Here is a 72,089-nt window from a genome sequence, read left to right on the forward strand (position 1 = left end):
AATGACCCCATTATCATTTTGTAATATCCTTCTCTACAACAGATAAAGTATTAACTGAGCAACAATAATAAATACATAAATAAATGAATAAATAAATAATAAATGAATGAATAAATAAAATCCCCTTATGCTGAAGTCTCTTTGTCTGAAGTTAATATAGCTACTTCAATTTTCTTTTGACTAGTGTTAGTATGGTACAAGATTTTCCACCCATTTTCTTTTAATCTACATGTTTCTTTATATTGCTATTTCAGGTAAGTTTCTTATGGATAAGAAATTGTTGGCTGTGTTTTTTGATACATTCTGACACTCTCTCCTTTAATTGGTGTATTTCGATCCTTGGATTTTAAAGTGATTTATCAATATAGTTAAATTAGTATCTACCAGATATGTTACTTTTTTCCTATTTGATGTTCTTATTCTTTGTTCTATTTGTCAGTTATACTACTCCCCCCATACTTTTCAGCTGTTGCTCATGAGTTTGCAATGCATATTTGTAACCAATCTTAGCCTACTTTCTAATAACACTGTGCTGCTTTACAGGTAGTGAGAATACCTTATAATAACAAAACAAGCTCAATTCTTCCTGCCTTCTTTGTATCACTTTGACATTGTATATGTTTTTCCTTTGTTATTTTGAGCTGTTATCTGTAACATCAATTAAGAATAATAAACATAACAATTTTGTTTTCCTTATACAAATGTCCCTTCATTTCTCTATGCAGATCTGAGTTTCTGACATATTATTTTCCTTCTTTCTGAAAAGTTTTTTTTTTTAATTTCTTGAATGGAACACCTACTAGACATTAATATTCTTACTTTTTGTTTGCCTGAGAAGGTCATTATTTCTCTTTTGTTTTTAAAAGGATTTTAATTGATTTTAGAGAGAGAAAGGGAAGGAGAGAGAGAGATAGAGAGAGATTTGTTGTTCCATTTATTTACCCATTCATTAGTTGCTTCTAGTGCAACTAATAGATAGAACAGGTGACCTTGGCATAGTGGAACTGCACTCTAATCACTTAGCTACCCACCCGGGCATTTTTCCTTTACTTTGAAGGATAATTTCTCAAGATAGAGAATTCTTGGTTGGTGGTCTTTTCTCTCAACATTTAAAATATTTCACTACACTCTTTTTGTGTTTCCATGGTTTCTGGAGAGAAGTCAAATGTGATTCTTATTTTTGCTCTACTGTAGATAAAGTATTTTTTTCTAGAAGACTTTTTATCTTTAATTTTCTTCAGTTTGCATATGACATTTCTAAGTTAAGTTTCTGACATTTACTCCAATTGGTGTTTTGTGAGATTCCTAGAAAAATTAGAAATTAATTTAGGAAAAATTGTCAGTCATTATTGTTTGAAATAGGTTTTTTTTCTGTTCCTTTTTTTCTGTCTTCTGTTTCTGGTATGTATATTATTCATATGATACATCTTTGGAGGTATCCCACAGTCCTTGAATATTCCATTTTCCTTTCTTTTTTTTTTTTTTTTTTTTTTGCTTAATCTGTTTCCTCTTCATTTTTCAGGTTTGGAAGTTCCTATGGAGATACGTCCTCAAGCTCAGAGATTCTATTTTCAGTTGTGTCGGTCTGCTAATGAGGCTGTCAAGTGCATTCAAGTTCTTCTTTTCACCATACTTTGTGTCTCTGTCATTTACTTTTTATCCTTTCACAGGGCTTTCATCTCTCTGCTTACAAGCCCCATCTGTCCAGGCATGCTGTCCACTTTATCCAACAGAACACACAGTACATCCATAGCAGTTGTTTTATATTCCCAGTCTGTTAATTCCAACATCTCTGCTGCACTGTGTCTGGTTCTGATGTTTGCTCTAACTCTTCAAACTGTTTTTTTTTTCTGTCTTTTATTATACCTTGTAGTTTTTTTCTTTCTTTTTGTATTAGACATACATTATGGGATAAAAAATAATTGAGATAAATAGTTTTTTTAAAAAAGATATTGTTTGGGTGGAGGGTGTGGAGTCTATGGTCGTATGATCAGGAGTTAAGTTTCAGTCTGCCAGTGAGCCAGTGCATCTGAATGTCACAAGCAATTCTCTCTTCCTCTATCCTTTTCCCTTTGGCAGGACAGGATGGCTGGCATGAGCTAGAGTGGGTTATTTCCCTTCCTCCACATATGAAAGTCACAGCAGGCTGGAATTAGGTATGTTTCCCCATGTGGAAGGCCAGTAGAGACTCAAGTTTGGGGTGCTCTTGGGTCAGTTAGTCTCTGAAAAATCCCAATAGTTTATTTTTATTTTTAATCTTTGTTATACTTTTCCATTACCATTTAATCCCCTTATACTCTAGTAAAATAATTTTCCCAGAGACCAGGCCATTTTAAGAACAGAATATTGTCGTGTATTTTAAAAGTTATTTTTTTCTACCCTTGAGAGAAGCATGAGAAAATGTGCCTCCAATATCCAGTCTGAGAAAATGGTCCAAGATACATTCCAAATCATGCAACATGTCTCCCCCACCCTTCTCTGTAGCCTAGTTAATTATTAGAAATTTAGCAAAAATCCTCGTGTCAAATAGAGGAATCATCATCCAACTAACTTTGTATAAACTTTTTATATTGTTTTACTAGATTAGTAACTTAAAGTATGTTATATATATATCCTATTAGTAAAATAAAACTTGAAGCATTGGCTCCCAATATGCTTACATTTATTTATGGCTTTGAAAAATTATATATATAATACATATAATCATATGTAATCAACACATTTATTATATGTCATATATAATTTATGTATACTATATAATTTATGCATATCACACATACCACACACAATCAAATGCACACACAAATGTAATTAACATGTGTGCATGCATGTAAATTATATGTACCTGTATGCTCTCATGTGTGCATGTGTTTATATGAGTGTATGTACACATTTGATTCACACACATTATGCGATGTATAATAGATATGTATCCCCAGTATATAATTTTTAACAAATAAAATGCACAGAGGGAAACAAAAACATGGACAATATGATACAAAATATGGGTGTGAACACACATACACATATATACATTTCTAACATATGATTCTTATACCATAAACACAATGAATTACCCTGAAAATCCCCTGTGTTGAATGTTTCCAATTTTGAGAGCATGCTCTGGATATCCATTTTATAAGCTTCAAGGAAACCCCCATATTATTGTTGCATATAACCTTTTACACCTCCAATTAAGAAAAATGGATTTCATGGGATAAAAAAGTAAGATTAATTGTGATCTTCAAGAAATAGGTTCCATTTACTATGATTATCATACAGATTATTAGAATCCAAAATACATGAATTTTAAAAGAATTTCTAACAGGGTACCTTGACAAGAAGGGTTTTATGTGATTCATAGTCAACTGGAAAAAGCTTGAGAAATCAAATTGCTGTTTCCAGAGAGTTTTTCTCTTCAACAGATAATAAATCCCACAAGTTTCTACAAATTCCCTTTGCTATTACTTTTTTTTCCCTCTCTTATCCAATGCCTCAGGAGTTTAGGATTGCTAAGGGGAGATATTTCAAGCACTGAAGCTTGTTTCTTTTTTTATTATTATTATTATTTTAAAGATTTTATTTATTTATTTTTAGAGAGGGAAGGGAGGGAGAGAGAGAGAGAAAAACATCAATGTGCAGTTGCTGGCAGCCATGGCCTGCAACCCAGGCACATGCCCTGACTGGGAATTGAACATGCGGAAACACATGTTTCTTAAACTGCAAAATTTAGTTTAATGAAAACACTATATAAATATATGTATCTCACATACACACATACCATATTTATATAAAACTAAACACAATGTTTATCATTATATATTTATATTATGCATTTTAAAGAACTTGTAGTGTTTTTAAGCATTCAGATATCAAGGCATATACTAAAGAACCTAATAAAATCAACACAGATTTTTCATTATGTGAAAGTATCTGCTTCTTGATTTTCCAATAGTATCCCAATTACTAGGTGACCATTTAAAATTTACTCTTTGTATATGACAATGTAGAATTTTCTTTATAAAATGTCACTTAACAGTAGAAATTATTCTTGGGATGTGCATACACTGCATAAATAAGAGTTATTTTTGAAAATATCACTAGTGTGACTTTTTGACAGACTGCCAACTGAAAAATATAGTACAAATGAAGAAGATTTACTTTTGAGGCTGAGTATGTTTGAAATAGTGGAAAAAGCATAATGATAATTAATAATAATGTGATAAAATATGTAGCAATATTACTCATGTCATTGCTGAAACATGGGCTGCCATGGTTGGAGATGCAGGGTTAGAAATGTGTCAAAACTATGTTTTCTAAGATGGGGAGAACTCTAACAGAAAATAATATGCACAGCAAGTACAAGTAACCTGCTTCTGAGAGTTAACTGTGCCAGCAAGGAGCAAGAATTATTAGAACTATGAAGTTTTCTACTAAGAGAATACTCTTTCATAGTAATTCAAAACACACACACAAATACAATGTTTTAACTTTATATCAAAGTTTTAAAAAGCCTAATCAAAGTTTTTTTAAAATTTAATCTTTATTGTATTTTTTCATTACCATTTACTCTTTTTACACTCTTCTGACCCCCAGCAATCATCACAGCATTGTCTATGTCAAAGTTTCTTTTTAATTAAAATATTAGGTAAATTAAAATCTTTGAGTGAAGGTGCTTCTTACCTTAAGTATCTACCTATGGAATAATTTTGACATTTTACTCCCCCACCCAACCCCTTTTCTTGTTGTTCTCCTAGCATCTGTATTTTAACTTTCATGTATTATATAGTTCCCTCATCATCATTGTTTTCCCTGAACAAACTGCAACATTTTTCAGAGCTACAGCCATGTTTTAAATCATAATTGCTTATTTGTCCCAAAATATAGTGGCCTATAATAAATGGTCTCATGTAAATGAGTAAATATATAAGTGAGAGAATGAATAAATGAATGAATGAACATTTTGGAATAGTCACAAATTTGAATATTTGTATATTTAAAATATTGTGCCATATGCAGATCTCTCAAGTAGATGCCAGCAAGTGAGGAATATACTCACATAACTTGCAGAAAACACAGTAAAAAACACAAAGTTGTACCTGAGATGCAGTATCAAATAAATACAGAAAAATGATAAATATTTGCCATCTAACTGCACATCCACGCAAAGCAGAAATATTTTTTAAAATGACAGTATTGGCTGAAGTGTTAACTTATGTAGGGTGAGGGAAGTATGAATTTGATAGGGAACAGGATGCTAGTGCTATCACACAGAAGTCTAGTTCTATTTATTTTTTGCATGTACTTGTCCAGATTATACCATTTATTTATCCTTTAAAAATAATAAATGTTCATAATTATGTATACAAAAATTCCTTCTGAAAATCTACTTTGATAATAATACCAGGTGTTTTTATGCTCATTTTGTGTGGTACATAATTTTATACATTTTCATTTTTACCTACATGTGTCTTTACATTTTTAAAGAATATATGTATTTTTAAGAATCTCATGGAAAGATCATATAGTTGAGTCTTTCTTTTTTATCCAGATTGTGTGATTTTCTCAGAAAATTTAAATATTAACCCACAATGGTAGCTGTTGAAACTGAACTAGCTCAGATTATCAGCTGTAAGTGGAATATTTGTAATATCCATAATGTTACAGGAATCATTAGTTGTTTTATAATAAAATTAATAATTTTATCAATCATAAGATGTATGCTTTTAAGATATTTTTTAGAAGTCCTTTGCCATTTAAAGATTACCAAGATAACACATTTTAAAATTTAATTTATATATTTTGTTTTCATACTGTTTTTAATTCATTTGAAGAAAGTCTTTCAATTATTTTGAGATTGTCTCCAACTTTAATTTCTGTACATTTATTGGGTTAATTTTTACTAAACCTATATACTAATTAATCAAATTTAGTCCCCTCTGTCATTGTCAGTACTACCTCTAACATAAACCTACTTTTTAAAAACATTAAAAAATATTTTTCTTGAAGCCTTCAAATAGTTTTATTTGTTGATTGGTTAGTTTCAAGAAAAATGCTGCAATGTTTTGTTTTTTTGTTACTGTAAAGTTTTTATTGAAAGAATGTTTCATTTAAATAATTGATTTAATAATTAACTTTTATGAGTTCATCTATTTTATCATTAATTTGTGAATCACACTTAACGTCATATTAAAGCTTTTATTGTTTATAGTACAGAACAAACATTGTGAAATACATGCTATTGTTACATAAAATTGAAAATAATTATCCAGTTAATTTACATATTTATATGTAAGAAAATCATGCAGAGAAACCCTTCTACACAAAAACTATACTGTTTAAATAGTAACAAGTAAATAGACAATCAAATATGTGATAATGGGAGATTTGACTTTGGGAGGTGCAATACACAAATCATGTGGCATAGAATTGGACACCTGAAACTTATATTACTTCAGTAATCAAGGTCATGCCAATAAACTTAATTTTAAATGTTTATTGTCTTAATTTTATTATTTCATTTTTTGAGAATTTTACTAAATCCAGATGAGAACAAAAATACCAGTGTATCATAGAATAAGCAAATGAAATTTTAGAAGCCAGACAGTTCTATCAACTATTGCAAAGTGATAGCTTCCACCACCTGTCTCATTATAATCACTACCATTCAAAACTTGTACCAACGTGTTGATGCAAAAGGGTGTTTATAAGATTCTTTGCTTAGATTATTATTGAAAAATCTCAAAGTATTTTCTACTTAGTTATCTTGGTTGACAATATACAACAATTAAAATACAAATTAATGTGTAAAATATATCATTAATTCATCATTAATATTTGAAAACACAGTACTCTGCTTTATTTTCTGACAAGGAATATTCATTAGAGAACTGAAATATTAATTCAAAAGATATTAGAGTAAGTACATGTTAAAATCAGATGACAAAATAGATTGTATCCATAATTCTATTATTTTTCGTGAGCATTTAAATTCAAATTAACTGCAGAGAGAGAGAGAAGCCACATTTTAGAAATAACAGTAAATTTGCTCATGTTTTAATTTCAGATATTACACATCGAGACTTGGGAGAGTTTCAGTAAATATTTTGGTTTGACATAGTGATTTATACACACACACACACACGTATTCTATATGGCTTAAAAAATAGGTTATTTGAAAATAATATCAAACTTATAAATTAAAACCAATCTCACTCACACCAATCTCACTCTTACTAAAAAAATATTCTAATGATAGTGTTTATTGTTGTTTTTTAAAGAAAGAGTGGCTAAAAGTGTTGGATGAAGAAGTTTTACTTTCACTATACTATATAACAGAATATATCAAAATATGTAGGTTCATAGTATATATTTTTCTTATTCTCTATATAACTATATATCTGAATTATAGATATTACTTATTACATATAATTATGTACATGTACATATATTTCTAAATCTGTCCAACAATTGTCTAAAATAGATTTTAAATGTTTCTGTTTGAATGTTCAAATTTTAAATCCAAATCCCATTCTTTACATTGCAAAGCCAATGTTAATATTCATTTACATTACTCATTCTTATTGTATAAATAAGTATAATTAAAATGCAGTTCCAGCTTTAGTTTTTTTGAAGAAATTCCATGCTGTTTTCCACAGTGGCTGCACCAGTCTGCATTCCCACCAACAGTGCACTAGGGTTCCCTTTTCTCCACAGCCTCGCCAGCACTTGTTGTCTGTTGATTTATTAACCATGGCCATTTTGACCAGTGTGAAGTGGTATCTCATTGTGGTTTTAATTTGCTGAGGCACTTGATTTGAAACATTAGTCAGATAAATACATTAATTATTGAAAACACCCTAGAAGCTCAAAATATGTTTATTATATCATTAATATTGATACAAACCTTATTTGAACACAAAGACATAATGCTCATCTCAAGATATTGTCACCTACAAAAATATAAGTGGAATTTCAGAGCATGATAAATTATACAAATGTATTTATAAATTTAACCACATACTATGCTCTTTAAAATTTTAATGCTATTTCATCTTTATAGGATCTATAATACTCAATCTATTGTGTATACAAGAATCACTTGGGAAGATAGTTTAAATCACAGATTTCTGGGTCCCAAACTTCAGTAATTTTAAGTTTGATTTAAAGTGGGGATAAGGTAAGGATATATGTGACAACCTAATCAGATGATTCTGTTAAAAGAAAAGGCCATCATAAGGGGGTAGACTTTATGCAGTTTTATATATTTTGAAAATTACTGACAGTTTAATCTTATTTTAAGGAAGTTGAGAGAATTATGATTTACTCATGACAACTTATTTTTAAAGGATTTTATTTATTTATTTTTAGAGACAGGAAGGGAGGGAAAAAGAGAAGGAGAGAAACATCAGATTCTCCCATGACCCACTGGGGGCCTAGCCCACAACTCAGGCATGTGCTCTGACTGGGAATTGAACCTGCAAACTTTCGCTTCACAGGCCGGCACTCAATCCACTGAACCACACCAGTCAGGGCTATGCCAAGCTATTAAAAAAAATCCCTGTAATTATTGTGAGAACTTTATCTTATATAGATCTGAAAAAGTAAACCTCTACCATTTATATGTATGAAAAATATAGCACTTAATTTTTTCCTTGTTATAAAATTATGGAGAAACTATCTAAAATTAAATAACAAGATAGCTATAATCTTTGTCATAATTAGCTTGATAATATTACTGTCTCTAGAATATTTTACATGTAATGTGTGATTTAATTGCCATATAAGAAAAAGGGTAAGATAGATAAAGGGAGGGAAGGGGAGATAGCCTAGGACATTTGTGAGAAAACATAAGATTACTTAGTGGACTGTCCCCTACAATAAATGTTAGCAAAGATTCACTACATTAAGCAGATTTAGATTATTAATATTTGTTGAATATTTACTACTTGAAACGTATGAGCTGTCTTTAATATTCCATTAAAAGAATAAATCATTTTGTGTTTGTAAAACCAGAATTAAAGCCACTTCTTTTCTTTAATCTATAATTGACAGAAATATGTTTCATCCAAAGTGGAAAAAATATATGTTATAGCATGAAAACCGTTCTAAAAACTGATTGTATATATTCTTCAGTCTAAACTAATGAATATCCTAGTCAATAATGATGTAAAGCGTGACTGCTAATTCTTGAGGATCGCCTTCATGGTGAGTCTAGTTTTTGCTGAGGAAGTATGTAACTAGGGTTAAGGCAATGAGTCGTTGCTTGTCTTCTCATTCTTTCTTTACACTGTGAATATCCTTTTACTGTAAGATCAAACTTAATTTTTTACTCAAGAATAAAGTTCATGATATTTCACCTTTAAATAAGAATTTTAAGAATAAAACAGTTCTAGAATTGTTAATGGCAAATCAAACCTGAATAACTTAGCTGGATGATTTTAAATGTTTGTGGTCATAATTAATGTAGGAATTTGTTAATGTGCTTTTTAATAATAATATTTCACAAACATGGGTTTATTGCAAATCTTCCTTCTATGAAATAATAATTTATTATAATTAAAGTTAAAAATTTTGAGTACATATGTGCTAATAACATGTAAATAATAATCTTCTGGAGTAATCTAACTTAATGCAAAAACAACCTGTATATTACCATCCCTATTTTACAGATGACACACTGTTCAATTTATCTGGTCTGTATTTTATAAACAATGGGCATATTTAAAATAAGACATGAAAATTTACATAAATGTTTGTGTTTTCTGTTATTGAAGCCTATGTATAAACTAGTGAGTTAAACTTGAACTATGTTATCTTTCAGTTTTTGCAATGCTTATTTCTAAAAGCAAATACTGTTCTCTAGTGGTAGCTAACATTTCTGAAAATATGACTTTGTCCTTCTCATAAATGGCAAATAGTTGCATTTTCTGCCAATCATTTTTATCTTTGCAGAGTAAGCTAAAGGTGATATGGCTTATTGCAGAATATGAGGGTCATCATGAAAATGAATTTCAATATTCCTTGGAATGTGTGGGCCATCAGTTGTGAAGAAAAGCCTTGAGCAGGAACAATGAAATCATAAATTCTTTTGCAATCTTTGGTTTATATAAAAGAAAAAAGTAAAGAAAAATGTAACTATACATTATATATGTCATCAATACTGCAATACATTCAACCCAAGTTGAGAGAAAATATGTTTAATGTGTAAATGAGAATATATATGATAGTTTTATTAAAATTTATATTAAATTTTTGAGGAAACAGATACCTAGACATACATATTGTAAGTGATATATAGTAATAAACTATAGCTGATAAATAATAGAAGATGGAAAAGCAGAATTTAAAGTGAAAAAGTGTAGAAATTAATACAATTTATACCATCTGCATTGAGAGTTATCCACTGTGATAATATTTGCTGTATTCAAAAAAAGTAAGTTGCCTTTGCTATTTAAAACTGTAAAATAATAACCATATCAGACTCACTAATATCTTATTATTTTAGCAACGCCCTTACCCATCACTTAGATAATCCATGACTCAACACTTATGGAAAATTGTAGACATGTCTGGTTTTATTCTGAAGCATTTAGAGGGTTCAAGATATTCAATAGGCCTTAGAAACACTAGGAAAAAATCTCAAGTCATGTAAGAAACAAAAACTTATATAAGAAATAGATAATATAAAGGTTAAAATCATTACACTTTAATAAGCATCTATATTTGGATAATAACACAAATAATACACACAAAAGAATTCCTTGGGCAAATGAAAGCTCTGCGTGTCAGCATGTTAGAGCTATCATGGAGAACACAGCAACTGATTTGGTATTCTGACACAAGGAAGGTCAAAAAAGAATTGAGAAATGGAAAAAAAATCATATAAAAATGCTATGAGCAGAGTAGACCTTTTTAGCTGAAAGGTGAGGACTATGTATATGAAATCTTGGTTAACATTGTGTGTATTTAGCCAAGGAAAAATAACATGCTGGTTTTAATCCAACAAGAATATGTGTAGATTTGTTTTTGTCTTAAAGAAAGCAACGCCAACATATAATTAGTTTTGAATGGCAATTTGAGTAAAACATGTTGTATTAAACATAACTTTTCAAAGAGCTTGCGTGATCAGCTATTTTAGCAATTTTCTGTAAAAGTAATCATAATATTTCTATATTTTAATCATACACCATTGCCTTTAAATGATACAAATACAGATCATTACAAATTCTACACAGTTTGTTTGCACAGAGTTGCAGAATCTAATAATTGCACATACTTTTTCCTAATGCAAACATTTGAATTTAAAAAAGTATTCCAAATAAACAATCTTTTTTCAGAAAAAAATAAATAAAAATAAATACTCTAATTCAGCCCTTTATAAAATAAAGCAACATTGAATTATAGGTTGCTTTGTGATTTTACATTGGATCAATGAACCAAATTATATTTAAAAGGGCATAATTTAAAGAAACATACCTGACACAAAAATTTTTTTATCAAGAGTTATTTAAGAGATTCATATGATGAAAAACAGATAAGAAAATACAAATGTGAAGTATATTGTTTTACACTGATGATTAAGATAAAACATCAGTTTTCACAATAACAAATTATAAAACACATTTTATTTTTTTTAAATTCTGACACAACCCAGAGTTGTGTTTAGCTAATGTATAAAGATAGTTGAAATAAATTATTTTTGTTTCAATATAGAAAAGTTATATAAAAATATCAACTATTGTTTAAGATTATTTTTTAAACATACATAAAATATGTACTAGGGATATACATGTTTACCTTCATGGTCTTTAAGCTGAAAAAGTATATACATATGGTATATATAAAAAGCACAGATTTTTATGACACAAATTATACATAAATTGAAAAAATAATTTTTTGAATTTCATTTAGGTGGCGAGCAAGCTCATTGATAATGAAAACTTATTTGTGTTTTCCACTTTTGCAATATATGAAACTATAGCGACCTCTTCACATCATTTTATCTCATTATTATACCTAATTTTATCCAATTGGTTTATTTAATTTTTAATATTATAGCAGATTAGATTAATAACTTAACCTACTATAGTCTAATATCATTGCCAAAGTGGTCTATATTGTCAGACAGTAAGAGAGAATATAAAAACAAAATACCTTATGAGAAAAAAAATCACATTTTTTAAAACACAAGTTTCTACAGTCATTTTCAATAAACAAAAATGGAGTTCATCAAGTCACGCATACATCACTGAACCATGAAAACTGATATTTAAAATAAAAGTTGATTTTTGAAAATCACAAATAATTGAGTTATATTTTATGTGCATAATTTATTCAAGAGTACAAGATGCTATATAATTCATTTTTCAATGGTATCTTTTGAAAATTATTTATTAATTTTTTTAAAGTTGCTCAGAGTGGAACATTGTAGATAACAGGTTCTAAAGTAAAACTTTCTGGTACACTTGACTAACAAGGAAACAATTTATTAAAGATTCCTTATACTACAAATTTAAGTAAACCAAGGCTCCACATTAGACTAGCTAAGAATATGAATTAAAAACTGTTTTCTAAGTGAAATATTAGCTCTACATGTAAAACTATAATTGCATTTTGGTTCTGTCTTTCAGTGATTTGAAAATGTCTATCAAATCCTTGTTATATAAATGATATTGTGTTTAATGTTATGGAAAAGGAATTTATTTTTGCAATTAATGATGGGGAGAGAGTGGAAACACTTTTTATTTAACAGTTTATATAAAATACGACAATTTATAATCTTTACATATAACAATTGATTTACACTAATACATTTAGTATATATCAACTCCAGAATGGAGTTTGGATTACTTTAAGACCTTTACTATGAGGAAAATGAGAATTGGTAAATAAGTAATCTACACTAAGTAACAAAATTAGGGACTGATGGAAACCAAGTTTTCAACACAGGCTTATTGAAGACAAAACACAAAGTATGTTTCATCATATCATGCTCTATGGACTATAAGTACAGAACAACAACATAAGTTGTACTATAAAGCAGAAAGTAAATGTGACATGATAATGACCCAGAAGTCCACATACATAGATGTTTAACTACAGATAGGGGAAAATATATTTAATTTGATTTAGTAGGGGAAGTCTTATCAAGGTATTACCTGAGATACTAGAAAAGTTTTAGGAAAAAAAAAAGACCAGAAGGGGGTGACTCACTTAATGTTGTAACTCTTAAGCCTAGATTTTTACTTTCAGAATTATTACTATATATTCTCTAATCATCTGCATCAAATATGGAGTTCTCACTTTTCTCTCATATGTTGGAATAAGAAGTTCTCACTTTTCTCTCATGCATACTATTCATTTTCTCTCTCTCTCAACCTACCTACCAACCTACTTATCTAATAGGTTTATATGCGATTGTTTCTTTATTTTTTATGCCCAATTTAAAATTTCAAAGATGGAGCCTAATACTTTAATCTGAGAAATGTTTACTTAGCCAATCTTTTTCTTATGGATTTATGGCTTCATAGATGTCTTTGCCAAGAGCTTCCAGAGTAGTTTATGTGTGCATGCATACTGTGATATTTGTGTATACATCACTGGGATACAGGGTGTTCACGAATTGCATGTGGATCTTATACATATGTATTTAAACAGCTTTCAGCAGCTCTAATATGAACATTTCTGCATCATTTTTATGTCTCTACAAGATATATTATCTTCCTTTGTAAAATGACTATTGCACTAGGATTTTCACAAAAGGCTTGGAGGAACGTGGAAAATAACATTTACTGAGAAGTTATGTTGGAAAGTGAACCCCTTTTAATTCTCAAAACTGTGAAATAAATGTTATTTTAAAAATATTTTATTGATTGACTTTCAGAGAGGGGAAGGGAGGGAGAGAAACATCAATATGTAGTTACTTCTTGAGCACCCCCTACTGGACACCTGGCCTGAAACCCAGGCATGTGTCCTGACTGGCAATCAAACTGGTGACCCTTTGGTTTGCAGGACCACACTCAGTCCACTGAGCCACACCAGCCAGGGCTGAAGTAAATATTCTTGTTACACTTTACATGTTAATAAATGAGTTCTTGGAGATGTTGCCTACCTGCCCGCAGGTAAGTTAATTTACATGTTGTATATATCATTGCTAGTAAAGTGATGTTGTTAAAATAAACAATATTGTTGACTAAAAACAAGCAAACAGAAAACATTTTTTACCTGTGATATTCTGTGTCCCAAGTGAACTTTAATGTCCATCTTCTATTTGTAAATGTATATATAACATATTTGCTATCTTGATTGCTACAGAATAAACACAAAAATATAAATGTTTTAATTAAAAATCAATAAAAGCATGAAAAGACAAAAATAATAATATGACTTGATTAACAGTCAACTATTACATATTTTATAGTTACTATAAAAGTAGCTTTTATTTTTTGCATGTACCAATATAGTTCTCTCAACACCATTTATTGAAGAGGTTATTTTTACTCCATTGTATGCTTGTGTTCCCTTTGTCAATATTAGTTCACTATAGAGACATGACATGAGACCACCAACTTATATCATTCACCAGAATAAACTCAAAATGAATAGAAGACTTAAACATAAGTTGTGATACCATAAAAATCATAGCAAAAAACATAGCCAGTAAAATCTCACATATCCCATGGAGAACTATTTTTGCCTATATATCTCCTAGAGCAAGGAAAATAAAGGAAAAACTAAACAAATGGGACTACATCAAATTAAAGAGCTTCTTCGCAGCTAAAGAAACCATCATCACAATGAAGAGGAAACTGACTTATGGGAAAATATATTTGCCAATGATACAATGGACAAGGGTTTAATCTCCAAAATATATAAAAAATTCATATGTCTCAACACCCAGAAGACAAGGAATCCAACTGAAAAATTGGCAAAGGACCAGAATAGACACCTCTCCAAGTAGGACATACAGATGGCCCATAAACATATGAAAAGATTCTCACTATCACTAGCCATCAGACAGAGGCAAATTAAAACCATAATGCGATATAACCTCACACCTGTCAGATTAGCTATCATTAAAAAATCAATGAACAACCAGTGCTGACAAAGATGTGGAGAAAGGGGACACTAGTACACTCTTGGTGGGAATGCAGACCAGTGTAGCTACCGTGGAAAATGTATAGAATTTCCTCAGAAAATTATAAATGGACTTTCCTTTTGAGACAGTGATTCCATTGCTGGAAATATACACTAAGAAGCTAGAAACATCCATTAAAAGAACTTATGCACCCTTATGTTCATGACAGCACAACTTATAACAGCCAAGTGTTGGAAGTAAGCTAAGTGTCCATCAGTAGATAAATGGATCAAAAAATTGTGATTCATTTATAGAATGAAATACTATGCAGCAGAAGGAAAGAAGGAATTCCTACCTTTTGCAACAGCATGGATAGAACTGGAGACTATTATGCTAAGTGAAATAAGCCAGCCAGTGAAAAACAAACACCACGTATGATCTCACTTATAAGAAGAATCTAATGAACAAAATAAACTAATGGGCAAAATAGAACCAGAGACATGGAAACAGGGAACAGACTGACAGTAGCCAGAAGGGTGGGGAGAGGGATAAAGGTAGAAACAATGGGAAGGGATTGATCAAAAAACATGTATGAATGACCCATGGACATGGCCAGCAGCGTAAGGAATGACTGTGGGAATGGGGTGGGAGTTGGGCTGGGCAGAGGAGGGCAAAGGGAGAAAAAAAGTGGGCCAACTGCAATAGAGTAAACAAGAATAATAAAAATAATAAAGTAGCCTTCATTAAGTGGTATGATGTTGCTAAAAAAGTGGCTCCCATACTTTTATTATTTATTAAAGAGAGTATGAAAATATACATTTATAGAAACTAAAAAATTTAAAAAGTAATTAATTACTTCCAGGTTTCTTAGTTGATTGGAGCATCAACCCCTACAACAAAAGTTGGCATGTTAGATTCCTGGTCAGGGTGCATACCTAGTTTCAGGTTCTATCCCCAGATGGGGGCGTACAGAATCCCACAGCGCGTGCTCGCTCTCTCTCTCGCGCTCTCTCTCTCTCTCTCTCTCTCTCTCTCTCTCTCAATCTCCCCTGCCGCTCTGTCTTCCTTCCTCTCTTTCTAAAATCAATAAACAATGGAGACTAAAAACAGATTCTGAAACATTTTTAAATAATATTTTTTACTAAAACAAAGAACTGCATCACCTGTCATTGGACCAAGAACAGGTCACTGAAGTGTAGGTTTAATGTCAGAAACTATACTCCAGAATTTGTGTGAGAGAGGGCTTTACTGTTTGTGGCTAAAATGGGTGGCTACCCATCCCATGAAGAAAAGCACCCTAAATATCTACCCCAGTAGCATGCTTCGGCCTTTCCCCATGGGGAAGATGCTGGGACGCATCACCCATGGGTGCTTTTCCAGTTTCTGGGAGTGCAGCCTAAAGACAGCCTTCCCCTGATGTTCTCCTTGGGGAACCTCCTTGACCAAGCAATCACCTTAACCAAGGTTGTGCTCCCTTTCTAAGAAGGCCAAAATCAAATGGTTAATTGATAGAGGATATAAAGGTCGGTCGCTCATGCATTTATTTAAATGCTTAAACATCTTTATTCTGCTCAAACCTGTGCATTTTTACATATTTTTCTATTGTGATATTCTCGCATGAAATTTAATGTGTATTCTGATAGTGGATAGTCATAGAAAGAGCTTAAAACAGTGTTTTATATGCCAATGAGCATGGCTTATCATGAGTCTGAAACTGTTCAGTTACATCAAGTATGAAAAATTAATCTTTGATGTGCTCTTGGGCATGGACAACAGTGTGGTGATTGCAGAGGTTCAGAGGGTGCTGGGGGTGGGAGAGGGTTTAAAGGGAGTGAATTGTGATGAAAAACGCAATAAATAAAATGACTCCCCCAAAAAGAAAGAAAAATTGATTTTATGACAAAAGGCTTACAAAATTAAACTTGTCTTTCTCAAAATTCCTCACTTGGAATAGAGGGCAAAGATACTTAGGAAAATTCTACACAGCATTCACTTAAAAATTTATTTCTCAAGAAATATCAAGCAGGGTTTTATTTTATGCAGAAATATCAATATTTTATAATATCACATTATAAACAAGGAAACTATGTATTTATGCATTTCTCCTTTTACTTTGAAACACCTAAAATTATATGAAATATTTACTATATTTCTCTTTTCTAAATGTATTCTGAATTGATATCATGCACTCACAGTTTAAAGTTTACCCACCTCTTTAATCATGTAATGTTGTACTTAAAACCCTAAACTTATGATCTCCATACTCCCAGCAATACGGCCTAAATTTAGCCTGCATCTAAATGAAATAGTTTGAGTGAAAAGCACAAGGCACTCCTAAACAATACATCACATACTCCAGTGCGAACTTACTTTAGGTTTTCTGCTACTACCCATGTAGTGCCATTTATCCTCTGCACAGTCAGTTCTTTACCACTAAATTCTTCAAAAAGGTAACTTAATATATGTATCATTTGGGCTCCAATAAAGAGAAAAGTTGTCCTTTATTTTGAACAAGGGAAATTAAATATGAAGAGTTTCTATTATGAACAGGATTAGAATACCAGGGGATTGCTTAAGTGGAAAGAGAGAGGGAGAGACAGAGAGAGACAGAGAGAGAGAGACAGAGAGAGAGAGAGAGGCAGGCTACATTAGATCTGAGTGAGAGCACACACAGAAGTGACATACTGAGGGGCAGAATCCTTAGCAAGCCTAGGGATCAGATCGGACTTCTTTGGAAATGGTGCCTGAAGCCCATAGAGAAGTGGAGCTATTTTTCACCATTTCTGGACAGAGCTGGTGGCTGTCAAGGGGAGCAACACCTGCTGGGATAACGATAAGGTTGGCTAGCATGCTGCCTGTGCAGTTTCTCTGGATTTATTGGGAAGTCCGCTGAAAGCACTGGTGAAACTCACAAGAAATCCTCAGGGTTCCCAGTGTGGGTGGATGTCGACACACCCAAAATCTCTCACTTGAAAACTGAAGGCAAGCCAGTTGGGGTGTGCTTGGGAGTGCCAATGATCTCTGGGCCTGCCCAAAGCCTTTTATGGGGAAGTTCTCCTTGCCTCTGGAAACCATCCAGGTATGGAAGGATGTGATGGGAGAAAATGGGGAGGTGCTTCCTGCTGGCCACCAGGACACTGCTACGTACTATCCCACACAGTGTAGGAGCACAATGGATCAGCACATCCACTGGCACCCGGAGGAGTATATCCGTATAGTATTTAATACTGACAAAGCCCAACATTGTTCTGGATGGCAGCAAAACAATAGCATATTTTCCAGACCCAACTCTATTGTCATAAAGCAGAAAGGCAATAAATTAATAACTAACACAGTCTCTTTGGCTAATCAATTTTTCTTTCCTATGCACCATTCTATAAATATTTAAATTCATATAGAAACAACTCTATATCTCTACCTAAAAAGATGGAGCTAGCAACTTTTTCTACAAATAAAGAAGTTCTCACCATTTTCTCAAACTTAGAAGGCACAGTGTCCCAATGGTCATTGCATCCATTGCTGTCGCTGTAATTATTCCTCAAATTTTGTCACAGTCCCACCCCACTGAATATTGTTACCTAATACTAAATTGGTAGTTAACCAGAAATAACTGTATTGTATATTTAGTTTAATGAAGAACAAGAAGAAAATTGATTTGCATAAACAAATAAACACATTCATATAAAAAGCAAAGAATATGAGAAATGACTAGAGTCATTTCTTTAACTGGAAATATCTACGTTTTCCCACTACCCACTTCGTAATATTTCTCCGACACTTCTCACAAACAACAACTGGTTGAGATTCTTCATCTAATGGAGGAACCCAAACCTGAGTTACAGAATGGTTTGAGTTTTCAAATATCCCTGCTTTAGGGGTGGTGATTGTAATTTTCCACTTACCTTTACTATTGGACATGGGAAAGTTAAGGGGCAACCAGAGTATACCCTGGGTTCTTCTAGCCATAGTGCTCTTTATTTTCTCCATAGTAATCAGTGAATCACTCCAGCCAATAAAGAAATCCATCTTTCCATTTGTTGCATTCATGGCATAAGGACCCATTAATGGCTAGATCTCATCTTGCAATTGGGTAGAATTCTTGTCCCTTAATGGAAGTATTCTCTGTTTCAATACTAAGATATTCTAACAGCAAAGCAAAGTTCTATGTTACTGAAACAGAAAAAAAATCAAATTTTCAATTAGATATAATAGACAGCACCTTATAAAGGTCTCTGTAAGACAGACATCATCTTTACAGAAAGTTTATTTCACAACATTCAGTATAGTGGTAATAGTCTTCATAAGTCCCCACCTGGGCTGGTGAACCACAGTAGTATTTTCTGTCCTCAAGTACCAGTTTAAGTCAGAGATAGTGTCTAGTAATTCCAGAGAGTTGTGAATATCTTTTCCCAATGTGTCACCACTCTCCCACAAGTCTCTTTTGAGAAAGCTTCAGGAAAGATCTATGTTGTGAACTTGTCACAAAAGGTCAAGGTCCTATTTTAGGAGAATGCAATCTCCTCTTCATTCAAAATTCTCCCAATCTTTGAATTGACTTGAATCTGGTAGCTGGTTAAGACACTACAGCTCTCCACTATGGTGGCTCAAACCAGTCTTGGCTGCCAGAACTTTGTTTTTCTAATATATAAATTCTAGTAAACTGTGCATCTATCTCATCCCTAAGGACATCAGGATAGTGATGACTATTGTTTAGTCAATAACAAATGTATATGTGGGCCAAGTCATGCTGACTACCCATCAACCCAGCTGCCAATTATATATAACGTAAATGCCCACCTGTTTTTGTGGTTAAGTGTTATCCCTTGCATTCTACTCCTTTAAAAAAGAATATTCTTTATTGGTTTGCAGAGCCCTTCTCACTGGTAGGGTTCCCTACAGCTGTGCCTTGTGCACAAGATTGCAACCACAGAGGTTTTCAGAGGTGCAAATGTTCGCCTCCTCAGCTCATTTGTCAGTGCTTTGTGGTGTGTGTGCCACTTTCTCTCGGGTCAGAATACATGCACTTTGAGCATGGTAAATTTATGGTCATGGCTCTAGTGGTGGCAGGGTACGCTTCTGCCTGCTCTTAAGGGAAATTGTCCTCTTTCAAGACATCTGCCCTGTATGAAGTTATCAAAGGATTTTAAAGTAGAGAAAAGCTAACCTCAGACAGTGGAAGGCAGACTGCTTTCATGGGTAAGTCTCAGAATAACTTGGGAATACACAGTGTCAGTTTTATCCGAGCATGTCTCCAGATGTCTCCAGATGTCTCCATTCCTAGTTTTGTGGGCATCCATTTTTTCACCAAGCAACAAACTAAATTTCCCGTGAGAAGCTTGGTGTGACTGTAGATTACACTATCATTTAATTCTGTAACATTTCCATTTAAACTTTGTAGTTTCTTTTGAGTAGTATCAGCTCTGTGTCAACAGGGAATACTGGATTTTTGTTTTCCCTAATGACCTTATTTATTATTATTATTTTAAGAGTTTGTTTTATTATAGTTTTTCACTACCATTTATCCTCTCTATAGCCTCTTCCACCTGTGCGCACGCCCCACCCCGCAACCATGACACGGTTGTCCCTGTCTGTCAGACCTTTCTCCTTTTTGCTCACCCCCTCCACTCCCCAACACCACCAGGCCAGAACTGCCAGCCTGCTCTCCATCTATGAGGCTGTCTCCATCTTCCTTGTTAGTTCACTTTGTTCATTAGATTCTACATATAAGTGAAATCATATGGTATTTGTCTTTCTCTGGCTGGCTTATTTCACTTAGCACAATGTTTTCTAGGTCCATTCATGCTCCCATGAAGGGTACATTTTATCTCTCTCTCTTTTTAACAGCTGAATAGTGTTCTGTTGAGTAAATGTACTATGGTTATTTTATCCACTCCTCTCTGGGTGCAAGTTTGGGTGGCTTCCAAGTTTTGGCTGTTGTAAATGACACTGCTATGCATACAGGGGTGCATATATTCTTTCAAATTAGTGTTTTTGGTTTCTTCAGATAAATTCCCCTATGTGGAATCTCTGGATCATAAAGCAGTTCCATTTTTAACATTTTTGAGATAACTCCATACTGCTTTCACACTGGCTGCACCAATATGCATTCCCACCAACAGTACCAAAGTTCTCTCCTTTCTCTATATCCTGGCCAGCACTTGTTTGATGATTTATTGATGATAGCCATTCTGACAGGTGTGAGGTATTACCTCATTGTGGTTTTACTTTGAGTTCTCTGAAGATTAGTGACATTGAACATCTTTTCACTTGTCTGTTGGTCATCTGTATCTCCTCTTTGGATAAGGGTTTATTCATGTTCTTTGCCTATTTTTTAATTGGATTTTTTTGGTATTGAATTTTATAAGTTCTTTATAAATTTTGGATATTAGTTCCTTATCAGGTATATCAGTGAATATGTTCTCCCATTCAGTAGGTTGTCTTTTTATTTTGTTGATGTATTCCTTTTCTTTGCAAAAACTTTTTAGTTTGATGTAATCCCATTTGTTCATTCTCTCTTTTGTTTCCCTTGCCTGGGGAGATATACCAGAGAAAAAATATTGCTACTAGCAATGCCTAGGGTTTTATGGTCTAGGTTTCCTTCTAGTATTTTTATGGTCCCGAGTCTTACATTCAAGTTTTCAATACAATTTCAGTTTATTCTTGTATATGGTATAGGAAAGTGGTCTACTTCCATTTTTCCTGCACATATCTTTCCAAATTTCCCCACATCATTTATTGAATAGACTATCTTTACCCCATTGTATTTTTTTTTGTCTTCTTTGTCAAATACTAATTGACCAAAGAGACATAGGTTAATTTCTAGGCTCTGTATTCTGGTCCATTGATCTATGTGCTTGTTATGCCAGTGCCATGCTGTTTTGATTATTATGACCTTGTAGTATATATTTAATTTGATACCAGAGAGTATGATTCCTTCAACTTCTTTTTCAAGATCACTGTTGCTTTTAGGGATCTTTTTGGTTCCATAGACATTTTTGAAATATTAGATCTAGTTCTGTGAAATATGTCATTGCTATCTTCATAATAATTACGTTGAAACTACAGTTTGCTTTGGGTAGTATAAATGTTTTAATGGCATTAATTCTTCCTATCTATCTATGAACATGGTGTGTGTTTTCATTTTTCTGTATCTTCTTCAATTTATTTCTTCAGTATGGTATCATTTTCAAAGTACAGGTAATTTGTATTATTGGCTAAATTTATTCCTAGGTATTTTATTATTTTTGAAGCAATTTGTGAATGGTATTGTTTTCTTAATTTCTCTTTCTGATATTTTATTATTGGCATATAAAATTTCAACAGATTTCTGGGTATTAATTTTGTATTCTGTTACTTTACTGAACTTGTTTATCAGTTCTAGGAGTTTCTTGGTGGAATCTTCAGGGTCATCTATGTAGAGTATCATGTCATCTGTAAATAATGACAATTTCACTTTTTCCTTTCCAATTTGGATGCCTTTTATTTATTTTCATCTAATTGCTGTGGTTAAGACTTCAGGTACTATATTGAATAAGAAAAGCCTAAGTTTATATCCCTGTCTTGTTCCTGATCTTAAGGAAATCAGTTGTAGTTTTTGTCTGTTGAGTTTGATGCTGGCCCTGGGTTTGTCATATATGACCTCTATTACATTTAAGTGTATTTCTTCTATTCCCCCTTTGCTGACAGTTTTCATCATAAATGGGTGATGGAGTTTATCAAATGTTTTTTTTCTGCATCTATATATATGAACATGTGGTTTTTATCCTTCATTTTTATTATGTGGTGAATCAACTTTATTGATTTTCAAATATTGTAACAACCTTGCATCCCTAAAATAAATCTTACTGAATATGGTATAGAATCTTTTGATGTCTTTCTATATTTGGTTTGCTAATATTTGTTGAGGATTTTAACGTTTATGTTCATCAGGGATATTGGCCTATAATTTTAAATTTATCTGGTTTTGGAATTAGGATAATGGAAGACAAGCTAGAAAAATAAATGCGCAATCAGAGCAGGGAAAAAAATTAAAGTAAGGATAGTTTAAAAGACCTTTGGGAAAACATGAATTTTAATAACATCCACATCAGAGGGATACCAGAAAGTGAATAGAGAGAGCAAGGGATCAAGATCCTTTCTGAAGAAACAATGACCGAAAACTTCCCTAACCTGGTGACAGAAAATGAAACTCAAAACCAGGAAGCACAGAGGGTCAGAAACCAGATGGACCTACAGAGGCCTCCATGAAGACATAGCATAATTAAAGTGGCAAAACTTAGAAGGAGAAAATCGTAAAAGCCACAAGAGAAGTTAGTTAACTACTAGGGAGCCCCATAAGATTGTCACATGATTTCTTATTAGAAACATTCCAAGACAGAAGGGATCGGCATGAAATATTCAAAGTGATGAAAAGGAAGGGCCTACAACTAAGGCTACTTTGCCAAGTAAGGCTATCATTTAAAATAGAAGGAGATATAAAGAGCTCGCCAGACACGTAAATGTTAAAGGAGTTTGTTACTACCAAAGCAATATTGGAACAAATGCTTTAGGGTTTGATTTAGAGGAAGAAGAGATAAAAAAAAAGAGAAAAAAAGTTTAAAAATAAAATGGCAATAAAAATGTGTCTATCAATAATCACTTTAAATGCAAATGGCTTAAATGATCCAATCAAAAGATACATGGTTGCTGAATGGATAAATTTCTATATGTTGGCTATTTGATTTTATTCAGATTTTAGCTCAGGAAAAATAATAATAAAAACAGAAAACTACCACTTGAGTATTATTAAAAACATTAGAAATCATCTGGGTACAATTCAGCACCCATGGGTCTTGATTTTAATGGGGGTAAGAGTGAACACGTAGTTAAAAGGAAATCCTGGAGAACTAGGTAACCATAAGGAACTTGGAAAAGCTCCTATACACTTATGGGATAATCTAAAAGTCTGTGAGCATGGAGAATGCTGTATATATTATAGGAAAATTGTTCTAGTAACTCACCCTGTGAGTTATGCAGAAACAAAAAGTGAAAGACAAGGCTATCTTGTTAACTACCTAAAGTTTGAAGTTTGCCCTCCTTATAGAGATCCTATTGTCAAGGATAGAGAAACACAAGGTAATGAAGAGGAGCGTCTGGCCAATCATTCCAGGCCACAAAATTATATCGAACTATGATAATCTAGGAAGCTACTGTTTAAAAACACAAAAACAAAGAAACAGGCACTTAAAAAAACCTGCCAGAGAACTCAGTGTGTGCGCGCTATAGAGAACACCTGCTTGCTCCAATGCAGTGTTAGAGAGAAAAGAAACAACAGCAAATGAGATACAGACTTGGGAGTCAGCTTGCTGGGTTTGAATTCAAGCAGCAACACTTACTAAGGTACGTATTAAACAATTAACGACAGTGTATTCTAGTTTCTTGAGTTCGTGAAATGGATCCCATTAGATAATCATCTGATCGCCTGTTTCTTTAAGTATTTTTCTATTTTCTAAAACAATAAACAATGCTATTAAAGATATTTTCCATATTTGACCAGTTTTAATGAGACATCTACTTATTATATTCCTTGCAGGTGTTTGTTTTTGTTTTTGTTTTTGTTTTTCTTCTTTTGAGGTTGGGCTTCTGCCTCTGGCAGGGAACATCTGTATGTGTTTTGTCCAAACAAAACCAATGTTTTGTGGAAACATTTAACAAGAACCTTTGACTTTTGAAGGCACTGAACTCAAATTTTCATCTCTGTGTTCTCCCAGCTCCTAATAAAGCTCAGTTTAGTACCTTAGTTGTCTTTTCTGAAGTTTATAGGAGTGAGATAAAAGACACCTCTTTTCAGAGTTTTTCTTGTGTGGGTGTGGTGTGAATTCTGGTTGCATATATCAGTTTCTGATGTTTTCATATTGCTTTTTAAATAACACGGTGGGACTGTATTAAATGGCCCAGGACCACCAAAATCTGAATCTGTTGTGCACCACAGAAACGATGCTCAATTTTTTCTTGGTGAAGTTACCAGGCTTGGATATAGAGACCAAAGAGGATGTCAAACATTAAAAATGTGACTGATTTCTGAAACTTCTATTTTCCAGAATTTCTAAAGAATTGGTGCTCAGGAACAGGAATGTTAGATAGAAAAAATCAAGAAAAATGAGGAAAACTAGATAAGATAATGTGATGGGAACTAATATGGAATGATTGTATAATATTCATACATCTTGTTCTCATATATTCAAAGAGCTTCTCTTTTCTATTTATATTAAAACAAAAAAGGAGCAACAGTAACCAACATAATATGAGATAAGAAAGTAAATTTGCCCAGACTGATCTTTGCTATTCACACCAACTTCTGCTCAAAACTTGATAATATTTTATCCTATATTTACTCTTTCCATTTCAACATGAAGGGAACAGTCTCTGGGGACCCGAAAAATTTGATATACTTGGAAGATTAAAGATTAAAAGGAATGGGGGAAATAATTAAATGGGGAAAATGTATCAACTCAAAAGTAAGGGGTAAGGAAAGAAGAAACTAGAAACAAAGACGTAAAGCAAAGAGCACATGAGAAGGGGGCATAAAATCATCCAAATATAGGGAAATAGTCATAATGGCAAAAAGACAACTCTCCAGTTCAAACTTATAAGTTCTCAAGCTTCATGAAACAAAAAGTATGTAGCCACATGTTGTTTAAAGGAGACATATTTAAGTATCAAGACATGGATTGTTGAAAGTAAAATGAAGAACAATGCATATGCAAACAAATAAAAGCCAGAAGAAGGCTAGGTAATATTCAATTTGACAATAATAAACACAAGAGAAAGCTTTATTAAGTGCAGTCACATCTAATGGTACATGTTTCTGTGCACCAAGGAGACAAAACAAGCATTTTAAGGACATTAAACCAAGGATCATTCATGTAATGGTAAACCTAGAATGGGAAGGAGATATTTTGAAAAAAGTTAGGCTTAACAAATAAGTCTGATCATTTTCACAATATAAGTAAAGCTATTGTACTCCTTTTATATACTGTAAAGAAATACTTGGTGATGTTTACAATAGTAGATTCATTTATAATAGCAAAAAATCTGTCCATGAAAATGCAAATACATGAAATCATTTATTTTTATAGTGCATGGCAATCAAAAGTAATAAAATAAAGCTACATTTATTAAATAATATGCATGTGAAAATGATGGGAAAATAATATTTAGAAAAATATATCAAGATCCATTTACATTCACATAAAAGAATCAAGCTAATGAGTTAGGGAGGTGTGATAGTGTGTAGCACACCAAAAGCTTTTGTTCCCTTAATCTGTTAAGAATAATACAGTTTTATTCATTTTATCTTTTTTTACCAGAATACTTTAAATATATTTTATGCATGTCATATTTTTAATGAAAGCACTTTAAAAACATGTGGATACCATCAGTGATCCAAAGTTTTAAAGTCCAAGTAAGCATATTTTATTGAGTAATTGAGTAATGAGACACTTTTTTTGTCATACATCATACTTAAATATTTCAACAGTTAAGGTATATTTGGTAGTAAAAGTTTCACCTTAGAAGTTCATTTTCACAGACAATAAAATTGATTTATTTTTGATCCACCTGAAACCTACTGATTTTTATTAATCAAGGTCACCCCAATAAATTCAATAACATTTAAAAATTATCATTATATTTTTCTAAACTATATGAAGTATAATTTAGATATTGGGCCCCTTCACAGAAAAATAACAGACTTTTAAAAAACTTTGCTTATTTGTTTGTTTACTTATTCATTTATTTATCTATTATTTTCAGAGAAGGTGAAGGGAGGGAGAAAGAATGGGAGAGAAACATTGATGTGCAATAGAAACATCTATTGGTTGCCTCTCACATGCCCCCAAGCAGGGACCTGACCTGCAATCCAGATGTGTGCCTCAACCAGGAATCAAACTGGTGACATTCTGGTTTGGGGGATGATGCCCAAACCATGGAGACACCCCTGTCAGGGCAATAATTTAGACTTTTAACAAGATGTAATTTAAATGTGTCATCAGCATGATTATTTTCTTTTTTAAAAAAACTTTTGGAATATAAAACTGTTGGGAACTGCCCTGCCTGGTATCAGAAGCTGTAACGCCCCGCCAAGGCTAAGGCTCAGGGAGTGGCCTTGGACCATAAACCAGCAAGGAGACAAAAGCTTATCTCCCTGGCAGGAGCGCTGCTTCTGCTGCTTCATTCATAACTGAACCCCAAAGCTTGGCCAGTTAGCCAATGATGGGTAAGATTCCCCAAGGGGGGGATGATCTAAGACAGGCTCGATCACATGGGAGGCCCCCAAGAAAGGACTATGGGGGCTACAGCAAAAGGGGGTGATGGACCCTCGCTCCTCGGCTTTGACATAGCCTGAGTCCTCATCACCTGGGAGAAAATCTCCTTATCCCTTGGCTGCCTTACTTCCCTTGCTCCACCTAAGCCTGAAACAATGACAGGGTGGTGCAGCTCTGTGCTGAAAAGGGCGGGTTCCCCGGGTGATCAGGCCTAAGAAAGAATATGTAAAATCCTGTGAAACCTGCTTTGTTTAGAATGCTCTCAGTTGAATGATGAGGGTCCAAGGAAGAAGTAAGTTTATTCTTTAAAGTTTTGCAGCTCTTTGACCCTGACTCAAATAGGCCCTCAGACTTCCTTGTTATCTATTGTTCGATCTTTACTTCCCGGCAATGTTTAATGAGCTTTACCTGAATTCCTACGCAAACCAAACCAATAAAAAGCCTCTCCAGAGGGGGAACAGGGCACCCTCCAGGAGAGAGGGTGAACAAGACGCTCCCCACTGGAGGAGTGGTCCTGCTGTTCCTATTCCCCCACAGGACCTGGTTGTCTCTGTGTATGTTTTTAGCATGTTTCAACAAGCATCTGTAGCCGAGATGGATACTGCTGGCTGGTATCCTACCCATAAAACACTTGAAATACATTTTTTCAATTATTTAATATGATATTCATTATTTGTTGGCAATTTTTGAATGAAAGTGACTATAAATTCAATGGAAATACATTGAACAATGTCATTATTTTGAAAATGTGGTAAAACAAGTGAGATCTAAGAATTTTAAAAATAATATGTCAACATGTATATTACATATACTTAAATATATGCACACATTTGCATATATGTAAATACACGCTCATAAATTTTATACATATTAATAATGTGGCTAATGTGTCATAGCTGTGTTTTAAAAATATTATGTCCTAAAGTTTTATTGTTGCTGTTGGTCAAGAAACCACGCAGTTATTGAAACACGGTTTTCATGTCCCAGATAATTGTATTCTCAGTTCAAAAACATATCTCGTCTAATTACCTCTGGAAATAGATCAAACCACATGCCACTTAGTATATACCTGGAGGGCATTTCTTTGAAATTATGTGTTTTGAAATGAGGGACAAGTCCTAAAATGACAATTTACTCTGAGCTGTCTGCTGTATTGCAGACATTACATGAGAATTCTAAGGGAGTAACCTGAGTTGACTCCAACAGTGGGAACACTGTCCACTTATGTGACATGATCACAATAATCTTATTGCTCATGTGAGCAGAACTATGCCCATGTGTCTCATAGCTCATTAAAGCAAATTGTTTGTCTTTCCCCAGTTTTTCAACTCTGGTATTTGGGCTCCAACCAAATTGATTGGGACTAGAACCCTACCACCTGTTAGAATCAGTGCTCGGTAAGGCAGCAGTAATCTATCTGATCACAGGTGCAATTATTATAAAATTTCAGGGAACTAGCAAACAGATTTCTAACACTTTCAAATATGTTCATTGGGTTACTTGAATAATTTCATTATCTCAAAGCTTGTCCTGTGCTTTATTATTATGCTTTCAAGTGTTCTTTCAGGTTTTAAAATAGATGGTTGTAGTTATATTTCTAAAACACGTCATATATGTATATATATAGACACATACATATGACATGTTTTATATATAGAGAAGCAGTATACTTTTATATATATTACATATATTATATATATACACACACGTACATACATGCATAGGTTGTACATTGGCTGGAACAACAAAGACAAATGAATGCATTAGATAAAATGTTTAGTTTATGCTTATCATTTTGAGAATAACAAGGTCTGTCACTTAAGCAGTCTAATTGATCTGACACTGAATCAATTGATAGTGTTTGAATTTACCTGTAAGATTTAGATGATGGATTGCTAAAAATATAGAAGTTGAATCATATGAATTATTTTATGAAATATCACCAAAAATGAATGTATTAAGCACGTTACTGGTATACTTGTGGACTCAGATATTGAAATTTGGTTGATAAGGATTAGACTTAGAGGTGGACAAATATCATTTTGCTGTAAGGAAAGTGAAAAATGTAGCTATAACCCCTAATCTCCTGTATCTTAACCGTATTAATGAATGTGTCAACTTAAAAGTATTAAAGGGGGAAAACAATAGATAAAATCTTTATTTTAATATTATCAATTATATCCCACAAAGATTTTGTAAAACTAACCCAGGTGTGTATTGGTACTTTTCATGAAGGTCACTACCTGAGTCACAGGCAGAGAGGTGATTGATTGATTGATTGTCTGGACCAGACAAAAGATATTTTTTAATTCTTTAGTCCTTCCTTCCTTCCTCTAAGATTTTCTATTGTCTCCATTTTAAAAAATAGCTTTTTTTCAGTTTTTTTCTTTTGTATTCTCAAGAACATACTTAGTTTATGTCCTTAGTTTAGCATTGCAATTCCAACCTTTAGTCTGCAAATGGGCTTTTGTGTTTAACTTAACACCCATCTGAATACCAATATATCATAAGTTTAAGTGCTTACTTCTTTTTCTTTTTATAAACCAGCATTTTTCTTCTTCATTTAACCTCACTATATATTTTAATATGTTAATGGATACTTTATAGAGCACTTCTGTGTATTTAAAATAACAGTGGAAGAACTATCTATGTTTTTCTATGTGAGCATTTCATATATGTTTTTATTTCTATGTTCACCTTTTTTTCTTTTCTGAATAATAATAATTAAATTCATAACATCATCTCAAGTTCTTATAATTTCTGACAGAAAATAAGATGCAAAAATGTACTTATACAATATTCTCTGAAGCATTTGGTTGTGCACTTTAACCTTTTTGGTATTCAGAATTTCAACAGATGGCCATTCTAGCTTGTCCCAACAGGGGTTTGAGTTTTTACATAGGAGAGAAATGTCTAACCAATGAAATTTAAAGTTCTGAAAAGGTCAAAAGAATGTATAGTACATGGAAAATTTTATGCTTAAAATTTATTAAACATTAGGAATGTGACAGCTAACTCTTTTGACCCAATGCAGGACACCTTTCCATATGAGAAAGCTTTTAACAAGAAAAAAAGGCAAGTCATTTGATGATTTTCACTAAAACACTTACCAACCTGAAAGTCATAGAAAGAAAACACATATGTTTACTATATTCATCTTTAAAAAATGTTGAGAGATTGAGAATTTTATTCTAAAGTTTATATTCTACAGTTATCATAAGTATATTGACATTTCTATATTTATGTGAATATTGACAGTGATGTGCACATTATATATTTTGTATAACTTTAAAAACTATTGTTGAAATGTTACTTGAAATCTTAAAAAGACAATGCTATTATTTCTAGAAAAAAAGCCAACTATTAAAAGAGATTGACCAAATAAAGTATAACATAGGAATATTGAAATGGCACATCCTTAACCTACACACCTGTTAACATCTAGACATTCCCAAACAAAAATAAAGAAAAAAAAAGAATCTGTACTCAAATCTTACACCCTTAACAAATCTACCTCAAAATGTATCATAGACCTAAATGTGAAACAAAACTCTAAAACTGATGATAACATAGGAGAAAACTTGGATGACCTCGGATATGGCTATGCCTTTTCAAATAAAAGACCAAGACATGAGCCCTGGCTGGCGTAGCTCAGTGGACTGAGCGTGGGCTGCTAACCAAAGTGTCGCAGGTTTGATTCCCAGTCCAGCCACATACCCGGGTTGCAGGCCACGGCCCCCAGCAACCGCACATTGATGTTTCTCTCTCTCTTTCTCCCACCCTTCCCTCTCTAAAAATAAATAAATTTAAAAAAAAAAGACCAAGACATGATATCTCAAAAGATAATAAGCTGGACTTTAAAATTGAAAAGTTTGAATCTGTGAAAAACCAATGGCAAGAGGATGAGTAGGCAAGACACAAACTGGGAGAAAATATTTTTAAAAGCAAATCTGTTAGCTCTGTTGGTTAGAGCATCGTCTCAGTATGCCAAGATTGTGGGTTCAATCTCGGTAAGGGCACATATAAAAGCAATCAATGAATGCATAAATGAGTGGAACAACAAATCAATGTCTCTCTTGCTCTCTCTTTCAAATCAATCAAAAAATTTTGAAAAGACATATGTTAAAGGAATAATGCACAAAGAACTCTTAAAATTCATCAGTAGTGTTGCCAGAGAAAATGGGTCCTTTGGTGCTGCAAAAAAAAAGAATTTCAAAAGGGACATGCATGAGACAAGTTTAAGTATAGTGGCCAGATTTATTGGGGTGACAAGAAATGATACGCCCTTGGGAATGTCAAGTCTCCAGTAGCAACTGTTCCAAGGTCCTTATTAATCTATCTATTTTCTTGGTTGCAGAAATAAGCAGGCTATCTTTCAAGTAATCCTACCTGTCCCTGGGGCTTTGCGGACTGTTTCCCCTAACTAATCCCTTTTCTGGATCTACAGGGGTTTTGTGTTCCGATCCTAATTGATCCTTTCACCAGATTTCCAGGATACATTCCTCGTTATGTCGCTATTGTGGCTCCTTCTGTGCATACACTTACCTCCTCCTCCACTATCTTAGCTTCTACTGCTCATGCGCTTAGCAAAATAATTTCCTCTGCTGTTTAATTCCCACCCCCAGCAATGGCCAGTTGTTCCCTGTGAAAATTGGAAAGTCAGTCCTTCCTGCTTCCTCAGAGGATTAAGTCCCTTTGGCAGAGGGTGCTGCTGTCCCTTGGGATGTCTGTGAAGCTGCAGCTTTCTAGTCAATCAGGCTTGATTTCTGTTGCATTTGCTCTTTTCCATTTTTACTAGCTAATTAAGTAACTAACTGACTATTGTGATAATATGATAACAAGAAACCTGATAAAAAACAGGGTAGATATCTGAGCAGACTTCTCATCAAAAAAGGACTACATTGTGCTCAATATTTTGTAATTTTCATGTGACAAAAATTGGATAAATTTAAACTGTGATCTCTTGTGATCAATTTTTTTACATTGGAAGAACAATGGAAAGGAGGAGATGTAGAATAAATAACTGAGGCAACTGATAAATCAGTGAGCATATTGGGGAAAAAACACAGTGTAAATTAAAGAGATTTTGGGAGAACTCATCATAAAATCCAGAATCTTGTTGAAAAGCAGTACAGGGTATATATATATTTTAAAAACAAAAGCAATGAATATTAAATTAAGAAGAGACAGAACATGTATTAAAATTAGATATTACATAATAGTAATTACCTACTTTAAAAAGCTGATAAATACCAAAAATATCGCAAACCTCAAACATATAGACATATTTTCATTGCCTGACACATCTCAATAATTTTGTTTTTCCTTTATCATGTCTTTTTTCCTTGACTTTTTATATTTTGGTTACTTAATAATTTTATTTTTGCCCTGGCTTGTGCAGGTCAGTTGGTTGGGTGTTGTTCTGTAAACCGAAAGTTTGCTGATTCAATTCCCCAGGCAGGGCACCGGCCTGGGTTGCAGGTGTGGTCCCCTGTCGCGTGTGTGCGAGAGGCAAGTGATTGATGTTCCTCATTCACATCAATGTTTCTCTCCATCTCTTTCTCCTCTGCTCCCTTCTCTCTGGAAATACAAAATAAAAAATATTTGAAAAACAATAATCTTATATTCTACAGTAAGAACACTATAGCCCTGGCTGGCATAGCTCAGTGGATTGAGCTCGGGCTGCAAACCAAAGTGTCACAGGTTCAATTCCCAGTCAGGGTACATGCCTGGGTTGCAGGCTATGACCCCCAGCAACCGCACATTGATGTTTCTCTCTCTCTCTCTTTCTCCCTCCCTTCCCTCTCTAAAAATAAATAAAATCTTTAAAAAAACTTAACTTTTAAAAAAAAGAACACTATAAAAACTCAGACTTCCCAATAACACAGATTATTAAAAATATTTCATTAGTTTTATTATTATTGATACCCAATTGCTAATTTCATGAATATTTTTATATTTGCTATTAAATTTGAAAATATTAGATGAACTGTTTCTTATATGTTCTTTAACTAATCTTAAATACTCTATGAATTGATGACACTAGGTAGAAGTCTAGAATCTCTTTCAGAAACTGGGGAAGATCATGAAAGTAAAGGACTGTAAATGTGAGCTTTATTTCCTTCAAAGAAAATCTAATTTGTCTAATAGGATTTACATTTGAGAAACACTTATAGTTCTAAAATTATATCAATACTTCCGGCATGAACAGCTAAGAAAATAAACATCACTGCTGGGATGGGGACCATAGTGTAGATGCAATGTGGAAATATTCAAGTATTCTACACTAAATTTTTCCTATGGTTTTAAGTCTCATTATCTTGTAAATAGTTTGTAGCATAATCACTTTAAGATGTTTCCCATATTTCAAAATTAGAATGAAATGATTCTCAGTCTCATCCTGTGATTTCTTCCAAATTGTTATAATTTTCTGCTTCTACAGTAAATAAATCAAATGTGGTTGAAGTTAATTTTTACTTCTTTGTTACTTTGTTTGGCTTTGTTTTTATTTATTTATACTACTTTAAGCACCATTGGCATATAAACTGTACAGATTAACTTGAGTTGATGTATATATAAGAAAATGTGTGTTTTCTCTTGTTAGATTATTTTGGCAATGACAGTCTATACATACAGATATCTTTTCCCTAATATTGTTCTCAATGTTTTTGGTCATACATTTAACTTTTGAGATCACTTATTATGTAGATTTATACACACATGTCCACATACAGATAGATACACATGTATATGGATGCATACTTTTAAACAGCTTTGTTCAGATATAATTCATATACCATTATGTTCACCCACTTGACATAGGCAACTTAATGTTCTCAGTACATATACAGTTGTGCAACAATTATCATGCTTGTTAAATCATATAGTATTGCTATTTACACGTTGAAGAAAATATTGATGATATTTTGTCAAGTCTCTGTTCCAAATTTTGACACGGACAGCTTTCCTTGATATTTTCTTCTTAGAGCTTACTTTCTTCATTGTCATTTGTGTGAATTTTTCAATTTAGAAGTTTGGTACTTGAAAAAAAATGCCATGTTGCTTAAATGTGAATTATAATTTTGGAGCTTTATCTTCAGAATTCTTATCTATTTGGTGTTGAAATAATATAATGTTTACTTCTATGCTTTCTTTATTTTATTACATTTATTAGGGCGACATAGGTTAATAAGGCCATATAGGTTTCAAGTGCACATTGTTATGATGCACGATTGCTGTGTTGCATTCTATGCTCACCACTCAATGTTAAATCATCTGTCACTTTATACTCGGTCCCCTTTACCCTTTACTACCCTTCACCTCCTCTTGTAAAGATCATACTGTTGTATATGTCTATGAGTTTAAGTTTTATGTACCACATATGAGTGAAATCATATGGTTCTTAGTTTTTTCTGACTGATTTATTTTGCTTAACATAATATTCTCAAGATCCATCCATGTTGTCGCAAATGGCAATATTTCATCTTTCCTCCTGGCTGAGAAATATTGCACAGTATTTAGGCACTATATCTTCTTTATCCAACCCCTGTTAAAGAACACGTTGGTTGTCTCCTTGTCTTGGCCACTGTAAATAGTGCTGCAATGAACACAGGGATTTATATATCATTGTGAATACATGTATTCTAGTGTGTTCAGCTAGATAATTTAGAAGAAGGTCATATGATAACTCTGCTCTTAATTTTTTGAGGAACTGCCATATTGTTTTTCATAGTGGTATAACAGTTTACATTCCTATCAGCAGTGATGAGGGTTTCTTTTCCTCTACAATCTTTCCAACACTTGTTACTATCTGTCTTGTTGATAACTATTCTAACAGTTGTGAGGTGATATCATCTTGCAGTTTTGATTTGCATTTCCCTAATAGTTAGTGAAGTTGAATTTTTTTTTCATGTATTGAAAGCCAGCAGTGTTGGCTGTGTGTACATCCTCTTGGGAGTGGTGCCTCTTTAGGTCCACTGCCCATTTTTAAATGGTATTGTTTGTTTGAGTTGTTTGATGTGGAGCTGTATGTGTTCTTTATGCATTTTGGATATTAACCCTCTGTCAGAGCCATTGTTTTCAAATAACATCTCCTATCTGTTTGGTTGCCTTTTTATTTTGTTGGGTTTTTTGCTGTGCATAAACTTTTTAGTTTGATGTAGACCCACTTATTTATTTTTGCCTTTATTCCTCTCCTTTTCAGATTAAATTCATAAAATGTTCTCTACAAAGCAAAGGTCTGTAAGTGTAGTATCTATTTTTCTTCTGTGTAATTTATTGTTTGAGATCTTATATTTAGGTCTTTGATCTATTTTGAATTATTTTCTCTACATGGGAACAAACTGTAATTCAGTTTCATTCTTTTGCATGTAACTTTCCAATTTTCTTAGCACCATTTATTGAAGAGGCTCTCTTTTTTCCATACTGGGTTTTTTATTCTTTCATCAAAAATTATTTGCCCATGATCATGCGGTTTTATGTCTGGGATCTCAGTTCTGTTCCATTGGTCTGCATGGCTGTCTTTCTGTGAATACCATGTTGTTCTGATTACTGTATATCTGTAGTAGAATTTAAAGTAATGTGACACCGCTAGCTTTGTTCTTTTTTCTTAGGATTGCTTTGACTATCCAGAGTCTTTTGTGGTTCCATTCCTAGGTCACTAGCATTTTTCTCCTATGTGTTATTTCCTACAAGTTTTACAATGTTTGATATTTACATTTAGGTCTCTAGTCCACTTCAATTTAATTTTGTATGAGATTAGTACTGAGATTGATATTGTTGCATGTGGTTAGCCAATTATTTTGGTACGTTTGTTTAAAAGATTAACCTTTCCCTGTTTAATTACCTTGTCATTTTGTGGAAAACAAATCAACCGCACAAGTATAGTTTTTTTTGCCCTAAATATATAATATCAATTATATTCAACTAATTTTTATTTCTATTATTTTACCAATACTGGATCATGGCAGCCTACTCTTTTGTAATATTTCTAAAAACAAATAAAATCTCTAGAATGAGTAAAGTTTTTCAGCAACTAATTTGCTTCCACAAAATCTGATGACTACATTGGGAGGATAAAGCTGGTTAACGGCATTTTGATCTCAAGCTGCATTCTTTACCTTTGGGCGTTGTGCAACACGCACAGAATAATGTTCTTTACAAAATCAACACTTTGGTCCCTGGTATGATTGGATTTAGACACTGGCATAATATTGGGAGCAATCAGTACTTTTTAGTGTTTCTGTCTTTTTCCTGGCCTTGTGTCATTGCTGAAAGAGCTACATTACCCTGCCAGCTCTTAGAAAGTCTTTCTTCTGAGTTTCCAAAAATAGCTGTGCCCATATAATCTCATCCTCACCTCTGGTTTCTTCAGATTAGTGGGGGTTCCACAGTCCCACTCTTGTTATTTCATAAGCGCTCCAACCTCCATGGTATTTTCTTTTCCCTTCTCTCATATCTTCCCAAATTATCCTTTTGAGTACATTGTTTCTGGCTGGGCACCCAGACTGAAACTGACATGGTTAGAGAGCCAGTGAAATATTCGTTGATTCTGACTTGTACTTACCAACTCTAAGAAACTTGGCTAGGATATGTGCACAAACTAGCTCTAGAGTTTATTAAGTGGAAAAAAAATGCTGACTAACCAGATATCGGTCACTTATATTTCAGGCCTTTTCCTGAGACCAGAATCAGTCATTCAGTAGTAATGAGTCCCAGAGCTGAAGTACCAAACTCCAACAGGGACTCAACAGTGACAATGCCAAGAAACTAAGGTGGCATTTTTGACTGCTTTAATATTTTCTGTGAGCAGAAATTTTTGACAAATGGTGAAACCTAGTTCTTTATTCCTTGGTCTTGAGTTTAGGTATAAAATGATGTATTTTATAAATATATCTATGGAGACATCAAATATTACAATTCAAAACAATCAGGAAGTTAAATAATGAAGTTTTATGAAGGCAGTGTGTATGCAGTCTATATTTTAAGAAATCAAGTGGCAACCTTAGCACACTTTTATTGGGAATAATGGCCAGATTAGTAATCTGAATATCTAAAAATAAAATATATAAATACCTCTCTTTGAAAGCACATAAAATACCAAACATAGCAGAGAAATTCATTCTATGTCAGAGCCATTCTTAGAAAAGAGAATGGGAAATCTCTGGTGAAAAATAAATCTGTGCACCAAATTGTGAATAGCTTTAGGTGAAATATGCTATAATTTTCAACTTCGTTAGTAACGTCTGCTTATACATGCCCCAGCAGAAGTGATGCCATTGAGTGTGGTTGGTAGGGTAAGTGAATGTCTCATTCGAGATGGACAGCAATTTGAACATTTCACCTAAAATGTCATACAGTGTGCTTGAGTGTGATATTGTTATGTTACAGAATTACATGCTCGTGATTTTGTAATAAAATATTTTATGTAATAAAAAGGGATGTTATTTGTGCAGGATCCTGTATTTAAAGTGTTTGCATTTATATCTATAAATTATACTTTATTTTTTGTACAGTATTCTTATCCAGTGTTTCAGTGAAAAATCTATTAAACCTCTACTTAACCATTTATATATATTAAGTATTTATTATAATTCACTTGTGAAATTCTTCACATTTTGTTGTTAAATTTTTCTAATTTGTGTAATAAGTATTAGTCATTAAATGTGTTATACTTATTTTTCAAATAAGCAGAATTCAAGTAAGAATTATAATTCAATTCAAAATTTAAAAATAATATTTTACTGCAAATATTTATTTTTGTTATTCACTTAGTTTCTTGTTTATCAGTGTTGCCAGTATTTCGTGCTTTTACCTGACCATTTAAAAAATTTAAGATTGTGAGTGAAGTTGATAGCTTCAATTCTTTTTTTTTTTAAGATTTTATTTATTTATTTTTAGAAAGGGAAGGGAGAGAGAGAGAGAGAGAGAGAAACATCAATGTGTGGTTGCTGGGGGTCATGGCCTGCAACCCAGGTATATGCCCTGACTGGGAATCGAACCTGTGATCCTTTGGTTCTCAGCCCATGCTCAATCCACTGGATAGCCTCATTCTTTTAAAGTCACTACTACACTTATTTCTATTTTCATATTAATTAACTTTTTTTTTCATTTTGTTTTATTCTATGGTTCTTTTGGAACGTATGAATTTAGTTCATTTAAACCTTATGTTCTAATTTATGCATTTAAGTCTTGTGGTGCAGATTGGTAGCTGTTAACAGGATTTTGTGTTTCTATTTGTGATTACAAATAAAAACTACATTATTGAGTTAGTCATGGCCATATGACAAAATTTCAGCCAATGGGAAATAAATACATGATATATGTTATTAAAGGCTCAAAAGTAAAAACAAATAAAAAACCTATATTCTCATGAAAAAGATGCTTTACTTTGTATATTAAGAATTATTTATGAGATTAGGCAACTTAATAAAATGAGTTCTAGACAAAAGAAAATAATTGTGAGGAACACATTGATATTATAAGCCAAGGAATAGTATGGGTGTTTCTATCAGATTAAGTAAATGATATTAGAATTTGATGGCATTGTTTAGGTTCTTGAGGTAAATAGAAAGTTATGTTTGGATTTATGTTTCTTCCATTTAAGGGAATAAATCAAGAAAAATATATGTCAAAATTCTAAATTGCCCTTCACAAAGATATTTTGCATATAGTATTTCACATCATTGTTTATATGGGTAGCATGGCTTTTGAGTTCTTTCCTGAATGCTTACTCAGAATGTTATAGGCTGATGAAACAAGCATGCACATCACAGTACCAAAATATTTGTGTTAGGTCTTAAGGAACTCATATGTTAAAGTTATGCTATTTTAACCATAGGGTGAAATCAGTCAACAGAATTCATTAAGAATATGCCATATATTAATTTATGCATTCAATTTTGATGGATTTTATTCTGACAGATTTTATGATGATATGTTTAATACACAAACATATAGGACATTTCAAATATTCACAATATGTTCTTAATCTAACATAACTAACTATAGGAATATGAAAAATATGAAGTGAAAGAAACATTATTTTTTATCAAATGAACCATCTCTTAAATCCCTCAGTTTTTAAACAATTTTAAATACATTATTATATTGAAGATAATTCTCTATTTAATAATATGATGAGATTTTCTAAAAATATTGAGAAGTAAAGTAGTCTTTTTTAAAAGGTTTCATTTACTTATTTTTAAAAAGAAGGGAAGGGAGGGAGAAAGAAAGGTAGAGAGACATCAGTGTGTGCTTGCCTCTCATGCACCTCCTATAGGGCACCTGGCCCGCAACCCAGACATGTGCCCTGACTGGGAATTGAATCGGTGACCATTTGCTTCATAGTCTGGTGCTCAGTCCACTGAGCCACACCAGCCAGGGCAGAAAGTAATCTTAATCATATTTGATACAAGCTTAGTCATAAGGGTGATGAAAAATAAAAATTTTGACTTGGATTTGAGGTCTGTTTATACTACTAGCTTTCTGTCCCACATATCTTAATTGCTTGTATGTGCAAGCTTGATTCTAAATATAATTTTTAGTATGCTTATTAGCATGAAGGAATCCACTGATAAGTCACATTAATTAGCATGTGCTTTAATCAGTCTCCCCTTCTTTTTCTGATATTGAATTTTAATTTTTTAAAAATGAAACACTAATTATATGGAGTTCTATCAGGTGAGATGCACAACATAAATACTCTATACACTTTATATTCTGGTTCTTAACATTGGAAACACATACAGTACTTCCAATTACTGGTTATTTGTAATGACAAAATAACTGAAATGAGGCCTTGGGTTTATATTCATAGTTAATCTAAGATTGTATGTATTGAACACCAGTAAGATTAAAAAATGTGTTAAATAAATGTGTTACTTAAACTGAATGTTTATAATTCTTCCCCTGTATTTAACAACTTTCTGTAGCTCTTTTTTTTTATTTTATCCAGTTATAGTAAATATGTTTAATTACTGGTTCTAAATTATGTTTTACCTTTGAGCAAATTTCTATAAGTTTTAATCTAAAGGTGATAAATTGCATTGAATATCACAATTATAATAATGAAGCATTTAACTGATAATCTATAAAACAAATCAATATTTACCAAGAGTACTTACTTTATTTCCATTTTGTTTAGGAATCACATTACAAAAACACTTTTACAATTATCATCAGTCTATGTGGAGTGTGAGATGTTATAAAATATATGAATGACAGATATATGATATTAAAATTTTCTTAATGAATGATACATAAAGGTGTATATAATTATTTTTACAAATGCTGTTGAATACAATATCAGGAAAAAAGAAGAAAAAATGTTCCTTTACTGTTTTTTTTCTCTTAATGTTGGAACACATTGTCCTGTTTTTTTTTGTTGTTTTGTTTTATTGTTTTTATTTTTATTATTTTTTAGTTGCTGTTCAATTACAGTTGTCTGCATTACCCCCCACCACCACGCCCCCCACCCCAGCCAAACCCACCTCCCTCCCTTACTTCCAAGCTCCCCCTTGGTTTTATCCATGTGTCCTTTGCAGCAGTTCCTGAATACCCTTCCTCTCATTATCCCCTCCCCCCTCCCCTCTGGTTAATGTCAGATTGTTCTTAATTTCAATGTCTCTGTTTGTATTTTGCTTGCTTGTTTGTTTTGTTGATTAGGTTCCAGTTAAAGGTGAGGTCATATGGTATTTGTTCCTCACCGCCTGACTTATTTCACTTGTCATAAAGCTCTCCAGTTCCATCCATGCTGTCGTTGCAAAGGGTAGGAGCTCCTTCATTCTCTCTGCTGTGTACTATTCCATTTTGTAAATGTAGCACAGTTTTTTGCACTAACTTACACCATACACGAAAATAAATTCAAGGTGGATAAAATATTTAAATATAAGTTGTGACACCATAAAAGTCCTAGAGGAAAACATCGACAGGAAAATCTCAGATATTCCACACAACAACATCTTCACTGATATGTCCCCTAAAGCAAGAGACATAGAGGAAAGAATAAACAAACAGGACTTCATCAAATTAAAAAAGCTTCTAGATGGCTAAAGAAAACAGCATTAAAATGAAAAGAGAACCAACTAGATCCTGTTTCTTTATCTGTCTTCTATCTTTTTTTACATTTATGCTATATATTTTATTTTAAAAACATGGACATGTTGTGAATATTGTGTTTCAACAGTAACATTTTTCAATCTCACAGTTAAGGTGAGGTGGTTATTATTATTAATTGTTATTATTGCAATAGAAATTTGAATCACTCTTGTGTTACAGCTTCAGTTAGTTTAAATATTTTGAATACAATCTATATTTTACATTATCATAAGCCACTCCATTTTGCAAGATTTTGTACTTAAAGCTTGCAGAGATTTATCTTTACTTTTCAGTGCAGCTCCACCAGCCTCCTATGCCACCATGAACTCAAGGAAAAAAAATTGGAGAGCATTAGCAGGTGTAAATATTATTTTTATATTTGAATATGTTATAGGTTATAATCCATCATGTCAATCAGTTCAATCTTAAAAGCTCTAAAGCTTCCCCTTACTCTAAGAGACACCCTCTGTCTGTGGCATCCCAAACTTCTCAGACTCAGTGAATATATCCAGTAACCAACAATATGATCACCAATGTGAGGTTTTCTGTGCACATTATTTCTTTGGACTTCTGGACTTTGGAAATCTTTAATAATTCAATAATTCATTTCTTAGCTGATCCAGGAATTTTTGGTACTTATGATGGGAACATTGGTTTGTGGTAGGCTATATGCCACTTGAAAAGAGAACTCCAAGTGATTGCTAATTAATGACAAAGCAAACCTGCACTGAGAAATATTAAATGGTCACGGGAGACTTTATTCAAGGCTATTGCCAAAAAAAAAAAAAAAGAAGAAGAAGGTAGGCCAAAATTTAATCTGAATTCAACTCTGCTAAAACAAAAACAAAGGTCAAGGAAGGAGTTTTTAAAAGCTAAGTGAGACAGACATCACCTACCATCTCCTTGTTAACTGGATTTACCAAAGGGAAAAGTACATTTTTTTTAATGTTCACAAACTTACATTTCAAAGGGACATATGACACATTTGCAGTTACAAGTTTTCTAAAGTAAATACTCCAAGAAAAATGAGATGAGGACCTATAGTATGAAAGAAGAACATATAGTTCAGTCAGGTTGAGGGTACTGTTAATGCCCACATGGTCATTCCTTCCTTTTTGGCTTCACTTTGAATAATTTAAGAAAGGTAGATCATGTCATTTATTTTAACAGATTTCTGTTTTGAAACACTGATTGAATCATCTACTGAGATTTGATGGTATAGGACTCTTGCTGGCTGGTGCACGCAACCAGACACATAACGAAGGGGACTCCTATGGACATAAAAAAGACAAACTAAGATTAGTGGTTGAAGTAAAACACAAACCCAGTTTCTGAAACAGGGCAGCCAGTCAAGAAGATTCCCAGGTGTTGGGCTCAGAGTGTCTTTGGAAAGTAGAATGAGGACAGCTGTGGTAAACCATATAACTATTTCAACAAAGCTTATCTGAAGGGAAAAAATATATATTTATAGATAAATAGATGATAGATAGATGATATAGATATAGATTATATAGATATAAATATAGATATAGATATACACTTTGTTTTTAATTAGATGTTTTAAGATCAGGTGGTTATTCTGGAGGGATCCAGAGCCCCATAACATCCCTTATCAGGGATCAGGGCATATAGAGGCCTGTGTAACTACAGTGTTGAGGGGCTGAAGCCAGAAGGGAAATGCCTAGCAGTGTTGATAAAGGGGTAGACAAAATAAGGGTATAAAACTAAAAGATTAAATTATATAAAGAAGCTGAATGGAGGATCCCTAGTAGTAAAAAGATGTTGAAGCAGAGATGATGGGAAAAGAGAGCTCTTAGATGAACCAGTTTTGGTATATCTCAAATTTCCAAAGAAGTCACTGAAGTTCCAAATCATGTTTAGTAAAATCATGTCACTGTGAAAGGAAACTGAGAGAGTTAACACTATATGCAGTTAGGAATCACATCCTTACTGTGATCCAATGGGCAGAGTTCTGGAACACAAGAGCATGAGCTAAATTCATCAGTGGCTTTCTGCTCAATCAGCCAGAGCTCCCAGGTCCTGGCTGAGAGTTCTGGGGGGCCAATGATGACTCATATTCTATTTGTCATGGCACCAGAATTGACATCAAAGCAAAAAAACCTGTGTGTCCAACAGTGTTTCATAGACATTAAAGACTTTGTTTATGCAACAATTGAAAATATATCAGTTTAAAAATGACATTAGTAGATTGTGTTTGCCACCATTCCTGAATAAATATCAATTTGTCTGACTTGGAACACAATACAAGTTAGTGATATTGAATATACATACCTATCTAAGCCCTAGAATTTTTATTACTAATTATGTAACCTGAAATGGTCTTATACATGTATAGGTGTACTTGTATATCAAATGGCATGTTTAAGAATATTCTCTATAGCATTATTTGCATAATTTAAGAATAAGAGACTATCATCATCAAATCATGGTCAAAATAAATTGTCATTGCATGAAATACATTATGTTGCTATGTCTAAGCAAACTCCTAACATTATCATGAATAAGTCTCTATAACATGCTGAACTAAAAAAACATTTAGAAGAGAATACATATGATACATACTTTATAGGTAACATACATGATGATGGCAGCAAAATAAGTAATGTCATAAGCCAAGTAATCAGTAATACGTGATTACACAAGACACACAAGAAATACGTAGTAAAGTGACATAATGGATAACAATGTAATTGGAATAGTACATACCTAAGCCTTATACTGGTTACTTCAGAAAGAAAGTTTGAAATCTGTAAGATAAAAAGTCTTAAATTTAACTTAATTTTTGTTAATAATGTAAATGACAAATATGAGGCAAAAATAAAAAATGTCAACATTCTAATTCTGAAAGGAGTGTATATATGGATTGTTTCCCATATTTTATCTCTATTATCTGTAGTTAAAAATAATAACTTTTCTGACAAGGAAAAAAGATTAGTAGGTTATGTTTTCACTCTATATGTTAATTATATAACATTACTCTTACTTAAGGGAAAACCCAAGTAATAAGACATATCTAAAAATTAACCAAATTTGTAGTGTAATATAAGCTCCATGAGAGTAGGAAGTTTTGCCAGTTCAGCTTATTGTTGTCACACCTGCAGGCAGAACAGCATCCAGCACATGGTGCCAAGTACATAGCTGATAGATTGAATGAATAATAAATGAATGTATTAATGAAAGTAGTGTTCTAAGAAATTGTCATGTATTATAATAATCTTCACATAATATCTCTGGTAGATAATTTAATACTTTTAATTTCCTCATTTTTATATGTATCTATATAATAAAGTTTTCTCTTTATTCTCATGTGGCAGGGTATATAACACAGGGGTCAGCAAACAACTGACTTCCCACAGGCCATATGTGGTCTGCCCTTCGTTGTTGTATAGCCCGTGAGCCACACAAAGAGATTTTACATTTAAAATGATTGAAATGAGTCAAAATACGAACAGTATTTTGTGACATAAAATTACATGCAACTTAAGTTTAGTATCCACAAATAAAGTTTTATTGGAGCCCAATTATGCTCATTTGGTTGCACATTGTATGTGGCTTTTGTGCTAAATAACAGAGTTGAATAATTGTGCGGAGACGGTATGGCTCAGAAAGCTTCAAGTATTTACTCTCTGGCTCTTGCCAAAAATATTTACCTACTTTTGGTGTAGTATATCAAAAATTATACTGGAGCAAGGTTTTGCCTTCTTTGATGTATCCTTTATATGGGTTTAAGATTTTGTCTTGTGCCTCTATTTATAAATTATACATGCATGTGGAAGTATGTTTGCATGCATGTAATGGTCTCCTTCTTCCTTTGTTGAGAAGAGAAGTTAGATAGCTAATTTTACTTGGAAATCCCCCCACCCACGGCCCAATCCAGTAGCTAACAGAGAACTTCCTACTTAGTAGGAGGTAGAATTATGAATTGATGGGTGGATAAATATGCACCTTTTAATTTATTCCCTCAATGAAGGTCTCTGGGAATTTTTCACATGTCAGTAAGCTAGAAAGTATCTATTTTTTAATATATGTATTTTATACTATGTATATGGGTTCAACTATGTGGCAGATGATTAATTATTTAGTATGAATTATGTGTTAGTTATTGCATGAAAATTGCATCTCTAAATATCTAACTTACACATGAATTGCTAAGAGGGAAAACACTTTCTATTTTTATATCACATGTTTGAGATGGAGATACACAATTATAATATTCAGAGTACTCTGTTTATTGAAATTCTTATTCTAAAATGCAAATAAGAAAAGTTTTGGAGATTTGTAAGGAAGTTAATCAGAGCTGACAGAGTGCAGGAATCACAGCAGGAATTCATTAAATAGTAGTTATTTTTACACGTTTAAGTAAAGTAAGTCTTTAAATTTCTTTTTGTTTCCTACAGTATTATTCTGTTTTCAAAGTAAAATGTATGTTTTTAAATATTTGAGATGATAAAGCTTTTTGTTTTAAATGAAATGATCATAGTTTAACTATAGTAAACCCTCTGCAGCAACAGCCCCGCTCTGTCCCCTGCACGGGAACCATGTTTACACCCTCAACATTCTCAGCAGAAAGCCCCCCACTATTGCTGAGATTTTCTTTCAGATCCCTTTCGTATCATCAGACTCATTCCCAAGGTTCTACCTTGCCGAGTGGTAGGTTTGTTGATTCCTGTGTTTATCTCCTGGCTGCATCATAGGGCCTTCTCTGAATGTGCCAAGCTTGAAACAGCAGCACCCTAAGGACCATGAAGATCAAAACAAGAAATGAATTTAATTTAAATAAAATTTTTTGAAAATGTTTTTTAACAATTTTTTAAATAAAAGTATTTGTATTTGATTTGATTTTTTTTATTGTTTTTCAGTTACAGGTGAGCTGCCATTTTCCCTGTTGCACTCTGGTGCCCCACCCCCCACTCCCACAATCAATACCACCCCCACCATTGAATTTGCCATCGAGTCCTCTATTCATGTTCCTTGACTTGCTCCTTCCCTTTTTTTCTCCTGATATCCCCATCCCCACTCCCCTCTGGTCACTGTTGGTTTGTTCTTTATTTCCATGTTTTTGGTTCCATTTTGATCATTTGTTTGTTTCATTGATTAGGTTCTACTCTAGGTGAGATCATATACTACTGGTCTTCTACCACCTGGCTTATATCACTTAGCATAATGCTCTCCAGTTCCATCCATGCTGTAGTAAAAGGTATGAGCTCCTTCTTTCTCTTTCTGCTGCATAGTATTCCATTGTGTAAATGTTCCATGGTTTTTTGATCCACTCATTTACTGATGGGCACTTAGGCTGTTTCCAGCACTTGGCCATTGTAAATTGTGTTGCAATGAACATTGGGGTGCATAGGTTCTTTTGAGTTGGTGATTCAGGATTCTTAGGGTATAATCCTAGCAGCAGGATCTCTAGATCAAAAGGCAGTTCCATATTTAGTCTTTTGAGGAAATTCCATACTGTTTTCCACAGTGACTGCACCAGTCTTCATTCCCATCAACAGTGCAATAGGGTTCCCTTTTCTCCACAACCTCGTCAGCACTTGTTTACTGATTTATTAATGATGGCCATTCTGACCAGTGTGAAGTGATATCTCATTGTGGTTTTAATTTTCATCTTTCTGATGACTAGTGATGTTGAGCATCCTTTCTTGTGTCTGTGGGCCCTCTGTACGCCCTCCTTGGGGAAGTGTCTGTTCATATCCTTTAGCTATTTTTAATTGGATTGCCTTCCTGTATTGTTTTGTTAGTTCCAGGTATACAGCATAATGGTTAAACAATCACATACCATTACCATTTAACACCCTTATGTACTCTCTCCTCCCCACAAACACCACATGTGTTGTCCATCAGAAATGGAATCTTGGATATATAGTATAGGAAAATTTGTTTAGACAAATAGCATATATTCTCATTTATATGTGAAATCTAAGGAACAAAATTAACTGATTAACAAATCAGTTCACTTAATACTGATAGAAACAGAGGTACAGACACATGGAACAGATTGACAGCTGTTGGGGAGAGGTGCATGGGGTAGAGTAGATGAAAGGTGTGGCAATTAGCCAAAGAGCATATAGGCATAACCCATAGACACAGACAATGGTGTGGTGATGGCCAGAGGAAAAGAGGGAAGGGCCCACTAGTGTCCTTCAGAAGGTCTGGAGTTTATATGTCAATTAACTGAGAGTATGGGTGTATATACATAAATGTACACATTCAAATATTTATATTTACATATATTTAGATATATTTTATATACATATATATATATATGAAATATACAAGATCTGTCCAGAAAAAGTCTAGCCATTGCTAATGTAACAAGAATGGTTTGTGTGACATCAATGTAATCTGGTGGCCAAGAAGAGTGGACAGAAATGAGCATGTGTGAACAATGATGATGTCACTGTACTAGTCAGTGAGGTTGTAGAAGCCATTGAACAAGCATGTGATCTGTGTGACCATTGCATTCAAAATGAATGAGTAGAGCAATGAATCTCTATCAAATTTTTCATTAAGCTTAAACATTCCTGTGCAGAAACTAGCAGCTATGGGAAACTAGTGATTGACAGTTTCATCACAACAATAGCCTGCTCATCCATCACATTTCATGCAGTCTTTTGTGAAACATAGAATTACCCAGGTAACTCAGCCCAGATTTGGCACTCTGTGACTTCTGGTTTTTCCCAAAACTAAAATCATCTTTGAAAGGGAAGAGATTTCTGACCATCACGAGATTCAGGAAAATATAATGGGGCAGTTGATGGTGATTAGGAGAATTGTGTAATGCCCCAAGGTGCCTACACTGAAGGGGACAAAGGAGTCATTGTCCTATGCACAATGTTTCTTGTATCTTCTATTTTCTTCAATAAATATCTCTATTTTCATATTATATGTTCTTGTATCTTCTATTTTTTCCTTAAATGCCTCTTTCATATTACATGGCTGTATACTTTCTTGATAGATTAGATGTATATATATATGTGTGTGTGAATGTATGTGTATATATGTGTATGCATGTATGTATACACACATATGTATATAACAAATTAAATCTTTCAGAATGGAGGGATTCAATATAATGATCTAGTTACATAGGTATTAGAACGTTGTATTATTACTGAGGTAACTCACATTTAAAAATTCTACAAAAAAGTTAACCACTCCTTGTTATGACATCACAAGTGTGAATAAACTGGAGTTAAGTCATGGATGAATCCAGAAGAAGGAAACGGTGATGTGGAGGGGTGAGTAGGGTGGAGGTGCACCAGAAACCTGTGGATGGTAACTGAGCAACTTTTTGCTAGTGTATCTAACAAAATGTGATGAAGCTGCAGCTGGGACCATTAGAAGGATTTGGAGACTAGAATCAATAACCAAGTCTAGGGTCAGTGCTTTTGCTGAGCCAGAGTGCCATGTTAGGACAAGCTGCCACCCAGCAAGCTATATTATATTCTAGAAAATATGACAAAGATAGTACTTGAAATTATTTGCAATGAAAATCCATTAGCTTATTGTTAAGAATTCATTTTCTCTCCAAACTGTTTCTGTCTATTTTTAGTGGAGATACATGATTCCTCTATTAAAAACATTGTGGGCCAAACTATCATTTTAGTTGAAGTCCAATGGCTATTTGACTTTTTTTTTTCACCTTTGGTGTGCAAACAAGACTGAAATCTGATTGCCTGAATCTTTACAAATCTGCCAGGGTTGGCTTTCCATTAAATATAACATTAATGATCACTGAAGCATATAAGTATTTCCCTACTGTATAACGATGCCTTTGATAATCTTAAGGGCATGATATTTGTTGTTGTGTGCTCAATCATGGCATGATCAGATTCCAGAGAATGTCACTGGCTATGACATGCATTTAGATGTCTGAGTTGGGTAAAACATGTACAAATGCAAGTGAAGAATGAGCTCTCTTTCAGTGCATGTATGAGAGGGCCCCTGTGTGCTGTTTATTCTAGGAATGGCATAAAATACTACGTATTCATGCAGTGTTCCACCACAACACTCTATTTGCATTTCATAAATAATCTATGTGATATACAGAAATGTCCCCTTTTAAAAATTGTTTTTAAATAATTTGTGGCAGCTTGAGACCCAGGTATATTTATAATTATTTTAACATATTTAGATGTTCTTTGACCTCACTTCTGCATATTATTTCATGAACATATGTATCAGTCACTATATGTTTATTACTTTTGATCATGCTTAATTACTGTGCTGTGGATTTTGATCTTTTGATTTGTATCAATGACATCTATGCATAAAGCTGGAATGTTTTTCTTCTAAGCAAACTGTGAGTTGATAAAAATGAAGCATAGGTTGAAACTTTCAGAACGACTATCATTATTTGATAATAAAAGTGATAGATTCTAACCAGAAAAGGCTATGAGTTAATGAGTTTTCTGGAACAATTTATTTTTAAGGTAGGATCTTATTTTGCTACACTGTAGAACTTTCAGATTATTAGCACTGTGCTGGAATATGTGCTTAGAATTTGCCATGCATTTACAGTGTAATTTTGTTGGCCCAGAGTGCTTCCTTTTGATTGTCCACTAGGATAAATTTTAGTGTTCTCTTCTGCTGAATGATGAAGTTCTGTGTAATGTCTCATTGGGTCAAATATATGTCTTGGATGAAATATTTTTAAGTGACATATATTTGGAGAAACTGCACCTGAGCTGATAAATTTGTTAGGAAATAGTGGACACCATATACACAGTCTGACTTGGGCTGTGATTCTTGACTTCATTGAAATCTACAGTACAACTGCATATAAGATATTAGATCAAAATAATTGCTGAGTTCTTAAAATGGCAATAAGTAATGTCCCCTTTCCATTTTAAATATCAAACTGGCTATAAAAGAGTCAGATTGATTAATATTAAAATATCAACTTCTTTGATCAAAAGCAGCACAAAATTGCACTTTGGGTCTTTGAACAAATTAGACTACTAAAATTTCTTCCCAAGTCTTGTCTTTAAGTGGTATATGGAAAACTGATCGTTCCTTTTCATTTGAATTTTATGCCTTTTTATCTCTCAGTACAATTTTAATATTTTAAGTTCTTATGTTAGCATTAATAAAATTTCACCAAATTAAACCTCTAGTATATGACTCTAAGAGTCAAACTGTTTTTAACTATAAACACAATTTATTTTTTCTGTTTGACACCTTTTATTACTCTGCACATGATTTACATGATTCACACAAATATTCACTACTTTAATATATATGTAATTATCAATAGGAAGATGAATGGATGCATGGATAGACAGACAGACAAACAGACAAATAAATAGATAGTTCAACCAAGCTTCACAATCATGTATTTGGTAAATTACTAGAATTCTTCACACAGCTATTAATTTTCATAAACTTTAACATATCGTACACATACATGCACACTCTCTAAAACAAAACAAATAGACGAAAAACACTAGTATTCTAAAAACATAAGAGAAAGCCTTTGCTGGTGTGGCTCAGTGGATTGAGTACCAGTCTGAAAACTAAAGGGTGGCGGATTCAATTCCCAGCCAGGGCATATGCCTGGGTTGTGGGCCAGTTCTCCAGTAGGGGGCGCATGATAGGCAAACACACATTGATGTTTCCCTTTCTCCCTTCCTTCCCCCCTTTCTCAAAATAAATAAAAAAATATTTTGAAATTAAAAACATAAGAAATAGCTATAAGAAATATACCCTATTCTCTTTTCTGTCCTTTACCTTACTCTAACATGGTTATTTTTACTTCATTTCCTAAATATTTTTATAGCAAAAACACCCATAATGATCCTAATGTACAGGTACTACTATATAAGTAATTAGTAAAAAATAGTTCTTTTGTAAATAACACAAAATGTTGAGAAAGAATAGCTTTCAGTATACCTCACTTAAATGCACCTTTTAAAGTGTCCTCTGGAGGTAGAATTCAAATCATTCTTTTATTTTATGAATTTGCAACAGAATGCAGTGTTGACCTCTAATCATATCACTAGATATGTCTCAATGTTTTAGAAAACATTGAGAAAAGAGAACCCTATATTTTATTTGAGCATAAGTGTCAGATACTAATAATTCTACATTTTAATCATAGTATGATTACGGAACAAGCTGCTCATAGAAATGGTGAGTAATGATTAAGCAGTATCAATCATAGTTTTAAAGCACTCCATATTGGTTTATAACATGGCATACTTATTTACATGCAAAAGAGATTATATAAACACAGTCTTAAACAATTTCATGTTTCACCATAACTACCTCCGAGCAGCTGTGTGATAGAGACAGCTTACAGCGGCTCATAGAGCCTCTCCACGCAGCATTTCTTCTCCATTTGCATTCAGTGGGGGCCTGCAGGCAGATTGGAATCAGCCACCGAGTATTTCCATCATGAAAGTTGACAAACATTTCAATCAAGGCTTTTTTCTACCTCTACAGGCAGTCCCTGTTTTTAGACTTTTACCAGCTCATCACTGCTTAAGATCCAAGCACAATGTTGAGAATTTATAATTACAAATATTGTCATATGCAGAATACATTATTTCAACTTTTCCTTGGGATATGAGCTCACCAAAAATTATTGAAATCTCTTATGTGTACTCCAAGAATGATTTTAACTCTGCTGACATTTAAATGCACCACATCATTCTTCCTTGAGATCAAGTGTAAAACGCTGAATTTTCTTATGAATTTTCCACCAAATATTTCTTCTTTCACATTTATATATAGTTGCCTGTTTTTAACCTTTCAAGATGAATGATAAATTGCATCTCCCAGTGATCCAAAGTCACTGTTCAGCTAATACAATCTTTACTTAAGATCAAATAGGCACTGATCGCTTTACAGATTTTATTTTATTACTGTCAGTTGGGTCATACATTTTTCTGAAGTGAAAGTAAAAAACAACCAGTTGAAATATCTTGAAAGATAATGTTCTGGAAGGTAACAATTCACTGTTGAAATCCACAGTGAGACTGCTGACAAAAGATCAAGTTTGGGTCAATGAAAAACAATTTGCTTTAACCCTCTCTGCATCTGTATTGCATATAGATGTGAAAATGTAAAAAGGTAATTTTTTTCTTCCATTAAATAAATAAACCTTTCTATCCAGCATCTTACAGTCATTGGCTACTTATTAAATAATAGAAGCAAATTTAAAGGTGATTTGCAGAGATTATTTAAGTAGAAAGATATGTTTAGAAATACAAATGTGTCTCTGTTAGCAGTCTTTGACTAGAACTGGGTAGAAAGTTCCAGTTGTTCTTTGAAATCGTTGAACTGTCAGAAATACCAAATGCACACACACATGAACACACCACTCACATTTCATCCTAAAGTTTAAAGATATTTAAAGGCTTTCTTTTATGAATAAAGAAGAGTTAAACACACAAAAAATTGTATTTTACTCTTAAATATATTCTTAGACATTTTTAACAATTTTGAGTTTACAAGACAATGTATAGGATTGTGTTTTAGGATTATAATGGTGGAGAAATTGCAGCTCTAATTTTTCCATTAGAACCCTTCCGTAACAGGTAATGACAGCAAATTCCGCATGATGGCAAAAAAAAGGGATATACTGAGTTCAGAGAAGCAAGATAGGGAAAAGTGGATGAATTGGACAATAATATCAAAAACTCGACTAACACAGCAGAAAGAAAGAAGGAGCTCCAACTCTTTGCAATGACAGCATGGATGGAACTGGAGAGCATTATGCTAAGTGAAATAAGCCAAGCAGTGAGGTACAAATACCACGTGATCTCACCTTTAAATGGAACTTAATTAACAAAAGAAAAAAAGCAAGCAAAATATAATCAGAGTCATTGAAATTAAGAACAATGTAACAATAGCCAGAGGGGGGGGGGAGGGAACAGTGGGAGAAGGGTTGTCAGGAACTACTTTAAAGGACACCTGGACAAAACCAAGGAGGGTGGAAGCAGGGGTGGAAGGTGGGGATGGCTAGTGTAGGGAGAGTGATGGGGGGAAAATGCAGACAACTGTAATTGAACAACAATAAATAATTTATAAAAAATTAGACTAAGCGATGGCCTGAAAATATACAACTGTACCATTTAGGAATTTTTAAACCTAATGCGCAGGTAGAATAAACCTCTGAAAGGATTGAACAAATATCCTAAAAGTCTAAAACTATTAGTTTGAATATATAGCAGTAAAGTTCCCAGCTTTCAATTCCTTGAGACTTTAATAAAATGAGCCAACAAAGAAAAACAAACATAAATGAGAAAGGGCAAATGAAAAACAATAACAATAAGCAGAATAAAGTATAGGTTATTGAGAAACATTAAACAAAGTTATAAAGATAACAAAATTGTAAAAACCAGAAGGAAGATACTCAGAGAATACCAACAAAACATTCCATTTATAGGTTAAGAAAATAAATATATTTTGTAAAGATAAGATATGATTGTTCTACCTCAAGATAAAATTGATAGCAGAACTAGAATATAGAGCAGTCTCCAGGAAAAAAGAAAAAGAAAAAAAACTGATAAAGAGGGAAATGGAGAACATGGGAAATATGTGAGAAATAAACGGGGAAATTTAAGAGGTCCAACATCACAAAGAAAATATGGGAAGAAATAATTGGCTAAATATGAACCACCAACAGAAGGGAATTTACCAGAGAAAATGATGTTATAAAACTTCAGACTGAGAAATATGAAGGCAATGTCTAAAATGACTCCACTTTAGACAGATTGCCATCTATTGAATACTTCGGGTAGTATGGACATTTTAATGATGTTAACTCTTTCATTCCATGAACAGGGTATTTAGTTGTACAATAATTTCAGTTTGGTCCTGGGAGGAGGTAAGTGTAACTTCTACCTACTCTGCTGTCATCTTGGGTCTTCTATGATCTATTTTGACTTGATTTTTATTAAGGGTACAGGGTGTGCTTCTAGATTCATTTTTAGCGTGTGAATATCCAGTTGCTCCAGCACCATAAGTTGAAATGACTCTATTTTCTCCATTGTATTGCCTTTGTTCTTATGTCAAGAATTAATTCATTTTGCCCAGGTTGTCCAATTTAATGGCATATCATTGTTCAACAGTAATTTTTTTACAATCCCTATATTTCTCTTACTCCACCTTTTTCATTTATTTTATTTTATTTTTTTATTTATTTGGGTCTTCTCTCTATCTATATCTATATCTCTATCCCTCTCCTCTTAAAGTTTCATTAAGTTTATCTTTTCAATAAACTAGCTTCTATATTCATCTAAGTTCAGTATTTTTTTTTTAAACCTCTACGTCATTAATTTCCACTCTGACCTTGATTATTTCCTTCCTTCTCTGGGCCTTTGTGTGCTGTTTTTCTAGTTCTTTTAGGTGTAGGGGTAGAGGGAGGGGAAAGGGTGGGACTGGGTGGAGGTGGGAAAAAAAGGGAAAAAGATGGACCTCCTGTACTAGCTTAAACAGTAAACAATAAAAATAAAAAGAAATTAACTCATTATATTTATCTGATTCTATTTTTGGTTTGCCTATTCAGTTCCATGGATTTGTTTGTGTATTCTTTTACACTGAGTCTTGATTACCATAACTTTACACTGTTGAAGTTTTGTGATGTCAGTTCTCCAACTTCGTTGTTCTCATTCAATGTTATGTTGACTATTTTGGATCTTTTGGCTTTCCGTATAATAGTTAGAAACAGTTTTTTTGACATCCTGCTAATAGTAAGTTTTTCAATCAATGAACATGGAATATATGTCCATATATTTACTTCATTGAACTAATAAATGAGTCCAATAAGGCTGTAGGATACAAAGTTATTATACAAAATTCAATTGTTTTCTTATATACCAACATGAACGAGTGGGATTTCAAATTAAAACCACATATCATTTATATTGGCACCCCCAAAAGTGAAAATTTATGAAAATATGTTTAAAATATATATGAGGAAAAATAAAAAACTTTGTTGGATAAAATAAGTAAAAAATGGGAAGATATTCCATCTTTCCCTGTAAGGAATTGAGGTGTGGGAAACTGAAGCTAAAATGTGCAGATAGAGGGAAATTCTGTATCACAGAAGAAGCCTGAAATTGTTAATCTTAGAGGGTCTTGCACATTAGCTATCAGGACAGAGAGAGAGAGTGACCTGTATCACTCTTTGTTGGGAGTGTATGGCTCTAGGGAGGAAAAGAAAGATTGCATTGTACATGAGCAAATGGTTTCTGCTCTGTGGTCATTATCAATGGCTCTGGGGAAATATACAACCTCTAACTTCCAAGGAAATCTTGCCATTCAACATTTCTTAATTTAGGATGCCATTTGTTTTTTCTGTTTTTTTTTTTTCCTCAGAAAGCCTTGACCATACAGAAATGTGACAACAAATTATGTAGCTCGATAAGCACATATTTGAAATTTCAAGTTTTTGAACAAGTTATGAAATGCTTATAAATTTTTACATCTAAACTTTAAAATATCACATGTAATGAAACACAAAGTAAATTCATATGCTGCTAAATGAAATTATTTTTAAATATTCATTTTATTTGATAACTCTGAATGATAATAAACTTTGCTCAAAATAATGTTTAATTGAGAGAAATCATTTATATCAATGCTGAAATGCAAAACTTAATGCAATATTTTTAGGATTTTTTTCCAAAATAATTTTCAAAGTAGGAAACTATAAATTACCTTTTATTATTTTTGAATATTATAGCTATATTTATCTAATTAAATGAAATACGATGTTATGGTAAAATATTTTACCCCAAAGTTTAGAAGTACCTTGAGAATTTCATTTTAATAAAAGGGAAAAAAAAGCAAAACTAAACATTTTTCTAAATTATTTTGATTCAGTGTTTTAAAAGGGAAAAATAAACAAATTTCTAGGACAGTGTGGGGGGTGTTTTTACAATTTTTTAATTTGATGCAACATAGTCCATTATCTATTTTTAAAAGATTTTATTTATTTATTTATTTAAGAGAGGAAGGGAGGGAGAAAGAGAGGGAAACATCAATGTGTGGTTGCCTCTCACACACCCCTTGCTGGAGACCTGGCCTACAACCCAAACATATGCCCTGACTCGGAATCCAATTCACAGGCTAGCTCTCAATCCACTGAGCTGCACCAGCCAGGGCTATAATCCATGTTTATAACCCATCTTCCTATTCCAATTATTCAAATAAATATTCCATGTGTTAATTTGCCTCACCCTGAGAAATCTTAAACAATAACAAATTGGAATTAAACTTAATTCACTTTTATGCAATGATTTCTCTATTTCAAAGCAGGGCATCCCATCTTTTCCATAGTGAAGACTCAGAAAGAAAATTTTATGAAACTAAGCTAAAGCTATATGCAAAGGTAGGAAGCTCTATGTGTTGATATATTTCTAAAGGTTAAAGAAATACTTAGTAAACCCAGGCATGGTTTTTCTTTACATAAAATGTTATTCATAACATAGTATCATGAATTATTTACAAGCAATGGAGTCCCTTGCAATAGGGGTAAACAGAATTGATGATGACCTCCAGTTCACTCCACTGCAGAGAAAACAATTCTCTCATTAGGTTTACAGTGGAGAATAAAAGAAGCCTTTTCTTCATGAATAAGTCACTGCTTGCTCCCTCAATCTCTTTATTTTAATATAGAGTTCAAAATGCAAGTGTATTATATTTAGGTTACTTCAAAATGTAATGAAAAAACAATTGCAAATGAATCTAAACCCAACTCTCTGTTAAGTATAAATGATTATGCTCTCTCTAATAGTACAGTCACTTAGAAAGGTATGAATGTATTCTTGATCTGAAAGTAAATGTCAGGTAAATGTGTAGATGTTTCTGCCATTATTAATGAGGCTTTTGAGTACTATTCAATGACTGGAATATTAAAATAGCAATGAGACAAATTTCCTGAAATCGTCTTGGACATTATTATGAGATATTTTTTTTTCTCCCAGGGCAGAATGGTTATCAGAGTGACAAAAGAGTCTGTCCTTGACCGAAATTGAGTCCATCTCCTGGGAGGCCTCTCCTCCACTGGGTCCATGCTTGGGCTCTCTCTGTTCTTTTACAGAGTTTATTTTTAACAAGAGACTCTAATGATCTGTTTTGTTTTGTTTTAATAACAGATAGCTTTTTCTTTTTATAATCTGTGAAAACAACATTTAGGGTTCATAGTAAATTACAGAAACCAAATTTCTAATTATCACTTATTAAATAGACATTCTAGTGAAAAATCTATGAGCTGAGGGCAAATTATCTGCTCATTTTAATTTTTCATGAATATCATTTCTTTCTAAATAATTGTTATGAAGTTTTATGAGATGTCCTACAAAACTCATCCAAAATGTTCCTGGTGCTTAAGACACTTATAGTAAATATTAAATCTAATTGACTTTCTTCATGTATTTGGTCAAATTAAAAAAGCTGGAAAAAGGGAACCTAATATAACCTGGGGATATGTAGACAGATTTCTTGTGAATACAACAATTAAGCACACAGTAAGAACTCACACATAATTTTTGTTGAATTTAGTTAAATTGATTTTATGGCTTGTAAATATAAATTTCAAATAGGTTAATATAGTTATTTTATAGTAGACATTGAATAATAGATATGAAAATTATTTAATAAATATTGTAGGCAAAAGATAAATGAAAAAGAAACACAGAAATGGATTATATCTGAATGAGTAGGTTAATTAAAAGAGATTTAAAAAATAATTATTTTATACTTAAATTCTACTCCCTGATTGATGATTATAATCAGATACCCTTTGGATTTTTCTCTATAGCCTTTCTTTATGAAATGAACATCAGCATAAGCTCAAGAAGAAACAGGATTTCTGGCATCAATTAAAAGAAAGAAGGAGCTCCTACCCTTTGCAACAGCATGGATGCAACTGGACAGCATTATGCTAAGCGAAATAAGCCAGGCAGTGAAAGACAAATACCATATGATCTCATCTTTAACAGGAACCTAAACAACAAAACAAAGAAACAAGCAAATTATAACCAAAGACACTGAAATAAAGAACAGACTGACCCAGTTCAGAAGGGAGAGGAGAAGGAATTTCAGGGGAAAAGGGGAAGGTTTTACAGGAACAAGTATAAAAGACATATGGATAAAAACTAGGGGTGGGTGGAAATGGGAGGGAGGAGGGGAGGGCTGGGTGGGTGGGTTGGGATGGGAGTAAAAGATAGAAAATTGTACTGCAAGAACAATTAAAATAAAATAAAATAAAATAAAATAAAGAAATAATTCCTCAAATATCACCAAAATTCTAATAATCAAATAATGGGATAATTATGTCTAGAAAAAATATATTAATCTAGATGCCTAGCCTCATCAGAGAGCAGAAAAAGTAACTTTACTACCAAGATTGTCATTTGACAATGGTCTGTGCATACATAGCACTCAAACCATGAATGTAATTGAACACCAAGCAGAGTAGCAGAACTTAGTTCTCATAAGCAATAAAAACCTGTTTATAAAGCATGTCTTTTCAAATGGAAAGGTTTGTTGTCTTCTAAAACTTGCTGTTTTACTGTTTGAATATGTTTCATTCTTCTGATTCTGTTAGTATTGCTCATACATTCACATAAAAATAGAAACATTCTATGCTTTTTGTATTGAATGAAAAATAGAAATTTTAATATGTAATTATAATGTCCATAAGGATCTAAAATTGGGTATACTACTTTATTGAAAAGAAATAACTTAAATTGCCTTGAAGAAAAGTAGTAAACATTCATTTGCTTTTGTTAATATTTTCAAAAGAGATATGAATAAAAATCTGCCTTGCACAGTTTAAATAATTAATAGAAAAATGCACATCATATATATGTATACATATGTGTATATATATGTATAATAGTAATGTCACTTCTTAATTCCTACTCTGCTAATTATCTTTCATTCAACACATTTTTTAAATTTTTTTAACTTTTTTTAAGATTTTATTTATTTATTTTTAGAGAGGGAAGGGAGGGAGATAGAGAGAGAGAAACATCAATGTGTAGTTGCTAGGGGTTATGGCCTGCAACCCAGGAATGTACCCTGACTGGGAATCAAACCTGCAACGTTTTGGTTCTCAGCCCGCGCTCAATCCACTGAGCTACACCAGCCAAGGCTTATTCAACACATTTTTAAAGTGTATATACCCTAGTTCTCTTATAGTATAGAGCAGATAAACTACATTTAAAATTATTTCTCAGTAAACTAATATGATCAACTTCTCCAATATAGAATGCTTGTATTTCATGTTATTCTGTGACTGGAAACAAACCTCAAATGCTGTAAAATGAAATGTGTACTGTATTTTCAAATAAGGTTGATAAACAAAAGTTCAAGCTACAAACTTTATTAAATAATTGTCAGTTGAATTTTTCTTACCGCCCTTATGACAAACATGTATATGTTTGTATCTTTACCTAAGATTGTGGGAGACAATAACTATTCCTATTAGCAGTAGCATTAATATATCTTGTTTCTCATAAATTGACACAGATATGAGATACAGATAGTTATAATTTAACAAATGCTAATTTTTGGTAACTACCTCAATTGTTAGGTAAGATATTGCTTGTTTGTTTTTTTTCTGTCTTTTTCTCAGATCAAATCACATGTGATTGAGACTAAGATGGCTGTGGGACTTGAAGAAATGAAAAAGAAGTGAGCAAACAAACATTTTCATTCATTCCTGTAGAGGTCCCTGGCCTTAGGAGAAAGTTGTGTTGACTGGGAATGTCATGTCTTTGAATAAAAGTAGGATTGAATTTTAAATTTAGTTTGGACTGAATCTTTTAATTCTTGAAAGTATAAAGTGAGTGTTGTACTCATTATCAGAAATAAAGTTATAAATCATTGTTCAAGTGATCTAGAAATAGGAAAAATAAACATATTTAATGGTTCTTCCCCACTGTCTCTCCTACTTACTAAGCCAATGATATTATTTTTCAAGTTCACAAAAGCAATTTTACCTTCATGAGAATAACATACCATAAAGAGTTAGTAAAAATACAGTGTGTTTCATCCAATTGTTTCCTCACATTGTGACTTTATGTAGGTGCTGATGAAATGAAATTGATTATGTAAAATTTCATCAAAGAAAAGCAAATTGTGTTTTCATCTTTTCTAAGGTTTTGTTATTTTCGTGTGTGTGTGTTACTTCTTGATTTAGTCCATTTTTGGGGGGAAAAGTGTTATTTTAATGCAACAAATTTTACTTCAGAGTGTTTTGTGTAAAAAGCTATCACTTTTTTCTTACTATATGCTATAAAAATATGAAAAGGAAAAATCTATCAATTCTCTTTTTCCATGACTCCATAAAGTCTACTACAGTATATTTGTACTTACCATTTCAAATTTCTGTTCATTTCAACATGATTTGAAAACAAAGGACAATTCTGAAAGTTGAAGTTATTCTTGAATATTTACTTTTCTGAGGACAAAAAAAGTGTGTAGTGCCTTAATATTAACAATAGGTCATATTTAAATTGCTACATAAAAATAAGATATGACCAGGAAGATCTTTACCTAAAGAGCTCTGTGGGGGGGGGGGGGCTCAACCCACAGGGCCCGCCCTGGCCACCATGGATGAGAATAAGTCTACTAAGACATGATCTGCTTGGGGAGGAAAGGTGGCTGATCTCTCAAAGGAGAAGGGCCAGGAGCCTGTTCCTCAATGGGCTTTTATTGGGTATTTGCACAGGAATACAGGTAAAGCTCATTAATCATTGTCAAGCAGTAAGGATCAAACAATAGACAACAAAGAACTCTGAGGGTCTATTTTGAGTCAGGGTCAGATAGCTAAAGAGCTGTAAAACTTTGAGGAACAAACTCACTTCTTGCTTGGACCCTTATCATTTCATTGAGAACATTCTAAATAAATAGGTTTCACAGGATTTTACATATTCTTTCTTAGGTCTGGTTGCCTTGGGAACCCACCCTTTCTGGCATGGGGCTGCACCACCCTTCGTCATCATGTCAGCCTTAAGTCAGGCAGGGGAAGTAAGGCAGCCAAGAGATTAGGAAGCTTCTCGCAGACAGGATGAGGACTCAGGCTTGGTCAAAGCTGAGGGGCAGGGGTCCATCACCCCCTTTTGCTGTAGCCCCCAAAGTCCTTCCTTAGGGGCCACCCATGTGATCGTGCCTGTCTTAGGTCGTTCCCCCTTGGGGAATCTTACCCATCATTGGCTAACCAACCAAGCACTGGGGGCCAGTTATTGGTGAAGTAAAAGGAGCAGAAGTGGTGCTTCTTCTGCCAGGGAGATAAGCTTTTGTCTCCTTAGTGGCTTTTGGTCCAAGGTTGCTCCCTCAACCTTAAATAAACTTGGCGGGGGTTACAACTTCTGAAACCAGGCAGGGTGGTTCCCAACAGAGCTCATTTTGGGGATAGTTCAATATATTATATTTGTCATCATAAATTCTTTCTAATTTTGTACTAGATGGATATTTATGTGGCTTACTAGGTATGAGACTTTGTTAGTCTTTTGTGATTTATTTTAGGTTAAAATATGCCTTCTACTCCCCAAACATCATTTTTTATAGAACTATAATTTTCTCTGAATTGATATCAATGTACCACATACCTTTAATTTTATTCATGTTTATTATATCTGATGGAATAAGAATGGTTTAGAGATTGAATTCAGATAAAATTTATTTAGTATTTTTTTTCCTCTGTTCAATTCTTTAATATCTAGAGAGAATCATTGCCACAGCAGTACTGTGTGGTGTTACAAAGCTAAAATATTATGTGATACCTGAAAAGTTTTCTAAATTTTCTAAGTTTTATAAATGTTGGTCAAGTTTAATTTAATTTTATTTGTATGTACTTTCTATGATATATTAATTTAATATCTCCTTGCTATATTGATTAACTTTTTTGCCTTTCTGTTAATACTCTCATGAGTTTTATAGTTATATCAATTCAAATTTATTTCTCTATTGTATCAAATAACCTCAAAATCAATCTCAGTTTAATTTTACATGTGATTCTCACACCCATGTTATATCAACTAAAACATTGTCAGATAAATTTTTAAATTTATTTTCATTTATTTGCTTTTGCATGTTGAGTGGAGGTTACTCTGTGTTTAATTTATTGGAAATGCAATAAGAAATATATTGCATATATGTAATGCATGTATGTATTATCTCTCTCACCCTTTCTCTCTCTATATATATGATCTTATCTTGGTTTATTTTTATATTCCTCAATTAATGTTATTGTTTCCATGTTAGATTCAATTTAATAACTATAACTGTCATAACCTAAGGGATTAATGAGTACTTTATTGAAAAGATAATATCAAGAATAAAAGGCACAGATGTATAATGTTAACTAAAAGACACTGGTTCTATAATATAAAAAACGAACATGCTTTATAATACAAACCATTACATGTAATGCTTATTTCAAGGTGTCTCTGGCAGAAACAAACCAAACCAACAAAAAGTGCATGCAGTCCAATCAGGCACCAAACACTTACATTATGATGCCATAATATGCATCTGTTTTGTTACATGTATATTTCCATAAAGACTTTTTATGTTTAGGAACTTGTAAATTCTATGTTCTTCAAAGCATCTCAGATCCAGGTTGATTTTATTTTGATAGAATAAATGTTTTAAAAAATGTATCTGCATCATTTTATGAGTTACATGATAATAAAAATAATATGTTTCACTGAAAAAATACCTTTCTAAAATATGATTAAATGCCTTTAGAGGAAAGGTAGATTAAGATCCAACTAAATGTAGAGAAATGAAGTAGCTGAATGCATGTCGATTATGTTAAATAAGCTTGATTTCTAGCTCCATAAAAGCTGAGTAACATTAGTTATTCTACTTAATAGATTTCAGTTTTTAGAAAATTATTTAATAGGTTTCAGGCACCTAAAATATTAAATGAAAATAATAACAGCACATGAGTTTATTTGAGGGTGAAATGATGCCTCATACTCAAAATACCTAGCCCAGATATTGGCACAACAGAAACTAAATTCATCATCATCATCATGATCATCATCTTCTTCTTGTATAACCAAATAGAGAGGTTAAAAAATAAAACTGCTACACATTCAAATATATGTATTCTGTTGCCTAGCAATCATAAGTATATAATTATTGATAAATTGTGTAAATGGTATAAACTACGGTAGAAAGTGTAAATGTTTCAACTGTAATTTCTTACAGAAGATATAAATTGAACAAATTCAAAAGTAAAGATGCAATAATAGTTTATTTTGGTGGTACCATGTTTGCCTGAGTCTTCACATGCGTAGCCTTGTGCTGTTGTCTACTTATTTGAAGGAACAGGTGCTTCTTCTAGTTTTTAAGGCTGTTTTTTGCAGGTGAAGACCTGCTGGGCCCTGTCTGATCCAACAGCCTTGGGGCCACAGTTGATCAGGGCTGCAGCTGGGTTACAGGGCTGCTTCAGGGGCTACATTCATGTTTGCTACCAGGGGTGGTAGCCCATGTGGCACCTCCTGTATCCCTTGAGCCAGGGTTGGTAGGGGAACCATGAACAAGTAGGACTGGAACAGAGTCAAGATGAGCATGTGGCTATTTTTAAGTTCCTGTCTAGACCCCATCATAGTCAGCAGACCTGCCACAAGGGTCTGGGCCTGCCTTCTGAAAGTGGCCCTCCTTAGACTTGGGCCCCTCCAGGGTTTTGCAACTTCCTACTTGGGTGCCAAGGCTCCCACAAAGCACTTTTGTCTACGGGTGGCTGAAAAATCTCATTTCCATGGGAAGAGGGTGGATGTGAGCACCCTGGAATCCATCATCTTGCTGACATCATCTCAGCATTAGTTTTAAAATTTATAAGCTGATTTTAAATTATGTTAACAGTAAATTAATATTTTTTATTTCTTTTTAATCACCTAAATAATTCAAAAGAAAAATGTTCATATAACATAACCTAGACTATTTATAAATTTTGTAAGTAGGAGTAAGCAAATAAAAATGTATTGTTATAACTTACATCATTTTCCCCTTTCTCATTTAATATCTATCAGACTGAGAGGTGTAATTATTTGATGAGACATGACTCCATTACCTACTTCTATCCTCTAGTTATGATGTTTGCATTGCTACTGGTAATTGAAGAATTAGTTTACCCAAGCAAGAAATCAATAACTCTAACTTATAATTAAATTTTGATACAATGAAAAAATTTATAGACTAATGTAAACTCAATCCACTATTTCTTCTCAGCAGTTATTTTCTAATTCATGAATAAATAAATATGCATATTAAACTATTATTGATGATGTTATATCTTTATTAAAATAAACAAAAAATATACATAGATACATAGCTTTATGGATATGCAATATATGTGAAATTAAAAACACCAAAGAATATTTACCAAACATGTCATTTATTATAAATCAATGTCACTTGAGAAATGAGGTATCCATTTTCTTTGTAGAAGTCTTGAAAATATTAATTTGAGTGAATTAATTCTTAAGCAAAAATCATGTTTTTATATCACATATATGGCTGGCTAGAAATTTTGTGAGGCCCAGTGCAAACAAACATCCAGAGACTGTTTTTTAAAATGTATTATTAATTCCAAGAAAACAACAACAGAGCATTAAATTTAATGTAAGGGGTTCACCTGAATCCTACTCCTTGTGGTAACTAGAAATATTTAAAGAATACTTAACATCTTCAGTCTTCCTAATCTCTTCCAGAAAATAAAAAGAAAGACTTTTTTTATTTATTATATTAAGTTAATATTACCCTGATAGCAAAATCACACAAAATAAAAGACAATTGTTATCCAAATGTTAACCAATAGAACTCTGTGATGTACAAAAATATGTATACACTATGACCGAGTAGGAGTTATTTAATGGTTACACAGCTGTTTAATATTTAAAAAGTAATCAATTTAATCCAAGATATTAACTTAAAAAGAGAAATCACATGATATTAAATAATGCAAAAAATATAAAACTCAAAAACAACTCTGAAAAAAAACTCAGAAAATGGAAATAGAGTACACTTTCCTCAAATTTATAAAGTAAATTTTCAAAAAAATCTACAGTTAACATGACATTAATGACAATGGATGCTCAAAAGTAAGCACTGAACTCTCCTGATTTGTGAGTTGTATGATTGCTTGTGAATGAAATCCCAAGGAATCCACAAAAATAATATTTCTAACTCCTATAGCTACTAATTGAGCTTAACAAGCTCACAGAATACCAACTAAATATACAATAGTTAATAGTATTTGGATATATTAACAGTGAGTTTTTGATAACAAAATTAGAATATGTTAATTAAAATATAATAAATTATGTATTCCATATATGAATATACTATAATTAATTATTACTTCATATATAATGACATAAAGCTTTGGGAAAGAATAAGTGAAATCAAATAGTCTATTTGATTTCAGACTCATCATTTTTATGGAGTTATCAAGATTGTGTGGTATTGGTGAGGTATACAAAGTGGGGGCCAAAAAACCAGAATTATCTTCTGGAGGGCAGGCCCCTTGTAGTACAGGCTTCGCCCACTAGGTGAGTATTTTAGGAACCCATTTGTTTTAGCATAGCAGCTGGCATTGTTGTGAACGTCCGTACCAGCTTCAGTGAATTTTTGTAAGACTCTTTCAATGCATTTGCCCATTTCATGATGGGTGAATCAGGAACGCATCTGCCCATGTCACAATGAGTGTTTAACAGTTTTTAACTAAATATAGCATGACATCCATGCTCCAGCCTCTCTATTCACACAATCTCTTCCCAACTGAGTTTTCTTGTTTTCTCAGATGAAAAAAAGCCCTCAAAAGAAAATGTTCTGTCAACATGGAAGAGGTGAAACAAAAATGGCAGATGCACTAAAAGGCATCAAAACTGACAAATCTAAAAATAATTTTGAGCAGTGGAAAAAACATCGATAGGTGTATTGCATCAAATGGAGAGTACTTTGAAAGTTACAGAAGTTTAAATATTTAAGAATAAATACACAATTTTTATCAGTAAATTCAAGATGTTTTTGTATTTTCCCTCATAGAGCCATAGAACAATGTACAGAATATGTAACCCACAAATAGAACCACTCAATGAGCCTCAAACCTTGTGCAAATTTACATTACATATATTATATACTTTAATACAAAATAAATCAATAATATATTTATAACAAACATGTAGGAGAAAATATTTTAAATAAAGGACAAGGAAAAGGGTTATTAAACTTGATAAAAAAACAACTCATAATGGGAAGATATGATGAATTGGATTGCGTCAAAATTTTAAATAAAAAAGAAAAACTTTTCTTCTGTGAAAAAACATTAGAAGTTAAAATGAGTAACTACGGACTGGGATAAAATATTTTCAAGTCACATATATAACAAAGTGTTTGTATTTTAGATATATAAAGACATTTATTCAATAATAGAACATTCTGATTTTTAATTGGCAAAATATTGAGATATTTCATAAAAGATAATACAGACATGATAAATAAGCACATAGGAAGATGTGCAACATCGTTAGACCTTAGGAAAATACACATTAAAACCACAATGATGTAGCCCTACCTATTTATCAGAATGTCTAAAATAAGATATAGAGAAAACATCAAATGCTGTGTACGATGCAGATAAACCTGGATAACTTATACATTGCATGTGAAAATATAAAACAGTCAGCCAAGAAACTAAACACATACCTACCATATAAGCCAGCAATTGCACTCTTTAATATTTATCTCAAACCAATAAAAATCTAGGTTCACACAAAAAATGTAGACAAATGGTTAGCAGCTTTATTTTTAATAGCCTAAAACTGAAAACAACCCAGATGTCCCTCTAGACATGAATGTTAAGTACAGTTGTATCTTCTTACAATGGGGTACTACTCAGCAATAAAAAGGAAACAACTTTTGATACATTTGTTAACTGCACTAAAACTTTAGAGTATTATGCTGAGTGTAAAAAGCCAGTCTCAAAATGTTACATACTAGAGGATTTCATTCTATAGTATTATTGAAATGACAACATTTTATAAATGAAATACTGATAATCAGTCCAAGATTTTGAGACTGGAAGGAAGCTGATGCTGTTATGATACAACAATATGAGGGATATTTGCAGTGATGATGTTCTGCGTCTTGAGTGTATCACTAGCAATATCCTCATTGTGATATTGTTGTACAGGATTGAAACACTTCTGTTTGAGGGAAACGGAATTTCCTTCTGTGGAGGAAAATAGTAAAGGTATAGCAATATCCGTGCTATTTCTCACCACTACATGTGATTCTACAATTTTCTCAACATATTCCTTTAACAACTTTTAAAAAGATAAAATTAAAAGATAATTTTACTCATAAAAAGAGAAGTGAAAAATGAAATAAAGTAGTCAGTAGTATTTCAGTGTATAAATTTATAATAATATATACATCAAGATCATAGTAAAATTTGTCCAAAGAAAGGAGTCAAAATTGAATAATCTGTCAATGTAATTTTATTTATCAATGAGTAAATTAAAAATTTGGAAGATTATTCAATATGTGCAGAAGAGGCAGTTTTCTATTGTTTCTACATCAAAAATAGTTTCAGAGGGCCCTCTGGTGATGGGTAAATTCTGAGAAATGCATTTTTGGTGATTTTGTTGTTTGGCAATCAGAGGAGCACATTCATCAACCTAGATGGTGAAGCCTACTACATACCTAGGCTATGAGGTAGAGCCCATTGTTCCTAGGTGAAATGTAGTGTAACTAGGAGATCCAATAAACAGACTATAGGAGTCTGCTGCTGGCATAACAGGGCATACTGATGTACAGGGCACTTTTCTGTTTTAAGTAGACAGAGAGCTCTCTAAAGTAATTATAAAATATATAAAATAGAAGGGTCATCAAGGACCCATGGACAAAGACAAGGGGGGTAGGGAGGATTGAATGTGGGAGATGGGGGAGGGTAGGCAGGGGAGAGTAATGGGGAAATGGGGACAACTGTAATTGAACAGTAATAAAAAAGGAAATATATAAATCTGTATCATAACTATTTATTATTATTATCAAGTATTATGCATTGCACATAATTGTATGTGGTATAGTTTTTTAAATTTTATTTTTTCAACTACAGTTTGCATTCAATATTATTTTGTATTAGTTTTAAGAGCACAGAATAGTGGTTAGACAATTATATTCTTCATTATTTTTTGTGCTATACGTTTGTATGGTTGGCATCGCAGTAGGTTTGTTTAGACCAGAATCCCCACAAACACGTGGGTAGTGGGTTCCGCTAAAGATGTCACTATGTGGTAGAAATTTTTCACCTCCATTGTGATTATAGGGGACCAGACTGTCAAAGGCAGTCTGTCTTTGACCGAAGTTGTTAGGATGCACATGACCATGTGTGTGCTCTCTGTGCATGCATGTACTTAAAAAAAAGCATCTTAGAAACAGAAAAGCTTATTCTCAATTTGTTAATGTAATACTAAAAATCTATAGAAAACATTTTATAAACAATAAAAAATGAAAGATATGCTTACCTACTGTTATCACTACTTTCTACTACTGCTCTGGAGCAACCGGTGTAACACAATAATATAAAATAAAATAAGAAGGTGAAATATTTTAAGAGAATGATAATCCTTCAATTATCAAAAATATCTGATCTATATGGAAAAACATAGCTGAGTTCTAAGAAATTGGTTATAGAGTTTAGCAGTATTGCTCCTACAAGGTCACTCTAATATCTATACCAGCAATAATCAACTAGAATATATATTAAAAATAAGGTAATACTCACAGTGATAACACTGTCTGTAATTTGAATAAATTGATTTAACAAATAATACTAGAAGCCCTATAGACATAAATATTTAGCTCTACAAGATGGACTAAAATTTTATATTAAGAACATGGCATGTTTTTCAAGGGTGTGAACTTACATTAATTTTAAGATGTCAGGATTTACATATAAGTCAAGATTTTATGCAAAATAAATAAAAATTCCACTATTTTGTGAACTCAGTGCATTCATTCTAAAATTTGTATGGTCTTAAATTCCCCTGAGGAACTTTCTGCACACTGAGAAGTCAGGATGAGAGAAGTGTGCACTGAAAATGTCTGAGGTGAGGAAACTCATTTAAGTTGTGAACAAGATCATTTACTAAGGAGGCAATATTATACATGGGCCAAGCATATTCATATGACTTAATCCATGAGTTGTGGAAATAGAATTTGTGAGGAAAGTGACAATATGGGTGAAAACTGGCTGTTACATACCTGTTAATGATTAAAATTATTTTTGAGTGAGGTGTTGGCCACAATAAACCTTACTTTTTCACTATGAAATTTAACTATTTTCATAATGAGTTCATCTCATATAATGTATGAGTAGAAGCATAAACAATATTTCAGGAACTATATGGAGGTATTTAAAGAAATGAATTGTTCCTTAGTCATTTTGACTCATTTTTGTGTGAACATGTCAAAAAAAGTGATTAAAGTGAAATCAAGTATATGAGAACTTTGAGTGTTCAAATTGATAAATTTGATCTAGTAAATAAAAATAAAATATTATACTTAAAAATAAATGCAATCTTACTTTTAATGCTCATGAAACAAACTGTTTTCTTTTGCTAAGCCCCAAATTCAATACATTTCAAAATAAAAATAATGATGATAAGTTTCCAATTGCTGTGTGACAAAAGTAGAGATAATTAGCTGCAGTTAAAGTTTGCATATATGATATAATTAACAAATTAGAAAAATAAATATTCTTAGAGATATAAATACAAATAAAATGACCATTTTTAATTTTTTGAGGTATTGCCATACTGCTTTCCACAGTGGCTATACCAAACTGCATTCCCACCAACAGTGCAAGAGGTCTCCTTTCTCCACATCCTCATCAGCACTTGTTTGTTTATTTATTGATAATAGTCATTCTGATCATTGTGAAGTGATATCTCATTGCTGTTTTAATTTGCAGTTCTCTGATGATTAGTGACATTGAGCATCTTTCCATGTGTCTAGTGGCCATCTATATGTCCTCTTCTAAGAAGAATCTATTCAGTTCCTTCATCCATGTTTTACTTGTTTTTCTTTTTGTTTGTTTATTTGTTTTGGTATTGAGTTCTGGGAATATATGGAAAGAAACCCAAAACACTAGTTTGAAAGAACATAAGCACTCCTAAACTCATTGCAACATTATTTACAATCTCCAAGATATGGAAATAGTCCAAGTGTCCATCAGTAGATGAGTGCACAAAATAACTGTGGAACATTTACACAATGGAATACTATTTGGCTATAAAAAAGGAAGAAAATTTACCGTTTTTGACAGCTTAGATGGACCTTCAGAACATTATGCTAATGACATAAGCCAGTCAGAGAAAGACAAATACCATATGATCTCACTCGTATGTGGAACCTAATGAACAAACTGAACTATTAAGTAAAATAGAGACAGACTCATAGAGAGCAGGCTGACATCTATGGGGGTTAGGTGGTCAAGGGGTCAATCAAAAAAGGAAAAAGGACACATGGAAATGGATGACAAGGTGGTGATTGGGGTGAGAGTAAGAGATATAAGGGGGGTCAATGGTAATAGAATAAAACACAATAAAATACATTTTAGAAAATAATAAAAATAAGGCAATTCAAAATAAACAGCACAATTTTACACATGCTTTATACAAATATTTACAAAACCTGGGGTGCTTATAAGCAACAGAAATGTAAAGCATAGTAAGGAACTGATGAGAGCTGCTTCTATGTTACAGACTGTTAACTTCATTTATACACATTTACATGTGACAGAAAGCAGAGAGCTATCAAGCTCAGTCCTGAAGCTTATAAGGATATTATTAATCTTGTTTATGAAGGCTTCATCCTTATTACCTCATCTAATCTTAATTACTTCCTGAAGTTCCCATTCTCTAATAACATCGAGTTGGGGGGTATTGTTAATAAAGTTGAGGGCAATATTATAGAGTCCTTGGTTGATGTATGCCATGAGTGGTCAGCATTAGAGTTCATTACATAGCTCATGCTGGTAAGGAAAGAATGCTCTTATGTAGGTGTCATTTACCCAGAAGACATCATTGCCAAATTCCAAGAGCACCAGTCAAAAGAAACTTTATTTCCTTTCATTATTCTCTGTAAAACTAAACCTGGAGAAGTTAAAAATGAGATCTGGCACACAGGATCATGGTGTGACTTGAAAAGAGTAAAGGATAAGATCTTTCTTTTATTTCCCTTCCACAAAGTAACAAGTCTGAGTCCTATCTGAGTTGTGGGTAGAGTTGTGTGTAGAAAAAAATAATTAAGTTGAAGGCAAAAAAGTGTAATTAGACTGGACTATGTAATAAATTTAAGTAAGGTTGTCAAGTATCTGAATATGTTCAGAAACCATCTGAGATCTACCTGAGAAATAAATACAAAGACATTGAAGACCACAGGCTTGGAGGGAGCACAGTAATTGGGAAATTGTACAGCTATTTCCTGATGTATCTACCAAATTCAGGGCTATTCAATCAAACAGTTGTAAGGAGATTGATTATTTTGAATCAGGAACAGTTAAAATGAATAAATAATTGCTAATATGTCAGAATAATACC

This window comes from Phyllostomus hastatus, unplaced genomic scaffold (assembly GCF_019186645.2).
Source record: "Phyllostomus hastatus isolate PE091 unplaced genomic scaffold, TTU_PhHast_1.1 phas_contig_58, whole genome shotgun sequence".
Taxonomy (NCBI): domain Eukaryota; kingdom Metazoa; phylum Chordata; class Mammalia; order Chiroptera; family Phyllostomidae; genus Phyllostomus; species Phyllostomus hastatus.